The sequence below is a fragment of the Camellia sinensis genome, chromosome 4, assembly GCF_055761805.1.
Source record: "Camellia sinensis isolate YWXY chromosome 4, ASM5576180v1, whole genome shotgun sequence".
Lineage (NCBI taxonomy): Eukaryota > Viridiplantae > Streptophyta > Magnoliopsida > Ericales > Theaceae > Camellia > Camellia sinensis.
The window spans coordinates 139,079,142-139,151,230 of NC_138964.1; the positions used below are offsets into that span (position 1 = coordinate 139,079,142).

Below are 72,089 nucleotides of genomic sequence, written 5' to 3' on the forward strand. Positions count from 1 at the left end.
GAAATAAGTGATTAATGATATTGATTCACTTTGTTTGATAGCAATATGAAGATAAATTTATCTAGATACAAATAACCAAACACATTCAATTATCTGAAAAATATTTAATAAAACACAAAATACAACAAATTGCCTATAGATACAATCAAATTAAGCAAATTAATACACAAAAATTTAGCAGTACCAAGATGTAATGTTACAAATCTTCGGATTAAGATTTTGGTAATTTTAGCTTTTTATCATTGGGCTCCATAGTTATTTTCGCTTTTGTTTTAGGCCCCTCTTGAAGTGGAAGTTTTGACTTACTTTTGCCACTAATTTTATTTTGTTTTTGAATATTTCCAATTCTTATATAAATGTTGATTGAGAGTTAATTACATTTTTAGTATTTTGTACTTTTATTATTGATCATACATCGTGTTCCAGATGGAACGGGTTGGACTGATCCACGCTTTCCAAACCAGTGTCCAAGGTACCAAGCTCACAGAGGAACCTGCACAAGAGTTCAACGGGGAACGAGGAGTCTCCTAGCGAACCTTCCGACGAGCAAGTTAGAAAGAGAGATGAGATGTAGAGAGATAGAATGCTTAACCTTCTTCTTGTCTTAGATGCCTGCTTATATCCTCTAGTAATCATTTCGTTGTCCCTTCCGACCTGTCGTCTTGGCCGAAAGTTTATGCTCTAGCTTACCTTGTTCATGGTGAGATCATTCTGTCCCGACGGGGAGGGGTTATCGCAATAAATGCTGTAAAGAACTCCATTAATGGCTGATGTGCAGTGCAATAACTTTGCATTGTCTGCTTATGTGGCTTGTCCTTCTCTTGCCACGTGTTTAGATGTCATTGGTTCTTAATGCCACGTTGAGCTCCAGCAACGTTGGGCTTTAGTATTTGAATTATGTATTGGGCCCTAAGTGGTGGCCTATAACCTTTATGGGCTTACCCATGTCAGTATTCCCCCATTCCCAAGTGCAGCTTTAGTCCAACAAAGGGAATAATGAAGAAAACGATGATTGTGAGAGACCGGCAGGGCTCGACCGACCGAAAGGTGTGTCGACGACGATGGGTGGCCGAGCGAAGGGACCGACCTTGAGGTGTGGCAACCGCGAGGGGTGACCGAGTGGAGGGGCAGACCATGAGGAGGACTGATCGCAGAGGGTGGCCGAGTGGAGGGACCGACCATGAGGAGGGGCGACCGCGAAGGGTGGTCGAGTGGAGGGACCGACCCTAAGGAGGGCTGACCGCGAAGGATGGCCGAGTAGATGGATCGACCATGAGGAAGGCCGACCGCGAAGGGTGGCCAAGTGGGGAGGCAAGTGGCGATGCGCGGGGCTCGAGAAGTGGCAGGGCACGTGGTGATTTGAAATGGAAAATACAGGGTTGGGGAAGGGGACAGTGGATCGTAGTCGTACACGTGGCGGAATCCCGTGATGGGGGAGGTTAGGCGTTGGGCAAGAAACGAAAGGGTAGGTTAACATAGGGTGTTGAAAAGACGGTTTTGGCGGATTTTTTGAAAATTTTCAAGCTGGCAAAATTTAATTGTGACCCTTGGAATACAGGCAAGCCTTGGGCTTTTGGTATTATCCACTTTACCTATCTTTTTGCAAAAAACCAAAGCATTCCAAGAGTAAACTCCTTTGTGTCGAGTGATACACCTTTGCAACATTTTGTGAACTACCTTGTACCAGCATCTGAAGCTATAAGCAGGCATACCAAAGAGATGGCTCGAGAGGAAGTGCCCACCGTGAGACTAGATGCCTTGGGAGATGACGACGCGGTGGACCTGGCGGAGCAATACAGGACGGAGAAGCGAGTAAGGAGTGAGGGGGGACCGGCAGGGCGACCCTGCTCGTCCACGCTGATAGCAGCTGCGAAGCCAATCAGTCAGGTTGAGCCAGATCACTGGCACACGAAGGCCGATAAGTCGACCTTTACCGCGGAAGAGTTGGAGGGTATGCGCGAGAAATATCAGATTCCTGCAGAAATAGAGTTAAAGTTGCCGACACCGAAAGAGAGGCCATCCGACGCCCGACCGGGGGAGTTTGCCCTCTACAAGGAGGCATTGAAGGAGGGGTTGAGGTTGCCGCTTCCGCAGGTGGTAGTGGATGTGCTAAACCGGTTGGAGGTGGCGCCGGGTCAACTAATGCCCAATGCGTGGAAGATTTTACTGGCTTGTGCAAGTGCATGGCCGCGGGCGAACGAGGGGGCTGCGATGACGGTGGACGAGTTTTTTGCATGCTACAAGGCTTCGGGCCAGCAAGAGACTTGGGTCACTTTACAAGTGGCGGCAGGGAAGGGTCTGGTGGCTGGATTGCCGTCGTCAATTAAGGGGTGGAGGCCGCAGGGGTTCTATGTGTCCGCAAACGGAGGAGTAGGAGTGCGTACAGTGTGGAGAGTGCCAACCAAGTTGGTGGAGCCAAGGTTGGGGCAGCAGCAGAGGAGAGGGTGAAGAAGGTGAAGGCATGGAGGGAGAATGAGGGCGCCAAGTGGGACGACCTCATTCAGCCCTCAGCCTTGTTTGCCTCAAGGCTGGGCCCTCAGCCGACTGGTGGAGATCTTGCGCTGGCAGAGCTAGAGATGAGGAGGAAGGCGCAAGAGGCGGAGGATAGGACAATCTTTGCCAAGGCCAATAAATACAAAGAAGCACAGTTAGGCCGTCTGCCAAAACCGATTGCGAGGGAAAGAATCCGACCGCGCCCCAAGCTGCTGAGGGAAAAAGACTTGAGCGATTTTGAGCCACAACCGCCCCCAGTTGATCCGTTAAAGGAGAGAGGCAACAAGGAGGTGGATGCTGTGTTGAAGAAGAAGAAGAAGAGAGTAATGGAGAGTGAAGAGGGGCCAGCCTTGAAGAGGATGAAGGAGGTGATGGCAGAGGAGACCCCCGAAGTGGGTTGGAAGAAGCAACGAAGGGGATGGAGAGTGGGGCAACTGGTCCTGAAAAACAAGTAGAAAGTGGGGCGACTGGCCCTGAGGAGGGGGGAGAGCAACAACCCAAGGGAGGTCCTGCGCCCCAAGGAGAAGGGGGGAGGGCCATGTTGAAGACCGCCATTTACCACGCTCCAGCAGTGTTCGGGTGACTAGAATGAGAAGGAGGTGAAGCCAAGACTGCTGCCGATCGGCTCATGGGAGTAGTGGAGGACGCGGTCATGCGTTCTATGGCCAGTTTCACTGAGGCCGAACTGCTAAGGGGGTCGTGCTCTGCCCAGATGGAGGCGACTGCCTTAGCAGGAGCCCTACTGAACAAAGCGGCGCGCACAAAAGGCGAAGTTCAGCCACTGAAGGCAAAGCTGAAGGAGGTGAAGGCCCAGCTTGAAAGTTTAAGGAGGGAGATAGGGGGCTGGAGTATGCCCAAAACGCCAAAAAAATGGAGGTGTTGACGATAGTGCAGGGCTATTCGGCCGACCGTGCCAATGCTAAACTGCTCGCGACCAAGTTAGAGCTGGAGACGGAATGCCGCAAGATGGTGTCGCTCGAGTTCTAACTGGCTGGCGAGCAGAAGAAGTTAGAAGAGGCCCAGAAAGCCTGCACCGTCGCCAACGAAAGGTGGAATGAGGCCATGGTCTGCAATGAAGACCTGTGCGCTCAGTCGATCAAAGAAAAAGAAGAAGCAGATTAGAAGATCGCTCAGCTGGAGAGGGGGCTGGCGGACGAGCGAGCCAAGTTAATGGCTGAGAAAGGCAGGGTTAAAGAAGGCCTTGGAGAAGGAAAGGGCCAAGCTGGCATCTGAGAGGGTGGCATACCTCGACCTATGTGTGGCGGGGGTAGAGCAGTTCAAGGGGTCCGCCGACTTCCAGATGGCCATTGATGCCGCTATCGCTAACAGCCTGGCGAGAGAGGGAGATAGGGAGGCTGGCCCGTTGGGAGCGACCGCTGGAAAGAAGAGTGAAGAAGAAATGATCCAGACCTTCCAGCGGTCAGACTTCTACAAGCATGAGATGGCTGAGTTTTGGGACAGCGGCTAGAAGACTTTTAAGCGTAAAGCAGAAGAGCTGTTCCCAGACTTGGACTTCAACACTGTGAGGATAGATGAAAACGATGTGGCCCAGACCCCCCTAGACGAAGGTGTTGACGAAGAAGACCTTGCTTCGAGCGAGGATGAATGATTGATATAAATAAGATGTGTAAATAAATTTTTTATTGTTTTTGTTTGTTTGTTTGTTTTTTTTTTTTTTTGGGCGTGTAATTTCTGTAGTAAATTGATGTATAAGTTTGTAAATAAAATTATGAATTGTGTTTTTTATACTGTTGTCTTTATTTCTTGTAGATCTGTGAAAAAACTATGACGCAAAGAATGTTAACAATAAAAATGTTGAAATGTAAAGGCCTTAAAATGTGAGAGTGTTGAAATGTTAAATCATGTGGTCAGAGTGTTGAAAAATGAAGGATTAGGTTGGGAAATGAAAGTTAAAAAATGTAAAGAATGTTAAGAAACGTAAAAGTATGGACCTGAAATTTGACTAAGTAGGGCAACTATGCCACAATCATGAAGTTACAAGAATGGCCTTGGCCGAGCTCTTCATTTGTGTTCAGTTTAGACTGAGCCATAATTAACTCAGTCTGGCTTAGGCTTCAAGCAACTCGATCTGGCTGAGCCCTTCACGCTCAATCTGGCTGAGGCTTTAAGTAACTCAGTCTGACTGAGCCCTTCGTGCTCAGTTTGGCTAAGGCTTTAAATAACTCAGTCTGGCTGAGCCCTTCGTGCTCAGTCTAGCTGAGGCTGCAAGCAAGGTGTTATTGAAATTCTATGCAGATAACTGAGATATAAGATTGTTGTCATTTAAAGCGTAGCCTATTCATCACAAATTTACACTATATGAGAAAATGACAAAAACATCTAAGTGTGTAGATTGTTAAAAAGAAAATACAGCAACGGATCAATACAAAAAGAGGGCTTTTATTGAAAATAACGCTTCAAGTGCTCAGTGTTCCATGAATGGGGGAGGTCTTGACCTTCCATATCCTGAAGTCGGTAAGTACCCGGACGGGGTCTGGCCTTAACAACGTAAGGTCCCTCTCACTTGGCTGCCAGCTTGCCCTCGACCGAATTTTTGGTGGCAAGAGTTGCTTCGTGCAAAACAAGGTCCTCCACGGCGAACTCCCTCGGTCAAACTTTGCAGTTGTAGTGTGTTCTCATTTTCTGTTGGTATGAGGCCCACCTGACAATAGTGGTCTCTCGGAGCTTTTCAATCAGGTTTAGGTCTGCCCGACGCAGCTCTTCAGTTAGTTTTGGATTCGGGTGTAGAACCCTTGGGGTGGGCAGACCGATTTCCACTGGGATGACCGCCTCAGCGCCGTACATTAAGCGGAAAATGGGTCTCCCTAATGGGGGTTCGAGCGGTAGTGCGGTAGGCCCAGAGTACGTTTGGTAATTCCTCAGCCCAGAGTCCCTTAGCAACTTCCAACTTAGTTTTGATGATCTTCAGAAGAGAACGGTTGGTAACCTCAACTTGGCCATTGGCTTGGGGATGACCTGGGAAAGAGAAGCAGGGCTAGATTTGAAGCTCTACACAGAATTTCCTGAACTTGGCATTGTCAAATTGTTTGCCATTGTCGGAGACGATGGCTTGAGGGATGCCAAATCGGCACACGATCGACTGCCAGATGAATCTGGTTGTGTTCCGCTCGGTGATTGTGGCGAGGGGTTCCGCCTTCACCCATTTAGTGAAGTAATCAATGGCGACGATTGCGAATTTGATTTGGCCTCGGCCAGTGGGCAATGGGCCAACTAAGTCGATCCCCCATTTGGCGAATGGGTAAGGACTGCAAAGTGTGATCAGTTCTGTAGGAGGAGCATGAGGGATGTTGGCAAAGCGTTAGCACTTATCACATTTAAGCATGAATTCAGTGATATCTTGATTGAAAGTAGGCTAAAGTAACCGGTGCGAAGTATTTTGTAGGCTAGTGACCTGGCACCCGAATGATTACCACATATACCCTCATGGACTTCCCTCATCACGTAGGTCGCTTAAACAGGATTGAGACATCCCAGGTATGGACGTGAAAAGCCACGTTTGTACAAGAGGCCGCTGATGAGAATGTAGTTGGACAACTGGGCCCTGACTTTGGCGGCCTACTATTTGTCGTATGGCAGTTCTCCCTTTGTCAAAAATAGAAAAATGTCGGCCGTCCATGGAATTGGTTCGTTTTGGAGGAAGTGGACTTGCTGCTGATTTGGGAAAATGGCAGGCTAGGCCAAGTACTCGAGGCGGATACCATGGCTGAGGTCTGATTGGTCTGCAGAAGCTAATTGAGCCATCTCATCTGCCTTGAAGTTTTCCGTCTAAGGGATGTGTTTGATGTGGAAAGTGTTAAAGAGGCGAGCAAGGGGGAGTGCAATATCTCTGTAAGCCCGCATTGTGTCTTCCTTGGCATCGAATTCCCTCGTAATTTGTCCGACAATGAGCTGAGAATCGCTGAACACTTGGATATGGCTAACACCAATGTCTCTGACGAGGCGAAGACCTGCGATCAATGCCTCATATTCAGCCTCATTATTGCTTGCGTCGAATAAGAAGCGGAGAGCACACTTGAAATAACCACCTTCGGGGGCGGTGAGGATGAGACCAGCCCCACTGCCTTCTTAGCGGGATGATCCATCGACGTTAAGGGCCCAAGAGTGGGGGTCTTCTGCCTCAGTGTGGGGTTGCGGGGGCAGGGGCCAGGGGGCCGTGGTTGGAGTGGGACTAGTGAATTCCAGGATAAAATCGACAACAACCTGCCCTTTGATCGTCGTTCGAGGTCGGTAGGAGATGTCAAATTGGCTAAGCTCGACCGACCATTGCATAAGTCTGTCGGACAGCTCTGGTTGTTGCATTATCTTCTTCAAGGGTTGGTTAGTGATGACCACTATGGAATGGGTTTGGAAGTAAGGACGGAGTCGTCTTGAAGCGTTAACCAAGGCCAAGGACATTTTTTCTAGCAATGGGTAGTTCTGTTCTGCGCCTCTGAGAGCCTGGCTAATGTAATAAACCAGGCGCTGTACTGAACCGTCCTCCCCGATAAGGGCCGCACTGACTGCGATGCTGGAGATGGCTAAATAGAGGAAAAGGGCCTCACCTGAGAGCGCCTGGGAGAGTAAGGAGGGGTTGGCCATGCACTGTTTCAATTGTTAGAAAGCCTCTTCAGATTCGATTGTCCACTCGAAAGTTTGCCGAAGAACTTTGAAGAAAGGGAGGCACTTGTCCGTTGCGCGGGAAATGAAACGGTTGAGGGCGGCGACTCTGCCAATAAGCCTCTGAACCTCCTTAACCGTTCTGGGCGACTGCATTTCTATTAAGGCCTTGATCTTTTCGGGGTTAGCTTCGATGCCCCGCTGTCTGACCATGAAAAGCAAGAATTTCCCAGATCCTACGCCGAAGGCGCATTTCTCCGGATTGAGCTTCATTTGATACTTTCGTAGGGTGCCGAAGGTCTCTCGTAGGTCGGCCAAATGATCAGTGGAGAGCTTGCTCTTGACTAGCATGTCATCGACGCATACTTCCATGTTTTGGCCTATCTGATGATGAAAGACGGTGTTGACCAATCGTTGGTAAGTGGCCGCGGCATTTTTCAACCCAAATGGCATGACACAATAATGGTAGGTTCCCCGGTCGGTGATGAAGGAGGTGTGTTCCCGGTCAGACGGGTGCATCAGAATTTGGTTATACCCAGAGAAGGCATCCATGAAGCTGAGCATTTGATGACCGGTCGTGGCGTCAACAAGTAGATCTATGCGAGGAAGGGGATAACTGTCTTTGGGGCAAGCTCGGTTGAGGTCGGAGTAGTCGACACAGAGTCGCCATTTACCATTGTTTTTACGGACCATGACCACATTTGACAGCCATCTGGGGTAGTCCACGTTTTTGATAAACTGTGCCTCAAGGAGCTTATTTACTTCAGAAGCGATAAAGAGTATTGCGCTCCGGGTGAAAGATGCGATGCTTCTGGCGGAAGGGTCAGAAATGGGGCTCAATGCTGAGGCGATGGGTGATGAAGAAGGGGTCAATCCCTGGTATGTCGGAGTGGGTCCAGGCAAATACGTCGTTGTGCTCAATTAGGAGGGCAATAAGGTCGGCCTTGGCCTGGGAGGATAGTTTGCTGCCGATCTTGGTAGTTTTTATCGGGTTGGTGGGATCAATGAGGACCTCGACAAGCTTTTCCACTGGTTCCCCTCTGATCAGCTTATCCTCGTCTCTAATGTCGAGCCCTTCCAGGACCATAACCTCCTTTAGCTTGACCTCTTTAAGTAAAGTGACGTAACATTCTCTAGCCATGATCTGCTCTCCCCTCATCGTGCCGACCCCAAGGTCGGTGGGAAATTTGACGACAAGATGAAAAGTGGATGTGATAGCTTGGAAAGCATTTAGGGCGGTGCGGCCGAGGATGATGTTGTAAGCAGAGGGACAGTCGACGACGAGGAAGGTGAGCAACTTTGTGGTATGCCGCGGGAATTCTCCGATTGTGATGGGAAGATCGATGGAGCCGATGGAGGTCACCCGATCTCCAGTAAAACTGACCAATGGGGTTTGGAGAGGGGACAGACTTTCTTCCCCGACCTTTAGCTGGCGAAAGGCACTTAGGAAGATGATGTCTAAAAAACTGCCGTTGTCGACGAGAACCCGTCTAACTTTGTAATTAGGGAGGAGGGCCGAGATGACGAGAGGGTCGGCATGGGGGTAACGGATACCTGTGCAGTCGACGTCCGTGAAGGTGATGGGCTCCATCCACTGCTTGGGCTGTTTGGAAGGGCGATCCAATGTGGCAACTTCTTTGTCTGAGCCCTGCCTTATTTTTCTGAGTTATGCCTGCTGAGCTGAGCGGGATGGTCCTCCACAAGCAAGCCCGCCAGCAATAAATCTGATCTCTCCAACAGGGGGGGCGGGTTTACCTTGTGCCCGGGGTTGCTGTGGAGGGCGATCATGACCTTGGTTAGGTGTGCGAGTTGTCGATGAGGGGTGCACCGGCGGTTGTTTCTAATGGGTTCAGTCCTTTGCCTCTGCTGAGGGCGGGTTTCCGTGAACCGACTGAGACGTCCCTGATGTATCAAGCCCTCGACCTGGTCTTTAAGGTTAACACACTCCTTCGTATTATGGTCGTGGTCCTAATAAAAGCGACAGTATTTGGACTGGTCTTGCCGGTTGGAAGGAGACCGTGACGATTGGGGCCATTTTAGGGGATAATCTCCTTGAATCTGGTTCAAGACTTGTTCCATGGGAGAGTTGAGGGGGGTGTATCGTTCGAACCAACTAGTCGGCTCGGGGTGGTCGATCGGTATACTGAGGTGTTTGGTGAGTGTACTCTGTGTTTTTGGTTTCTGAGTCCTTTCTCTTCTCTCTAGGGGTCGGGTTTTTGGCCGTAGGATCTTGCCGGGCGGCTAGGGAATCTTCGGCGTTTATGTATTTTTGGGCTTTGGAAAGTAGGGTTGCCATAGAGGTCGAGGGGGTTTTTGGAGAGGGAAAAAAGGAAATCAAATGATCGTAGACCGGCCATGAAAGTCGTGAGAATGACCTTGTCATCATTTTCTGCCACCTGCAAGGTCTCGGTGTTGAAGCGGGTGATGAAGCTGTACAGCGACTCTCCCTCCGTCTGACGGATGTTAAGGAGCTGAGTTGTCGGATGCCGTTGGCACTGGGCACCAATGAAGTGGCTGAGGAAAGAGTCACTCATGTGCTGAAAGGTAGAGACAGAGTCCGTCGGTAGCTGACTAAACCACAGTCGGGCTGACCCCTTAAGTGTTACAGGAAAAGCTCGACACATGATTTCATCAGGGAATGCATGGAGGATCATGAGGGTCCTGTAGGTCTCCAAGTGATCGACTAGGTCCATTGTACCGCCGAAAGAGTCAATCGATGACATTTTAAACTTAGGAGGTAGAGGTTTGTCCTTGATGGAGGCAACGAATGGTGAGTTGGCTATGGTAGATGGTTTATGCTGTATGTTCTGCATGACTCCTTGGAGCTGCAGCTTCATGGCTCGGAGTTCCGCGTCCTAGAGTGGAACGTTGTCACCACCGAAATGCAATGGGGGCTGGACACTACTGGCCTCTCCCTCGGGTGTGGGTGCTTGGGTCGATAGATGTGGGACCCGGGGTGGCGGGTTTATATCTGGGGGAGGGGGTCGCAAGCCTTCCAAGTTGGGTGGATGGGGCTGCTGGATAGTATGGCTCGGGGCTCGTTCTTGGTTGGGTGGGATATCTGGAGGTGGTGGAGGAGACATAAGAAGGTTTCTTTGGAGTAGAGCATTAATCAGGGCTTGGTTTTGCTCGGCCAGGCGGTTAATGTTGTTGGTGAGCTCAGTGAAATACTGCGGCGGGTTGTTTGGATTAGGAAGGTCGGCTTGGTGGTCGACAACATTGTGGTGAGAAGCCATGGATCTAGTTGTGACTATCCACCTTGGTGGGTGGCGGGAAGGGGTTATTGGGAAAGGGTCTCCGGTGACAATGAGCACAACTGGTGCGCGAAGTAAAAGTTTTCCCACAGACGACGCCAACTGATGATACAGCGTATTCCAGATGGAACGGGTCAGACTGATCCACGCTTCCCAAACCAGTGTCCGAGGTACCAAGCCCACAGAGGAACCTGCACAAGAGTTCAACAGTGGACGGGGAATCTCCCAGCGAACCCTCCGACGAGCAAGTTAGAAAGAGAGATGGGATGTAAAGATAGATTAGAGATAGAAAGCTCAGCCTTCTTCTTGTCTTCGATGCCTGCTTATATCCTCTGGTAATCATTTCGTTGTCCCTTCCGACCTGTCGTCTTGGCCGTAAGTCTATGCTCTAGCTTACCTTGTTCATGGTGAGGCCGTTCTGCCTCGACGGGGAAGGGTTATCGCAATAAATACTGTAAGGAACTCCATTAATGGCTGATGTGCAGTGCAATAACTTTGCAGAATCTTTGTCTGCTTATGTGGCGTGACCTTCTCTTGCCACATGTTTAGATGTCATTGGTTCTTAATGCCCCGTTGAGCTTCAACAATGTTAGGCTTTAGTATTTGAATTATGTATTGGGCCCTAAGTGGTGGGCTATAACCTTTATGGGCTTACCCATGTCAATTATAATCTCACTTTGATTGTTTCAATTTTAATTATGACAATCAATCCTCTATCGTTAATAAGCTGATGAAAATTTTCATGTAAGCTAAGGTCTCGTTTGTCAACTACACATTTTAGTCAAAAAGTCAAAAAATCATTATAAGTTATTATATCACTCTCTTCATTTTTTGTACATCTTTTCGTAAAAAATTAAAAAATTACTAAAATAACATATTCCCAAACGAGGCCTTAGATGTGATACTTTTTTCATCTCATTGGTGCTCCAATAATTTCATCAAAATCTCCACTTTAGTGCCTGCAAAATTTTACTTTGGTCAATTTACTTTTAATTTTCATCAGATAGATGGCCAGAAGGATTACAATTTGACCTAAAGTATAAGGGGTTAATTATCACAATTAAAAATAAATAAACCAAAGAAAGATTATGATAAAAGCAAAGTGGTGCTAAATGTAATTAGCCCTTAATTTTATATATGTGGACTTATTTGTATACATTTATGGCTTCACCTCCTTTTTGCACTTCCATTTTTATTTTATTTTTCAAATTTATGTATCATTTTCTTTGTTTATTTATCAGTAATTATCAATTATTGTGATTTGAATACACATGTTTCTAATTCTTATTAGTAAGCACATGGGATAAATTACACATCTGGTCCTTAATCTACAACACCTATTTCTTTTTGGCTACTAATCTTTAATCTATATATTGCATCCCTAAACTCTACTCTACACATTAATTCAATATGATGCCCCTAATTGCGGCCTAAACACATAACGGACCATTTGGGGCATTCAAATTACTTTAACTGTTGCGTAGTTTACAAGCAGACATTACAACCATTAGATTCCATTAGTTCCAATCATCACAAGATGCTCTTTCTTGTTCCATCTCACACACACACAGCCAATCAAGAATATGATTTTAAAAAGCAATGGCAACATATACTTTCATCCATACAGACTTCACTTTTACATGCACAACAATGCTAAGTTCTGTATTTACTTTTAAGTCTGTCAATGATGCACAAATTTACCTAAGATGATAATAAATCAATTTTGTCCAAAAAACCCTAAAAAGTGAACTTTTTTTTCATTAAAAAAAAAAAAAATAGTATTGTTTTGAAGCCTGGAAGCGCTTTAGAATATGTTTGGCACGCAGAGAGATTACCTAGTCTAAGGGCTATATACTTTATCTGAAGATTTTGAGTGAGGAAGAGAAGGGGATGGCATTGGGAAACAATTTCAAAAAAAATTGCCAAACGGGGCACGGAACATAGTTCAAAGTAGTCCTTCCCTACTGAGTCAAATCCTCTACTCCCAGTAAATCTCCATCAATACATGCACAAGTCTCCATCTAGCTAGGCTAGATTAATAAAATGGACTGCATATACAGAAAACTAACCGACATGATTCGCTTAATCCATCTGTAAAGTAACGTCTGGTGAGATAATGACAAGTACATCACAGCCAAAAGGGCATACAATCTACGGATGTTATACGAAAACTTAGCTTTGGCTGGAATCAGGGCTTGCTCGTGAAAGCTCAAGGGATACTGGGCAGTGGTCACTCCCGTAGAAACCTGAAAACAGTTCAAGATTAACTCCAGATGCTTATAAAGTGAAAGCAGCAAAAACGAAAGAAGTGGAGTGGCAAAGATCGGGACAGTTGGGGCTCTAAAGATGTCTAAGAGCTGGATACATGTCTCTCCTAGAGTCTAAAGTGCGGCCGTTGTATAAAAAAATTTATAGGACACATTTGGATGAGTGTGTGTCCCCCAAGAGTCTAAAGTGATTCCATAGTCTAAAAACATTTATAGGACACGTTTGGACGAGTGTTTGTGTTCATGTCGGACACGTGAAGTACTTAAGAGTGTGTACTTCTTAGCTTATTCATGAAATGCTCTATAGCATCTAGTAAACGCCAATTAACCGTAGAAAATAATAGTAGATTAAAAAATACGAATATTTTATTGTCTGTGTCCTTGGACACGAGAATTAGATGAATAAAACAATTAGACATAAACCCATACTTGACAACCGTACCCAAATCCATAAAACATAGGATGTCATTGCCACTAGAGTCGACTACTACGACATCCAAAAGCACTTGGGATTTAACTTTTCATTACGTGGGCAACAAGTTTATTTTCAGCTTCTAACCATATTGCTAGTGTTAATTAGAAATGGAATGAATTGTACCTTGCAACTCAATCCCCTGCCCATGCATCTCACAAGCAACTATCCGATCTTTGAGTTTCTCTGAAACTACAAAATAGTCTATTCTCATCCTTTTTCCTCGATACCTACAAGAAAGCCCCTTTTCAAGTCACATGCAACATTTATCAACCTAAGATTCAAATTTAAATTAAAAATAACAATAATAACAACTATTAATGAAATTAATTCTAGTCTTTTTGTGGTGAGTCAAAATTATATTTAGTAATAATAGCTAATACATAACGACAATTGACTGACATTTATTTTTGGGATTGGTTCTGAAGGTATTATTGACATTGAAACGGTAGTCATTCTTTTCTGCTCAAAAATATTAGTCGTTACTTACTTTCCCACAGGGTTTCCTGACCATGAGAAGCCACGTTCCATATCTTTCTCCTTGTGTAGGAATCTATATGCATCAACTAGCTTTCCCCTGAAGCATAATCCACAGTACTGGAAGCAATTAAACTTCTAGTTTATCCCATAAACAAGGATCACATGTACAAAGCAAAAAGAACTCAATTTCACTATTTTGGCCATAAAGTGAATTTGCAACTATTACTAATCTGAGCATGAATAGGCTCCACCTTGTATTACAGGAAGTACTTCAAGAAATAATTTCCTGAAGCTTTTTTTTTTTTTTTTTTTTATAAAATTTCACTAAAAAAAAGGCGTAAGAGCAATAATTCCTTCAAACTTATCTTACCAATTTTTCACTTCAACACACCACTTACTTCGGATTACGAATTCCAAAATCCTCCAATGTGAAGAAAAATGTCTCCCTCCTAAATTTGTTAAACGAAACAAGAACATACTTTGAATGAACATTACCATAGACCTACTTTTCATAAATATTTTACGAGTTACAAAGTTTTCAACATCACCCTATATTTTCAAACAAGGAATGGAAATATAGGCATATATTGGCTGTAGAAATCTTCTAATATTATGTGATGCTCTTGCTTCGTCAGAGTATCAACCCAAGCCTCCCAACTGCAAAGCTGTAACGCTATTAAATATTATTTCATTCAAGACAAAATTAAAAAAATTTTGATGGCAGTATTTGAAATTTTGACAAGATAAGATTATAAAGACAAGCCTAAGGTATCAAAGATGCTGAGGCTTTAACCTCAAAATGATTTATAACATACAAAAGAAACAAATGATACTTAAAACTGTAAAATGCAAACCAAAGTAAAACTTGGAAAAATAAAAAGTTTTTGCTTTTTATTCACTTTTTTTTTTTTTTCAAACTTTTGAAAAGATTTCTCAGCATTGTGTTCTTAAAAATATTCTCCGGAATCAGTGACCTGATTTCTAATGACTTTGAAAAAATAACTAAAAGGAAATAAAATATCCATTACACACATTTCTGATTTAGTAATTCACCTTAGTATCATGAGAAAGTGATTAGTTCATGTGTCATGGTATCACTTCCAATATAAAATCATACCAGCAACATACAAAAATTATAATGGATTTACATACTCTTTTAATATGGCACCAAAACGCTTCCTCTCGGACAAGGTATATCCAGGTTGGCCACAGTCCTGCATTATCAAGAAGTCAGGTAAAAGTAAAGTTGTTAGTTGCAGTGATGGTCACAAAATTGTTGAGTAGATCTTTAAATATGTTTGGACATCCTATGGGAGTTAAATTGCCCCAACGTATTTTATACTTTTATTTAAATCAGTCTCCTATAGGCCACCTCCCAAAAGTGCCACTGCCACCCAACAACAAATATGAAAATAAAAATTTGTACTTTGGTATTTCATGGAATCATAAAACTGTTTCAATACCATTCTATTTTGAACTTTCAATCCTAACGGCCTTTCTTCAAATGCTATATCAACTACAATGAAATCATTCAATGAATTACATAGGCATCTCACTCACTTCAATCCTCATTTTTCAGTTTTAAGATTTCTAAAAACTTGGCATCCATGAGGATAATTAATAAGACAAGGCATTCACCGGAATGTATGTAAAAGCAATAAAACATCATTCATGCAAGAATATAAACTATCATAGAGATAATATCACCTCCTTATTTGGTGGAATGTAACCATTGAGCTTTGCTGCACTGAAGAAGTCTGGATGACTCACATCAATCTCTTCATGGCTGCAGGACAAAAAAATAAAAGCCAACAAAATTTTCTTTAATAAGTAGAACTTGGAATAATTTGTGATAGTCAGCCTTCAGCAGTCATGAATATGCAGATTCAAACACTCAATTCTCCTTGGAAAGTAAAGTCAAGAAAAGCAGATATTTTTGAAGTTAAATTAATGAAATCACAGGGCTGCAATAAAATTTAACTAGAATCTCTATTGGAGTAAAACAATTTACTTCCAAACCATAGATTTCTCCATGCTGAGCCAGACCATCTCTGGATAAGGGAGGTGGTTAAACCACTTTATCTCACATTAATGAAATCAGAGGATTGGAATAAAATTTAACTAGAATCTCTTTTGCGGGTAAGACACTTTCCTTCCAAATCGTAGATTTCTCCATGTTGAGCAAGACTATTTCCTGTATAAGAGAGGTGGCCATCTCACTTTCTGATAGACATTATGGTACATAAATTTGATTCACATTGATAACTATGAACTCCATATTTCACCTGTGACTCCCATCTTAATTGAACAAAATCTAAACATGAATACAGAGTTCAGTTGCCATATGCAACAAGTTTGAATAACAACAAAATTGAGCACAGACATGCAGTTCAAAATTTTAAGTCAAGGATGAGAAAATCTTATGATTTAACTCTTTAGCCATCCGGGAAAAATTAAGAAGAAGAAAACTTCAAAATGCCTGGAAGAAGAAACACCATGTGAAACTGTAATCAGTAACATATCTAATAGAAAGTATAGGAAGTTAGGTCAGTGTAAAGAGCATTTTATTCAAATCAAGAGAAAACAACTAATGTTTACCTTCAAAAACTTGTTCAAAACCCTAATATGAAAACTTGTGTGATAATTTACTTAATTTATGACTGAGTAGCAGGAAGCAACCTTGTTGCATCCCTAAAAAAGTTCGAGATATTGTTCCTTTTTTCTTTCCACATTCAACATATTATTTTTAATTTAACAGAAAACTTACTATGCGGCTGACAATATTGAGCAAAACAATAAATTGAAATAAGAGCTCAATTAGGCCAAAACAAAGGGGAGGGAAAAGGGCATACCTAACATTAAGATCACCGCACCAAATAAGAGGCTTGTCTGAATTTCGCAAAACAAATTCCATAATCCTTTTATCCCATTTTCTTCTCCTTTGAAATGAGTTCTCCTCCTCTTTCCAACCATTGTTTGGTGCATATGTATTCAATAAATAGAATGATTCAAATTCGGCCAAAATAACCCGGCCTTCTGGTTCATGCTTTGATGCTATCATCAACAAACAATGATTATCATTCGACTGCTCTACTTGTTTCACAACCAAAGGAATAAATCGGTACAATGACGAGCATAATTGACAGACCATGAAAGTGGAAATACTCTAAATGAAGGTTTCTTATAGAGAGCACATAGAATGCTGAAAACAAGTATCTTGATCCACCACTGTGTAAACCTTTTCATTAAGTGGATCCAATGCAACATACACAGTTATTTATTAGATTGCCAGGTCACAACAAGCCTATTCTCCCATTTCAGATACATGAATATAAATCCATATATTTGACAGAGCGCAAATTATAAGGGAAAACCACTTTGATATTTTGAATCATGACACAGTAGTTCAGCTTAGGATTCATTCTAGAAATGTTTTGTAATAAGACGATGAACAACAAGTTGAAGAAGAATAAGATTCAAGATATATTACCATAATTTCATTATGTCAAGCCTTTAACAAAGAGGGGTTAGTCTGTATTAGTATTTTGTTTGCTTAAATGAGAAGACAAAAAAGGCGACCCAATGAACCAGACTCCCACTAAAGCAGAGTCTAGGGAGGGCAAGATCTACGCAACTTTACCTCCACTTCTTGAGAGGTTGAGAAGATAAAGTAAAAACTCATTTGGCCATATGGACAACATCGTATACTAGAAAATTTCCTATTGTTGGGGTAGATATGATACAATGATTCCCTTACAAAGTCCCACAGTACTGTTTCAAAAACTAATTTCTGCACCAAAGAATGAATGCAGCTTATCAACATGTAAATTCTCATTTTGAAGAATAAATTCCTGCTTTAAATCCCTAATTTGCCTGAAATTATTTAGCAACATGATGTGTGCTGAATGGTTGATTGTAGATTTTATGATATTCACAACCTACAAATATTCTTGCAAAGAAAATTCTTCCCAATTGATAGCAAGAAGCAGGATTTACCAGCAGTAATTTTTAATTTTATTCTGCCCCTTATAGCATGATTTCCTTTTATCATATGGCTTATTCATGTACAGATGTGTGTTTAGGTAAAATGACAATAAAAAACTTAATTTGTACCACAGATATCAATTGTAACTATATACACTATATATATAACTATAGTTATATGAAAATTTTAAATAAAAAAAACTTTTCTGCCTATTAAAAACAGATAAATAAATTTAAATATATAGATATCCATAGAACAATTAAAGATCGGGGTAGCAAACTACCTGTTCGATCCAAAGAGAAAGAGACCTTTTTCGGTTGGAAACACTTTTTTATAAACAATGCAGTCCCTGCATACTTTGAATCTGAAAGAGACCACCATACATTATAATTTCTAAATGGTGGACTTGAAATGGCACGCATCAAAATCTGCATAGTTTCAAAAAAGAAAAAGTATAGGAACATCATTAGTAGAAATTGAATTTTGATCCTAAGACGCATTCCAGAAAGCCCAAAAATGAAGCCCGTAGCCTATGCATTTTCTATTGATAATGCTTTAAACATGACGTCAGGGAAGGAAGATTGAGATAATAAATGACACACTTAAAGCCACATTCAGCAAATAACTATTGCTAACATCTACCAAGTTTATCATATATGGAGAAGGAAAAACAATAATTTGAATGGCTCCACATATGATTTGAAGGTAGAAATATTTCACTGAGAGCCAAGGAGGCATTATAAAAAATAATAGCCTTCTCAAATAAGATAGTAAAAGTCCATAATGTTTCGCTTCAAGAAAGCCACAGTTTGCTCCCATGCCTTCAACCTCACAAAAGTAGTTTTTCTTATTGATAATGGGTTTTGACCCCTACACTCTAAAAAATGAAGCAATTCAATTTATATTCAAAGTATGCAACTTTTAAGCACATCCTAAAGAAGTTAAGGCTCACAAGATGGTTTAGTCATAAAATTTAGCATTTGATGAAATGCATGTTGTATTAACACAAACACTTGGTAGTAGAAAACAACAAGATACCTGCTTTTCCTCGCGTGAAGCATTTGTGTCATCTTTCAACTCTCCTGGATTTTTAGGTGCACCCTTGGAACCAGCTGCAGGCATCCTTACTTCCTAAAATCAATGAACTGTTAGATAAAATCTTGCCCATAAAGTACTTAGTTTATATATGTGATCAAAACAAAGTGACAATCGTACACATCAATCACATATTCAGAACACATAAGACACATATAGAGTTTAAGAGGACAGTGACATGTGACTTAACTCACTCCACACATATTTATGTTATATTTTGGCATCCAAAATTTCAGGAATAGGCTTTTCTAAGCAAGTTAAATTTAGCAGTGTGACTAAAACTCAGTTTCTCGGCATTGCCTAATTTTCAACGAAGCCATGAATTTATATGCTCCCACAAAACAACCCTTTCCAATTTCTCTTATGATAGTTCTACATCAAATTATAGTCTCTTTTACTTGAAGATAAATGATAATTAGTTTTATTTTTTATTTTAAATTTAAAGAACACATTAGTTTCCTTATATTTCCATAGGAGCAAACCCCAATCAACATACACAGCAAAAGAAAATACCAAAGCCATTAAGTCCTTAACCAAAACAATCCAAAGGAAATTTGATCCAGCGGAATTTAGTTCTTTGGCAAAAAGCTTTAATAAATCAGTTCCGACAAGTTCCATAAACTAGTCAGCTGTATCTTGTGTATTAACTCTGACTATAAGCTGCTTGTTACAAAATGCAGAAAACCAGACTAAAAAAAATTAAAAATAATGTAGGCCATAACTAATGGCCGGGTTCAGCAAAAAGGAGTGATGGCGGTTCTCTGTAGTTGGGGAGGGGTCAGATTGGGAAGAGGCGACGGAAGTCTTGGGCCATGGCCCCATTGTGCTTAATGTGGCTGGTTTGGTCTTTGTCATGGTTAGAGAATAGGTTTGTTAAGTTCTATATAGTTGGGTTACTAGAAGGGCGGATCCAAATTTATTGATTTATTTATTTTTACTTTTTTTTGGGATTTTGTAGACGATTTGATTGGTTAGGTGTTTTCTCCCTTTCTTGGGGTTCCTTTTTTTGTATCTTTTAGCATGTTCTTGATGCCTTCAGTAATAAATTTTTTTTATCAAAAAAAAAAAAAAAACTAAGTCCACCAGCAGCTAAAGGAACCTTATCCAAATTGCTTATCATGGTATATGAAATCTATTCGATAAGTCCACTCCAGCTAGGACAAAATCATAAGAATTCTTGTGCACAAGGATCTGGCTATAACTATTCCACTGGCTTGCCACCTAATGCAACATTGGCTTGAAACTGATGTCCATATAAGGCCCTAAATACAGCATGGGGAATTAAACTAACAAAATACTAGGGTGACTTACATTTGGGTCCATTGATGTGATACCGTGTTTGGTGCAGCTTCTGGCAAGCTGAAGCTCAAAAAAAAACCTCTCCCTCTGCTTTTCAATAAAGAAAATGATATACAAGCTCACTTTCTAGACCCACTTTCTAAACGATGTGTAAGTGAGATGATTGGTTGATGATTAGAGAAGACATAAGGGAGAGAGTTAACTTAGATATTCTAATTCATTGCCACATTATTGGGTTTGAAAAGTGGGTCTAATTTTTGGGTTAGAATAGCAATGCCCTTTCAATAATAAGCTTTTTTTCAGCTTATTAAAGCTATTTCTGCCTCATAAGAAGTAAGCATAATCTAAACCAAATACTCCGACGCATATTTCCAAAATAAAATAAGAAGTTATAACCAGCTCCATAAGCTACACCAAACAGCCCTATATGGCACTAATATCACATATGTATATGTGTTATGTGAGGCCTATCAAACAATGTGGTTAGTGAGCATCATATGATACCCAAATGTGGAATCATCAAAATCAACTCTTTCACAATCTTTCCTAACCACAGCTAACCATAATCTCAGCATAAAAACAATCTCTTCACCAACTCAAAGAATCAACAAACATGATCAAGTGCAAAAACTAACTTCCAAAACCCCAGTAACCCAAAAAGCGTAGAATGTAGTTAAATAGCAATTTCCCATTACACACATTGGTTAATGTTTTTTCACGTACCCAAAACCCTGCTTACCAGTTCTACCAATACCCACACTCGTCAATCTCACGAAACCCCCAAACAAAACCAAACCCATGATAAAAAATGCAGAGCAGAAGCTAAATTGAGTCACCTGAATCGCAATAACGTCAGGATCGAAGGTCTGGACGAATTTGGTTAACTCAGGCCAGTTGTTTTTGACGCGAAGAAGGAAGCTATTGGCGTTCCAAGTTAAGAACTTCAATGGGTCTTGGTTGTTCTTATCATCATTGGAAGAAGCTTGTGTGTTGTCAGTAGTATCGGGAGGAGAAAGAGTGGGTTTCTTGAAGGACCCTTCCTTCTGTATTGGTTGGAAGAATCTCTTCATTGTCGCAGCTAAATTCACAAGTGTCGAACCCTTCCTTTCCTAGTTTTGTAAATTTTCTCAATCAATCCATTATGGTTAATTTCCCAAAAGTTTGATTTTTTTTTTCTTTTTTATTTTTCACCAAATTTCACGATTTTTATTGAAAAATAAAATAGACAAAATATGAGAGTTGAGCATATTTATCCAACTAAGTTATTTTCATTGTTTAACTAAAATAATGAGTAAATTAATAAATTTTACTTTTATCAAACTAACTATTAAGAGTCATTTTAGTTTTTGTGATTTTATCTCAACAAATGTAATTAGTTACAGAGTTAGCATGAGATTAATGGTGTGTTTGGTTGAGGAATTTGGAGAAGGATTTAGAAAGGGAAAGGGAAAAGATGTATGAAACTATGTGAAATATATACATATTTTATTCATATTTCACCTACCTTTTCCATTTCTCTTTCCAAATCACTTTCCAAATCCCCCAACCAAACACAACATTAGAGACCAAGGTAAATTTCGGAAATGAAACCCCTCTTATATTGAAAAAAAATATATATTTATGGATAAAATGATAAGTTATAACAAATTTTTATTTGTTTGTAACCATAAGAAAATTTACTTACATATATAATCATTAAAATTATAAACAAAAATTTACTTTCGTATATTAAGATAGGGAGCAATCTTTACAAAAATTTTAAAAAAATAAAATTTTGATTTTGTTGCTTTATAATTTAGCAATATCCAGTTTACAATTGAACCAACTATCACACAAACATTACTCTTCTCCCATTTTTAGCTGCAAAATTACTAAAGAAGTTTGCGTAATCGAATTTATCCACCATATCCTTTTCAATAGATAACAAAACTAACCCATTCAATTTGTATTTATTTAACTAAATTAATTTTTTGCTTTTTCTTTTTTTAGTTTTGTTTGGCGCAGCAAGCTGTAACTCTTAAGATTTATGGACTGTGTTTTTTTTTTTTTGGGTCCCATGTTCAATTGTGCCTATAGTATTTGAGCCTTTTATTTTATATCTAAAATACAAAATTATATTTGAGGGCTTCTATTTTTAGCCCAAATTTTAGGGCCCAAGATAGGCCTCTCTTGCATATCCTCAGGACCGAACCTGATTAGTGATTTCCATCTAGTCAAAATATTAAAAATATTATTTTGAAATTAATTATGTTGAGTTTATAAAAAATAATTCTAAATTAACATGAATAGGAATAATATTTAAATAATATAAAAAAAAGAGTAGCAAGTTTGTTGGACAACGCATTTAAAAAGGTAAACTATCTATAAATTCTAATAATTTCATTTAATTCTTATCAAGTCCTATTGAAAAATAAGTCCTAATAAAATTGTTACTAAAAAAAACTTTTTTGATGATTTTTTATATATGCTGCTAAAAATTGATAATTAGTGACTTTTTGTCATAATTTTTATAAATTGTCTCTAAAACTTATAATTAGTGACATTTTCTATGACTAATTTTCAAATTGTCGCAAAAAGTTAAAAATAAGTAACTTTTTTTTGTAATAATTTTTTTAAATTGTCTCTAAAATTTATAATTAGTGACATTTTTTTGATAAAATTTTCAAACTGTCGCTGAAAATTAACAATTAGTTACTTTTTTTAATAGTGTTTGACAAAAACCATTAATCATCATAAAATCTATTAGACAATAAATTCACTTATTAAAATCTATACGTAAGTCTTATTTCTTTGGAGAGTTACAGACTACTCCTATTGATTAGACTATTTTTTTTTTCACGTATTATTATTTTTAAAAAGTATTAAAACAATTAAAGAATTTTTTATATATTATAAATATATAAAAGACTCATAAACATTTAAATCCATCATATAAAACTTAAAAAGTATTAAAACAAAATAAGCATTTTAAGATTTTTTGATACATTAAAAAAATATAAAAGACTCATAAACATTTAACGACAATGCTACGTAACTCAAATTTTGTGGTTCAAAAGTGGCTCAAATGGTCAAAACGACATCGTTTTGAGTACAGAACAACATAAAAATGGCCAAAACAATTTTGGCCATTTAAACCACTTTTGAGTCACAAAATTTAAATTACGAGACATTTTCCAACATTTAAATCCATCATATAAAACTTAAAAAGTCATAAACATTTAAGTCCATGATATAAAACTGACCAGTAATCGATCGTAATGGGCCATATTGGGCTGCCCAAGAACCCATGGAGCCCATCACCATTTTGAATGGGAAATTTGGTTAAAAATCCTCGGTAGAAAGTGGGTATTACTTGAAATCCAAAATAAGGGGTTGTTTGAGGTGTCTTAAATAAGTGTATTTTTTGAATTTTTAGATTAAAAAGTTGAGAAAAAAATATGATTATTTGGGATAATTTTTTGACTTTTTACGAAAAAATGTGTATTAAAAAATTGTATAAATTAGTGTATATGAGAAGATTGTGATGGAATGGGCTCTACGGTGAGGGACAGCGTGTGCAGCGTAGGGGGGAGATGGTTCCCTGCTTTTCGGGCAGTGAATTGAAGGTGTTGTTTGGCCTATGGGGGCCTACCACGGGTCCCGTTTTGCTAATAAAAACCGTTCGATGTATAGAACTCGTTGAGTACCATATGCTTATAAAATATCACGTTGATCGAATATCGATAGCTATCTGATCGGATTAGTTTTTTTTCAACCGTTAATTATAACACCATCCATTTTATAAATTTTAACTGATTCGATCATATAGTTACCGATATCCGATTAACGTGATTTTTTACAAACATATAGTACTCGACGAGTTCTACACATTGAACGGTCCAAATTATTAAAACGGGACCCGTGATGGCCCCCACTGGCCGAATAGCACAGTGTTATTTGTGCACCTAAATCAGTGCAATTTTTTCAACAACTCAGCTGCGCCTGTGGGATGTCAGAGCAGTTTGAAAAGTAATTATGTGTAAAATTAATTTTTAAATTTTTTTTTTGGTGAATAGTAATAACTTTTTAACTTTTTGAATAACTTTTTTGCTTTTTATTTTTTTAAGACATGTCAAATCAGGCCTAAATTTTCTTTATTCATAATGTCCCTTAAAAGACATGCATTGTTTTTTAGGGGCATTTTTTACCTTTTGTTTATATAAGAGGCCTAATTAGAAACAAATTATGTTCTTTGAAGCTCACTGTAGCTCGACTTTCTTCGCGCCATTTTTCGAAGAGCTCGAATTGGTCCTACAGTTTAGACTCCTGTCACGGTTCTGAATCTAATCTCACAAAGTGCAATGTAAAACTAATAAACACCAAAGAGTCCAATCCGACAAATCATTTTGAAAATTTGATTTTAGATCAAATAATGCCAAAACTAAACTGCTTTGCCAAATTACAGAATCACCACCTAAATATTTTATTTTTAGAAAATTTAGGAAACCTTGACTTGTGCCAAAGGCGACGTGTCCATCATCACCAAAGTTGCCTCGGCTCGGGAAACTTGGGTACGAGAGGGGAAGGTCCTGAAATGAGCACTCTCGCTCGCCTAATCAAAGATCAGCCTCTGCTATCATGATATGTCATTTTACAAACACATATGTTCTTATTCCGGTTATTAACTAACTTTACTACGTGGTGTACACAAGCAAGTATAGACTAAAATCGTAAGAATTGGAACAAATCAACTCATGTTTGTTTTCGAAAATGATTTGAATTTGCCACTCTCAAGTGGGCTAAAACACGAATTTTCCATCAAGCATGATGGGCTTAAAACATAATTTGCCACTTCGCAAAGTGGGCTTAAAACTCACATTCGTCGAATTGTTCCAATTCAAACAACAAAGCCTTCATCCACAGGCATTCATGCAGTTAATCATTTAAGCAAATAGCCTCATGGCAAGCATGCTATCATGGCAACATTCACATCTCATGCGATATGCTAAAGCGTAAAAACTTACCGAGTACTCCAAGCCAAAACAAAAGCTTAGTTAGAAAGAATGCATGATCCTAACTATACAAGATATCTAATGCAAAACATGCAATAATGTAATTAATAGACTCGGCTACTAATATGGCATATGATACAATTTGATAACATGCTTTAAAACACGTATTCAAATAAGTATTGAAATTGTGATGTACTTTGTATGAAGCGCCAAGCCTTATGCATGCAAGACAAATGAATGATGCAAACATGCAAGCATAATGTATGCTAATTGAAAATGTCCTTAATCTAATCATCAAAAGCGGTTAAATAAAAAGGAGAAAGACGTGGGGTTGAAAGACATGCACATACGCACACTTATTACAACATTATGCTCTCGCGAATGAGAGTCCGAATGAATAAGCTAAGTTACACTAAGCTAAACTAATTATTATAACATAACACTAATTAACTATTCTAGCTAATTAAATATTACAACAATTGAGACAAATTAACTAACTATTTTAAGCTAGCTAAAATATTACAAACCAAATTGAACTTCTTAATTACAACACTTGAATTGAATAATTAGCTACGCTAACTAACTAAAGCAATTAAATGGTCTCGAGGGTGAGGGATGTATGCATGCTCGGTTGCTCCACCCAAAAGTGTCTTTGCCTTGCCATCGGATGTCTCTGCTTGCATTCATTTGATCACCGAAAATTGTACCAACTTCCAGATTGCCTCTGCTCTAACACAGGAACACATTTGTGCAAAATTCACTGGTGGCCGGTCGGCTACAAAAGGTGGCTGTCGACCACAACAACTGGCTAGTCGGCTAGCTCAAGTGGCCGGTTGGCTACTTCAAGTGGCCGGTCGGGCACCCCATTTTCTGGATTTCTTTTTTTACTGCAATAGAGAGCAAACAGAGGCAAAGTAATGCATTTTCAAGAAATATATGTACTGTTATCCTCCTTATCATCTCTCAAGCTCAAAGGAGTGTAGCTCTTGGCTTTCAAGCCACCAACCAAGCATTCTCAATGCACGATGGCTAGAGAACCAAGCTTGTACAAGGTCAATGAATGCACAAATAAGACCAAAACAACCACCACCCTGTCATGCATGATCAAGGGTGACGATGACTAAGAAAAATGACACATTTCATCACTTTGAGTATGAAACGTCCCATTTTTATTGTGTTTGGATTAACGTCCGATCCAAACACATGCAATACAACACAACATGCTTAACTTGCTCAAGTTTTACTTGACATGTTTTATTTATTCATTTTAATTACCGATCCATTCTTAGTTAAATCCAAAAGACGAGAGTCCTCTAATGGAAAGAGGGATTAAGCCACAACTACCTTGAGCATGAAAGAGGCCTCATGTTGTTGGTAATGAACTCCCGAATGAATTAAACCGTTAGGCATGAAGGTCTCAATTCCACACTCAAGCCAACAAAAGGCTCAAAGCCACTTTCAGAACAAAGTAAAGAGTGAAGAATCGAGGGCGGTTGCAGATATTTCAGTGCTGACACGGCATGCAAAATGAGATCAAATCATGCAAGCAACACATGCAAGTCATGTTTAAGAGCCTAACTTATTAAGCTAGTGAAGACCATTACACTATAGCCATGCAATACAAGCCTCAATTGACCAAACCAACTCAGAACATAGTTAAAATATGCCAAAATAGTAGCTAAAACTTGCTGAGATTAAGGCACAAAAGGCTAGAAAAACATGCTCGCATGTTAGCTTATAAACAATACTCAAGAGCAACTCTAAAAAAACAATGAAAGAGTGAAGCAAATGAGCATGTGATAGAGCTATAAACATTGAAATTACATGTAAAAAGACACTTCAATATGCAACCATCTCAAGCAAATCAAGTTTGAAGGGCTAGAATGCCAAGCTAGTGAAGCTATTTGCACTACAACTATGCAAAACAAGGCTCATATGACCAAGATAGCCCAAAACAGAGCTAAAATCAGTCGAAACAATAGCTAAAACATGCTTGAATTAAGCTAAGTTAAACCACAAAACACATGCTACCATAGGATGCTAACTAGGCATGCAAGTGAGACACAAGGAGGTGAGGCCAACCTCTCTATTTTTGGACTTCAAAACATGTTTTCTACCACTGAAATAACTCTGAATTTCAGTGGTTTAAAGGCTCGAAAATTTTGATTTTAATATGCTAAAAGATGATGCAAAAAGTTTCATAATTAAGCAACAAGAAAGGTGGACAACCCTTTAGCACAAAATGACTTCAAACTATCATATTAAGCTTCAAAAATCAGAATTTTTTGTAGTTGAAAACTAGACCAAAAATAGTATAAAAAGATAGCCAAACAAATAATCAAAATAAAGTCTACAAGGCAAGTCCTATACCTCTTGAAGCACAGCACAAAATAGTCACAATTATGAGCTAAAACCACATTAGGAGCTCAAACTAAGCCTCAAAAAACCTCAGCTCCAAGATGAGGTTGTTTGGTTAAGGGTCTTATGTGCAAAAGTGTAGAGAAAATCAACTATCAACTACAAAACAAGTGGAGATAGTGGGAATTCTAGAGAAAGAAGGAGAAATTTGCTCAAAATTGTCTAACCTCTCAAAATGGGGGAGAGACTCTCCTATATATAGAAAATTAAGTTAAAGACTTGTATTCATCCCTCCATACACGTGTATGGAGATGAGCATCAGTGAACAACAGCTGGCACAATTAGAAAATAAATATCTGAAAAAGGAGAAAAATGGTCGTCGGCTATCAATGTACCCGACCGCCCATCAACATAGCCGACCGGCCACCACTGGTGGCCGACAGGCACAAGTCATGGCTGGCAGGCAGGCTATGGGGATGGCTGACAGGCCACCCTTTCCTCTAGAATTGAAACAATAAGTTCTTGGTCCACAACCAAGAACAAAACAGACAAGATTAGAGGCTCCAAGGCAAGGCGCTCGCCCGAGACCTTCAGGGACTGAAAACGAACACGAACAAGCACAATTATTGGGTGTTCAAACGATGACGTTCAAGTCTTGAGCACGGTAAAAAATGGGGTGTCTGTACTCACAAACATGGCATTTGGCTCAGAATTATTGTGCAATCTACAGATTATACATATATACATATACATATATATGATTTAGCTGTATATATATGTATGTATGTGCCATGAACTTAATTGTAATGGAACAAAAAATAAATTAAGTGAAACTAAAATCAATGAAAAGCTCTATATTTTCTTTATAAAATCTAATTAATAAAAAGTTAGAAAATGAGTTTGAGCTCTTCTATGGATACGTGGAAGGTTTTATACATGTATGCATGTATATATATATATATATATATATATATTGTTGTTTATTTATTAGTTTGTAAATATAAAAGTAAAATTTCATCTCTACGTGTTGTGATTACTCTTTAAATGTATTCTATCATTCTCAAAATTAGTTTTTTTTTTGATGATTTTTTGTTTAACAATGATAGTCAAGTTTTACTCTAGTAGTGTGTTTTTGAATTATTTTTTCTGTTATAATTTTGAATTATTTCTTCTATTATACAACCTTTATTGTGAATCAAAGTAAAATTTTCTTGTGAAATAAAGTAAAATTTTACTATAAATCAGAGTAACATTTTATTATGAACCTGAGTAATATGTTACTGTGAGATAGAGTAGCATGTTACTATCTAATAGGATAACATATTACTGTTTAAATCATTTTCGATGATAATGATATATATATATATATATTAAGAATTTTATAATCAATATGAATTTTATTTGATAAGTTTTGATTCGAGAATCTTAAAAATATTAATTTTTTTAAAAATTGACATTTAAATAAAAAAATTGTATTATTTTTAAATTTTAAATTTTGATAATAATATATATGTTAGATTTAAATAAAAAAAAACTTTTATACTTTTGAATCTCATTAATTTGTGGCTCTCTGGTGGATAAGTTTCTTTTCTTTAAACAAATATTAAAACCAGAGAGAGAGAGAGAGAGAGGTGAGTGTTAATGGCGTCAAGTGTAGTCTCTCCTTCGCTGAACACCTCTTCCTGTTCTTCTTCTTCTATATTATTACCAGCTCCATTATTTGACATGAAGAAGTATTCTGTTTCTAGTCCCAGAAACCATGTGAGGAGCTCCTTGTCTTCTTCTATATTGGGTACTAGATTAAGCACAAACAGAGCATCAAGCAAGAAGAGCTATCGAAATGGAGGAGGATTCACGTGCTCGGCTTCTTCTTCTTCTTCTTCTGTTCTTCCCTCTGCTCTCCTCTTCGATTGCGACGGCGTGCTCGTTGATACAGAGAAGGACGGCCATCGCATTTCTTTCAACGACACTTTCACTGAAGTACACCCCTTTCTTGTCTCTCTGTTCTTCCTATGCCATTTCTTGTTTGATTTTTGATAAAATTGCCAAGTTTTCTGAACTGGGTTGTGTTTTCTTTTGTTTGTTTATGGAGGAATTTTGTGTTTGCTCTGTTTGTATTGAGCTAATTTCGATTTTATTGAATTGGGTTTTGATTCTATTTTTGTAATTCGTGTGCATGAAGTTCGTTCTTTGTTATAATGAGTTGCTGATTTGTTTACAAATTTGGTTGGGTTGGGTTGGGTTGTATTTTGTTTTGTTTTGTTCTGTTTGTTTGTTTTGTTTTGTTTTGTTTTTTTTTTTTTTTGTGGGGAATTTGTGTTCTAATTTCGATTTTTACTGAATTGGGTTATGATTATATTTTTGCAATGTCATTATTATTATTTTTTTCGCATTGAAGTTGTTTGATTTGATTACAAAGTAAAATTGATTTTACACAGAGGGAATTGGGAGTTACCTGGGATGTGGATTTGTATGGCGAGTTGCTCAAAATTGGGGGAGGAAAAGAAAGGTAATGCCCCTTTCTGGGAAAAAAGTGTAAGTCTATTACAAGTTATATAAATCTCATAGAGAACATTGAATTTGATTTTTTTTTTTTTTTAATTGAAGTAGAGAGATCATGAGAATATTGTTATCATAATTTAGAGGTCCTATAATAATTTATGACTACTTTGAGGTTTTGTTTGGTTTGAATTTTCGGTGTTGATTTTTTTAGGTTGGTGGTTAATTTGTGTCTTTATAGGATGACAGCCTACTTTAACAAGACTGGTTGGCCAGAGAAAGCTCCAAAGAGCGAAGAGGAAAGAAAGCAATTTATTGCTTCCCTGCACAAGAGAAAGACGGAGTTGTTCATGGCCCTTATTGAGAAAAAGTTGTTGCCTCTTCGGCCAGGTGTTGCGAAGTTAGTTGCCTTTCAATCTTTCCTTCTGTTGCATTTGGAGCTTGATACTTACTTGTAATTGCAAGTGCAATGTTTCATTGCCTTAGAATTTATACAACCTACTGTTAGTTGCATCATGGAAATGTTCAGCTTATTGTCTTTATGAAATGTGAGGTTCGGAAAGACAGGGTTTCTTGAAAGAATGAATTGTTGATGAAAATTAGGAGATCCTATACAACTGTTACTCCTCTGACCACTACTATGAATACAGAGATATATTTATAAATGGGAACAAAAACATAAGCCTAAACTTCTAATTATGTAGGATAGCCTATGCGGTTGAATCCAACTTTTAGTCAATACCACAAAGGTTGAATCCAACTTGTAGTATATAACACAAGTGATTTGGTTAGGTGCACAACTGTGTGTATTATTCCCTTTAAATCATCAAAGATCTTGAACTTAAAAAGATGAAACCCCTCATAGAGAATTCTTGTCTTTGATATTTGGCCTGACTTTTCAATGATATGTGGAATGTTAGTGACCTGTTGCTTCTTGTGTTTTCTCTGCTCTACTTGAGCTTGGCAAGATCATTTTCACATGGGGTTTAATTCCATGTCGAAGCTCTCTCTCTCTCTCTCATCCACCTTAAATTGGCATATAAGTTATTCTTGTTTACCCCTAATCAGATGCAAACAATCTAGTAAAAACACATGTTACCCATATTTGAGTTGTGGAGAATTCATGTTCATGTGTAATAGGTGAATATGTGCTGTGTGTGTGTGTGTCATTTTTATCTATTACAAATCCATTGGAGCTGCCTTAGCAGTCGGCCACTCCTGATAGTAGTATTAAGAAATTTCATTATATATGGACCTTTAATGTTTCAATAAAAAATATATGCTATCATCTTGCTATGGATGGTTTATGATTGACATGAAGCAGTATTTTGAAAGTAGATAAAAGGTAAAATCTGAAATAAATTATGAAGTACCAACTGCATTGTTTCCTGAGTTTTGACTACTCAAATTTTCTAGGTTGATTGATCAGGCTTTGGCAAAGAGTGTTAAAGTTGCTGTTTGCAGCACCTCCAATGAGAAGGCGGTATGCATTATCAGGTTCTATGTTTCTCATGTTGTGAACATGTAGTATATGTTTTTGCATAATCTGGCTCACAATTCTTGATCATTGCCTTCTGGAATAATGAAGGGACTGTTTTAATTCAAATGGTAAGACAGTCCATTGGTGATGGTGGTTTGGAGTACACACACACATGAAGAGCATATATATGCTAATAAAAACTGTTTAAGGCGCACACATGGTGTAATGTCCATGATTCTCCTTATCTTGGGACTTGTCTCTTGCATGAGCCATTATTTGCTTAAAATCATTAAAAACATATTGAAGACTGTGCAAGTGAAACATCTCCTTTGAACCCTTTAGTCTTTTCTAGCAGCCTTTTATACTTGATCATTTACAATTAAAAATTCATAAATTTTCTTTTTTAATTTGATAAATAAACTCTAGTTTGGTGGCAAAATATGTGCCACTGCTCTCTGCTTCTTATTTTGACAACTGAGTTTGATGTGGTGATTTTAAGCCTGTTAATCTACTTCTTTTATTTTGCTAGTATTTGTTTCTTATTTGACAACCAAATCATATATTGTGATTTCAGGTCTCTGCAATAGTTTCATGCTTGCTTGGACCTGAGCGAGCAGAAAAAATCAAGATATTTGCCGGAGATGTGGTTCCTCGCAAAAAGCCTGATCCAGTAACTTCTACATCCATCTTGATTTATTGTATTTGGCAGTGTTTGGACACCACATAGAAGTTATATTGGTAGATATTGCATTCAATTCATTTTAAGGCAAGACCACATTATTCAGTTTTGGTAACATCAGTTGTCAATTTTTGTAGTATCTATGGAGATCAAGAGTCTTTTTATGCATGCAATCAATTAGATCTATTCGATTGCCATGTAAACAAGATCTGATGCTTTTCTTTCCTTGTGGTTTAAAATGCTTGGAGTATGAAGATGAGCTCTTAGCGACTTTAATTTTTTTTTTTTTTTTTGGGCATTCTGGCAGGCAGTTTATATATTAGCAGCCACCACCCTGGGTGTTGAACCCTCAAGGTATTGCTAGACAATATTATCAAAATCATACACTGCTTCTATGAGTCTAAAATGGATTTTAATTTTTATGTCTAAAAGCAGTTCTATGTTTTTAGAAGTGCTTTCTTATCTAAAAATTTGGCATGTAATATGAGAAGTGATACACTCTTCATTTTTGTTTCCCAGTTGTGTGGTGGTAGAAGACAGTGCCATAGGTCTTGCAGCAGCCAAAGCTGCTGGAATGAAATGTATTGTAACGAAGAGCGGGTATGTTTCTTTTTCTCTACTATGAATTATAGCCTTATGGGTTTATTCTAACCAGTGATTGATTGTGTAAATGTTTGTTTGTGTGCATAGTAAGCCACAAACTTGCCCCACAAAACTTTGAGATTTCTTGGATGAGATTCTTATTGGAATAGGTATTTTGCAAGATTTGAGGCTTATGTTAGGCCATTAATAATAATAATAATAATAATAATAATATGAGAGAGGGGGGGACAAAACATAAAGGGATAAATTACAAATACACCCCTGAGGTTTATCAAAAATACAATTCTCCCCTCACATTATGGAAATTAAAAATACCTCATTGTCAGAATTTTTCTTGCAAACCTAACAGAAAAAAAATTTACCCAAATACTCTGTAGTAGCATAATGAAATTATCATACAACCTTCATTTCCATCCACCTACCACCAAATCACATTATACGGCACTACAATATTCTCGAACCCTCCTCGGCAACACACCAAACGTTGAAGAAAATAATGACGGTGTTGCTGATCAAGAGTTGGAGAGGGTGATGTGATGGCTGGGCAAAGTGGTGTTACTAGTTGAGAGAAATGGGAAATAAGGAATATGAGATAGGAAAAAGAAAAATGAAAATAAAGTGTTTAATTTCATAAAGGTTAATATAGGTATTTTTGGAAAAAAAATTATTGTTTACATCATATACTCTATTTGTTTGACTTAATGTTAACGGTTGATTAACGGAGGGGGCCATTTGTAATGTGATTGGAAATCTCAAGGGATGGGATGTAATTTCTCAAATGCGAAGGAGGAATTTTTATTTTTAAATAACCTCAGGTGTGTATTTGTAATTTACCCAACATAAAGCCATGCTAACAAATGAATTAATCACTGGCTGTAGGTACACGGCTGAGGAGGATTTTGTAAATGCAGATGCAGTTTTTGATTGCATTGGAGATCCTCCAGAGGAAAGATTTGATCTAGCATTCTGCAGAGGCCTTCTTGAGAAGCAGTATGTTAGCTAGCAAGTTTCCAGAATGGCACCCTCTCAATATTATATTTCATGCCGGGTTTTTTGTTGCTTTCCAAATATTGTGCATTCTGAATCCATTTGATAGACATTTCTCCAAATGCCAATGCCATGTTTATATCTATGTTGGACATAAGCGATTCCATTGTTTTAAGTTGTATGTAACCATGGAAACAAGAGAAACCAAAATGTAAGTTTACGCCTAATTTTCAGGTCAGTTGATTAATATAAGCAAACAGGTCTCATTCCTGTTGTATCGGGTATTAACTGATATGTGGTATATGCTCAATTGTAATGTTTTTGTTGTAATTCATTTTTTTTTTTTGGATGAAGGGCAACGGAGATTCAAAGCATTTAATTGCTTAATATGCCAGAATTCATGAGGAGGTGACAACTTGATGATAATATAAACAGTGGAAAAATAACTCCATGTGGTCAGCTCTGTAATTAAGAGCTTTTTGTTGTACTTTGTTGACATTTTCTATTATGTCAATTTTTTTATTTTTTTTTTCGTGCATACTTGAAATATAAATACATTGTTAAACTCTCTCTGTAGGTGTTCTTTGACATACACATGGAGGGAGAACACAGTCAATTTACATAATATGATATTCCATCCCCAAACAAAAATTTGTACATAATAATATGATATAGCTATATTATTTTTTTCAAGTCCCATTTCATAACTTTTGAGACAGTTGTTTCAAACTCTATTCTCCGAAAGACTAAAGGACAATAATAATTTTAAAAATCATATTATTCTATTTGTTTAAATGTCAATTTAAAAAATCATATTATTATCTGTTCAAGTGTTATCTATTTGTCCACTTGTCATCTTCTTAGTTGTCTATGTGTCACTTTAGATCATCTCCAACGCTTCACCAAACCTTGCATCAAATTTGAAATTTGGTGAAAAAGTCACTTTTTGCAGTTCCAATGGTTTCATCAAATTGGTATCAAAACGAGAATTCACCAAATTTTTCATCAAAGTGAGAACAGAGGGAAGATTTCACCAATTTACTGTGCGTGACCGTTGGGAGAGACCAACCAATCAACCGGCCGGTTGACCAACCGGTCGACCGATTCCCTTGCAAATAGGTTGGTTTAAACAGGTCAAAAGATTTAAAGAGGTAAAAAAAAAAAAATACACTATCTGGTCAACCAGCCGATCAACCCACCGGTTGACCCCTGCTTTGATGACAACCATTGGAGCAGTCTGTATTAGATTGAGAAAATGGTCTTTTTTTTATTCAGATTTGGTGAAAAATTTAGTAAATTATTGGAGATGCTCTTATATGTTCACGTAATTTACCTATCTATCTATATCATCACCACCACTGCCACCGGCCATATAGGTGAGGATGGTCTGAATTGATTCAGTTTGAGATAAAATCAGAACTAATGCATTGTTTATGGTTCCATAAAAATAGAAACTAAACCAATCAATTTAGATCATAGAACCAATCCGAACCAAATTATTTAAATACAGTTTGATTGGTTTGGAACCATGGTTTTACATAATATGTTTACAAGAAAAATTATATAACATTCACCAAACAAACTAGTATTAGGCAAATATTGTTCAATTATTAATCTACTTATAATTTTTTGAAATATAAACATATTGTTCTACTATTAACTAAACCAAACATAATGTCTAGTAAATCAACATATTGTTCAAGTAAATAAACATATTTTTCATCAATTATCTATTTTTCCCTTCAAGTGGATGCACATAACCAATCATCTATCTAAATAATTATCCATCAATATGCATAATGGAGCAAAACACAATCGCATAACTTTCACTAATTATCGCATAACCAACCACCAACTACATAGTAAAGGGTGCTCCATTTTCAAAATGTGTTTGGATCTCAAATTTTTTTAAAATAAATTTAGTAACATGTCTTGCTCATCTTCCTTCAGGAAAAAAAAAAATCAATAAATAATTTATTAAACCATGGCCTCAAAGAAATCCCAGGATATAACTAGGCACTTCATAATCCAGCAGAGAGGAACAAACACCAAAAACTTTCAGAAGTAGAAGTGGGAGGCAAAAAAAATGTAGCTACTATTATCATGCATGTGACAACAACTAATATCATAACCCTAACTTGTTATATGTGAACTGAACCAAATACCAACTTTATACATTCTTGATCGCTATTAAACCACCCATTAAGAAAGAAAAACATCCCAAGGACTTCAAATGTCCCATTTCTATCCACATCTCTAAGTCAAAAACACAAGTTTAAAAAAGAGTACAATAGGGTATAAATGAGTAACAACATACATGTGAGAGAAACAAATCGAAATATCATGTTCTTCTCAAGAAGCTGCAGCTGCCGGAATTGTCAGTAAAGTATCTGCTGCTGCTGCAACGGAACCGAAAGAAGGGAGGAGCCACCCTTTCTTCTTGCCAAACTCTACATAGAAGTTGTACTTCTCCTCTGCATTAGGAATGTCGAGAGCCAGATCATCGAGCCCATCCTTGATTCTCGCAAATCCCTTTGTCATTTGATTGATTGTGATCAGCCCTTCGCCGAAGCATTCCTGCAGCAGATCCAGCATCCTATCATTCTTCTTCTCCATAGCCATAACCAAAGCTTTCTTCACAACCTCGTGGTTGAAGAAAGGCATTCCAAGATCACGAATGCACTGGCAAGCTTCACTCACAACACAGCCACTCTCATATTCTTCTAGAAGCTTCTGTATCTTATCCTTTGCATCCTCCACGGCCCAGCCGGTTCCGCCACCCCAGCACCGCAGGATCCTCTCACCTGCGTGACGTGCGGCTACAAGTGAACGAGCCATGTGTACCGTCTCGCTGCCACTGCAATTTGACGGCAACTTGCTTCCTATCTCTTCCAAATTTAGCGGAGCCAAGACATCATCGATCACAGCCCTGGCGAGGAAAAGAGCAAGTTCATTTGACGCGTCCAGAATGTCGAGTGCTGTATCTTCAGCAGATTCCAGAAGCATGATAAAACCGTTAACTATATCTTCAGTTGAGAAGATCTCGATATGAAGCGCTGATAGCAGAACAGAAGCCATCTCTTTCTCTCTGTTCTTCCTGTCCATGGCAAGGGTGATCAGCTTCTTCAAGAAAACTGGGTTAAACTCGGGCAACCCAAGATCTTCAAGGCTTCGGATGAGTTCAGGAATGTCATCCGAGAGAAAATACTCATGAATTATTGTCACAATTTCCTCCTTATATCGTCTAATTTTATCATCATCCTTGTCTTCTACCTCTCCATTTTCACCTGAGGACATGAAAAATGACTCATCAAGCCAACCTTCAGAGATTGCCTGGGGGACCAAAGATTGAAACGACGTTTTTGCAGACGGTATGTCGAGAGCAAGGTCTTCAAGGCACTCAGCCAATCGTGCAAACCCTTTAACCATTTGACTGGAACTTATGAGGCCTTCCACCGATGCTTCCTTCAACAACTTCAGTATGAGTGGTTCTGCTATTTGGATCTCCATGGCAAGAACCAAAGCCCTTTTCACAACCTCATGATGAAAGAATGAAACACCCAACTCCCGTATGCACCTACAGGCCTCAGAAGTGTCTCCACTCTCCACATATTCCCTCAAAAGATCAGCTATCTTTTTCTTTACTTCCTCGACTGTAATGTGGGTGCTACCGCCCCATCGCCGCTCAACAAGTTCAGCATGGTGCGGAGCCGAGAGATAGCTCTTCTCAGCTGTTTGGATAACTTGCAATCCCTTGGAGGTTTCCGGGAGCATTTTCTTTGCCCTGGTGAGGAAAGCTGGAGGGAGAATGTCATCTACCACAGCACGAGCAATAAACAAAGCAAGGATGTCCACTGTGTCCAGTATGTCCACAGCAAGGTCATCAGCAGCCTCAAGGAGCATGACAAACCCCTGGCTAATCTGAACTGAGCCGATAACATCAGCATAGAGAGCCGACAAGAGAACTGAAGCCATTTCCTTTTCTTTGTCATGCCTGTCCATGGCCATGGAAACAAGCCTTTTTACAAAATATGGAAGATATTCGCTAGAACCCAATTCTCTGAGATCAGATGCTGCCAATTCCACATCGCCATTGCTGAAGTATTCCTCTATAATAGAAACCACAGCTTTCTTGTATTCATCCAAGGGGTCACAAACAGCCGCCCCAACGAGCTGATATGGTTCCTGTAGAAGTCAAGGATAACTTCAGAAGCCCGTAACACATACAGGACCAAGCTCCACGTGAAAAAATAAATTACAAGAAAAACAATTACAAATCTATTTTATTTCAAGAGCAAACCACTGAAACAACAGGGCTAGCCAAAACCACCGAGAAAAGCCTATCTATCTCTTAGGTAAGACAGCAAGTAAGACACATTTACTTGAACTAAAATCAGCCATTACCTCCCCGCTGTCATAGTTTGGATCATTTCGATCAATACAAGATTCACCATCAGTGTCAAGTAATTTCCCCCAGGTGCCCTTGCCACCAGCACCATCTGTTATCATAAATGTTCAACAAAACAATTAATCAAATATTAGTTGAATAAGGCTGCTAAAAATGACAAGCAATGTCAACAGCAAGCAGTAATCACCTGTCCAAAACATGGGATCAAAAACCAGAGAAGAGGAAAAATACAAAAGGAGAGAAAAAGGTTTCACTCTTGACGGAAAAGTAGACTAATCTGTTCATGTGGTTAAGAAAACCTGATACAATTATATACAAAACCATGCATTTACTAATTTTAAACAAAATCACAACTATTAACTCATTCAACAATAAATCATGAAAAGCGGATAATAATAAAAAAAAAAAACCGTACTTCATGAAAATATTCTTAATTGAAAAAAAAAAAAAATTAATGAAAGGTTATGAACTTCTATGACTAGAAGAGGGAGAATGTGTCCACAAAAGCCCCAATCTATCCAATGCTGAACCTTCAATGTAGGTATACCTCCTTTTTCTCATTTTGTCACTTTGGACAGCTCAAATAGACAGTGCATGATACATTGATTTAATATCCGAGTCTTTGGAAGTGTTATTTCATATCTGTTTCAAACACTGGTGTCCACTACCCACATTTACATCATTACTAAAATTTGAAGCAAGAGCATGCAGTTCAGACTACAGGGAAACACCACACAACATTGACATATATAATAAGGTGTAAATACACAACATTAAAATTTCAATCGTTGTTGAAAAATAATACAGTGATTGTATATTGTCATTTATATACATTTTATATACACAGCATTTTCTTTCTCAACTTGGCTGGCCTATTGCTTCCTCAAGACAACATACCAATTAGTCTCTGTTGCAAATAAAACAAATGTGCCATGCATGCACAGAGATAAATAAACATTCAATTCCCCATACAAAAATTCATCTAAAAGATTGAAAACAGTGTCTGTGGTCCTTACAACAAGAAGATTTACATAAGTGAAACTATGACATAAAAATATGGCAACAAGGTGCATGGAGTGGCATTTATCCAATGAAGTAAATGGGAAACTAGCATCCACAACATAGAGGCACAAATGAAGGCAAGGTACTGTATTTGCAAGCATCGAAAAAAAACTAGTTTCATCAACAAGTATCACAAACAAATAAATGTTATTAATGAACTAGGGAAGGGACCAAACATCCTTTAACTCAACTCCCAAGATTCCATGAAGTACGTGTGAATTGGAAAAACAAGAAAGAGAACAAATAACACTTTTGAAAATTAAGATCAGACAATAAATAATAAATAAATACATACAAAAGAATGAAAAACTTCCAAAATAGGTAACAAACTAAAGGCGATAACAAAAGAAATTTCAAGATTTTAAGTTTCAGCTCATGGATCAGTAGCTCCAATCCTTCAAAACCCCCTTTTTTTTAGCTTGCCTTTCTAGTACACAAACAATTAATGAACCAGGCACTCATCTAAAACATCAAATGTATTCAGTAATTGCCATCATCAGTTAATGGAGGGAGGAACGCCTAAGCGGCCAACCTAAAATATTAAAAATCCATGAAGGGTAGTTACTCGATTAGATCCTCATGATATAAACTTGTCAACCCTTTGAACCTGTGGCATTCTGGCCTAAGAGACATGTTCATACACCCAAAAAAAAATCATTTTGAAAGTAGTAATAATAAGCCTCACCTATCTATCATGATCAACAGCAAGGATTGATCATTTACGGATAACCTCTACACAAGCAAACTATATGAAATCGCCAAAGCACACACATTTGAATCTAGAGGGGGTTGAATAGGTTAAACTTATAATTTATTACCAATGAAATTTACCAAGTGAATTATTTAATCCAATTCAGTTTGCCAATTCTAATATATAAGTGGAAAGGATTATCTTTGGGAACAACAATCCCCATGTGTAAGAAACTATGGGCACCATTGCCTGTCAAAAATCTACTAGATCAAAAGTTTAAAACAAAGACTCAATTAAATGAATTACAACTCAACCTAAATGCATTAGCTGTGACATTTTCATCTTCATGTTTTCAAGCTTGTACTACAATTGCACGTGGTCTTGATCTCTTGTCTCCATCTTTGTTTTTTATGCCTCCAATTGCAGTTAGCCAAATGACAAGAATAACCAATGCACAGTGAGTGATCAAAGTGCAGTGGGGTGGTGTGGTTTTATATAACATCAGAGAAGTTCTCAATCATACATAAGCAAAACAGGTCGTTACTAAATATACAAAAGAAGTTTCCTAGGTTTGTTAAGGCTTTAGGAAAGTTAAAAATTCTCTAGGATTATTTTTTTGATCGGCAGCAAAAGAGATTTTATTAATGAAAAGAAAAGGTACTAGGAGATGAGGGACAAGTAGTCCTTTTTTCGATCAGCAACAAAAGAGATTTTATTGATGAAAAGAAAAGGTACTAGGAGATGAGGGGCAGGGAGTCCGCTAATGACGGAACAAAAGAAAAAGGCAAGTACACAAGTGTCAAAAAACGACACCTACAAATGGCACACCACCCTCCAAACCCTAGATATCAAAAGAAGTGAATTCGAATAAACTTTAAGCATGCCTCTCAAGATCTGTATTCTTATGACTCAGTGTCACACTACTCGAGCGGGATTAAAGTAGAGCTGCGAGCTGCTCATAAAATCTCTGCAAAGATGAATCATAGCAACGCAACACTCCTTGATAGATACTTAATGCTCGATAGATAAATCTGTCCTAAACTAATGCAATACGCTCAAATACTCGAGATTGGATCTTTGCACACATTGTATTGTCTACACCAAAACTTAACACCCAAGTTTACATTTTGTACAAAACACTATATCCTAAATCTTTTAAAACACTATAGACATTTGAAGACTAGTCCCCATACTTTCTTTTCTAGATGTCCCAAAAATTTAGGCTCCGTTTGGTAAGCCTCTCAAACTATCTATAGTTTCACCCATTGATTTGAGTGTGGTGTTTGTTTTGAGCTTTCAAATAATAATTCTACACCCATTTCTCAAAACTCAATTTAAAACATAATCATTACTTTTCAAAACTCATAACCAAACACATAATTCAAAACTCTTTTCAAAACTCAATTCAAATCAATATTTTAATTTTTTAAATATTTTAAATATTTAAATATTTTAAAATTTAAATATGTTACGATTTTTTTAATTTTTTAATTTTTTGAATATTTTTAAATATTTTAATTTTTAAATATTTTAATTTTTTTGTTATGTATTTGGTTACAATTTGAATGTAAAGTTGTGAAAATAGTATGAAATTTCGAGTTATGTGTTTGGTTATGAGTTTGGTTATGAGTTTTAAAAATAATTTCTTAGTTGAATTTTGTTTTATGTGTTCAGTTATGATTTGAGTGTAGAGTTGTTTTAAATTTAAAATATTAAAATTTTAAATTTTAAATTATTTAAATTTTTTGAATATTTAAATTATTTAAATTTTTACGATTTAAATTTTTTGAATATTGATTTAAATTTTTTACTTATTAAATTTTTTACATTATTTAAATTATTTAAATATTTATGATTTAAATTTTTTGAATATTTATTTTGAAAAAAATTATTTCCTTTGTAGTATTTTCAATTAAAAAATTGATTAATGTTATTTTCTGTTAATAATAAATTTTTTTAATTGAATTTTAAAAAGAGTTTGGTTATGAGTGTTGATCAGAATTTTTAATAGTGTGAAAGTAGTGTGTTTTGTTATGAGTTATAACAATTTGAATTAAGTTTTGAAAACTCTTTCCAAAACTCATAACCAAACAAATTTTCTTACTTCACATGTCAAATCAAACTTTTAAAACTCAATTTCACACTCAATTCAAAACTCTATTAAAAAATCATAACCAAACAAATTTTCTACACTCAAATCATAATTTCAAAACACACAAACTCAAAATATAACTTATATTCTCAAATCATAGTCAGAGAGTCTTACCAAACGGAGCCTTAGTGTCCATCGTCAAAGTCAACGAGTAAGTGTTATTGAACACCCTTCTATACAATGTAACACCTCCCACAAGAAGCGTAAGTCGAATGTTATGGTACGGTTAACAAGTCACGTGTAGATGCATTTGATGTATTAAAATTAAGCATCATGCATTTTGAGAATGGACAAAGTTTTGGAATGAAGAGATCGGATTAAATGTCTAAACGTCCATGAATGAATAAATCGCAAGAAACAATTTATAGCTTTGCATTTCCAAAAATATGGTCACATAGAAGGCCAGCTAGCCATTTCCTTGTGTAATATACAAGGTTCATGCACTGCACTCATAATAACCCTTGGAACACAAAGTGGGACAAACATTGAGGGCAACTTCTATAAAAGAGTGGAGTTCTCTCTTCATTTTTCCAACCGACGTGGGATGTGTTAAATATTAGAGAAAACTTTCCAGCGGATATATTTTTTTGATCACTCAGTATCCAGCCCATTGGACTGACAAATTCAGGGACCAATACTACCGTTCACTAGCGGACGCTCCAATTAAAGTCAAGGCAAAGCCCTGCATGGATTGGCCCCAAGATATTGTTTATATGTAGAAAGTTTTGAATCTGAGACCTTGGAGGGAGCACACCCTAAGGCTCTAGGCAGGCCAACCCCTTGAGGTTAACTTTCAAGTGGATATATATTTATCTACATATATATAGTGGGTGTTTGGAAATAGTTGTGTTTGGAAAAAGAGTTGGATTTTTTTCATAGTTGGATGTGATGTTTGTGAGAGAAAAAGTGAAATGATTATGAATTTGATTATTGGTTATTTTAGCTTATTATGTTTTTTAGTGCTATTTTAGCCAAAAAAAACCAAAATTTTTTCTTCCCAAACACCCCATAGGCACTCTGTTGATGCACCATTTTCAAGATATTTTAACTCGAGATGTTTTTTGCGCTCCCATTCCTGCATAAAGGATTGGTGACTTCCGTATTGCCTTCTATTCTGAAGCTTAGCCAAATTCCAAAATAATACGAAAAACTCATGTCATGACATGTATCTTCTTGACTTTGTAAACAAATAACATAAAATACAGATTTTAACTTCTTGAGGATTTTCACCACGCAGCAAAATACACCGCAGCCAAGCATTTGATAAACAATTTGAACCCCTAATTGCATTACTGTCCCCAATACAAAGCCTAATTTATTTATTTTTTTCAAAAATTTATCACACTACCATCATACACAATAAAATGGTAACCGACTCACCCTTCTTCACGCGCACGAGCTTCCCAGAATGAGTACGACGCACATGCCTCACAGCAATCCCAGCTGTAGCGGCTTTCCCACCAGCAGGAGCTTTAATGTGATGTTCAGAAAGCATAGACGTAGTAGGCGATTTCGGAGTCTGTGATTTTGGTGACGACGACAAAACATCCGCATACTCTGTCGCTATTTTCAGTACTTCCCGCTGCTCCTCCGTCAAAAACCCCTCCCTCGACGCCATTTTACACTCACAAATCCTAAACAACACAATCAAATCCAATCAAGAACAGTAGAATAAGAGACAATGCAGAGTTGAAATGGATTAATTGATTGAATACCTCTCTGCACTTGGGAGTAGAGAGAGAACCAGTGAGTGTGATCCGACTCCAAAGCCCTAACCGGCCGCTGAAGTTGAAGAGAGATCTCTGGGACAGGTTGTTGTGCGCTTGGCCCCGATCTCGAGCCAAGACAGGAGAGATATATACAGATAACGAGAGAGAAGCAATCGAATCGGATCTTCAAACAGTGAAGACAGCAGAAGAGAGAGAAAGTGATTGGAACCCTAGATCGAAGGAAACCCTAGCTAGGGAGAAAGAAACTGCGTTGTTCAGATTCCAACCAGTGTGTGTTTATGTCTATATTGTATGTATCACTCTCTCTCCAATTCACAATCGGTTTGAGAGGAGAGAGAAACAACTGTCAGAGAGAGAAAAGCGGATTGGATCGAATGAGGGGTATTTATAGGGAGGCTGCGGTTACACGTACACGTCATTATCTCTAAGGAGTGTACACGTGGCTTTGGCGGTAAAGCCATTTTTCTTAGCTCTACCCTCTGGGGGGGATTCTAGATTACGCCACGTAATCTTCCGAGAGATATAATTAGTGAAAAATTATAAAGTTGATGATTTTGTATTGAATAATTAAAAAATATAAGATATAATAATTAGTCTTGAAATATGAATGCGTGGCGTTTCAAGAATATTGAATACTTAACTTTTTTAATTCTAGACTTTTACCTAGTTGAGTCACACCTAGTTAGGATTTTGGTTGTTCGATTAAAATTACCCAATTACCCTTAACTAGATTGGGATTGAGTTATGATGAAGCTCGAAATTCTTCTAGTAGAGGGAGGAAAATTGCCAAAGGAAAGGTATAAGATCGATTTATCGAGCTATCAATGGATCAGCTTGAATTTTATTTGACTAAATCATTATTAAATATTATTCAATAGAAGCTAATTGGGCTAATAAAATTATAATAGAATAATTTCAATTAAATATTATTTGTACAAGATTTATCGTTAAGAAGGTCAAAATGTAAGAATTTATATAAAATTTATATAAGTGATTCCATTAAATAAATTATAAAAACTCATAAGGAAACTATATTATTTCTCTAAAAATTTAATTGTTGTTAGTAAACAAAATTTGTTTAATATAATTTCATACCAATTAAATAAAGGGTGAAGTACCAATAAATCCCAAATAATGATCTTATAAACTGTTTGGTCCTCTTTTTTTTTTTTTATAGACCCACAGGTTCCATTTTAGTTTGAATTACATAAATGACCAAAATGTGAGTTTTCTCATAATGTTGAAATTATTAAACGTAACACTTCAAAAAAACTCTTTAGTGTACTTTTTTTTTTCAAACGTAACACTCCAATGTAACACCCCAAAAACGTAACATTGCAATGTAACATACTATAGACACCCTATTTTTGACCGCCCTTAAGACTTAGGCGCTGCTGATTGTTTACTTGGTGATGAAAGGTGTGCAGTGCAAATGTTCGATTTCTTTGACAAGAGGAGAGTCAAATCCTAACCTCACACCTCATTTTGGACCAAAGTTATTTTGAATGGAAAACCCTTTCTTTCAAAATATTTTTGAAATAAAGTTTCTACGATGTTCCAACGCTCGCATTTTGTTAAATGTTGCGCTTTTCGGTAAATCGAGTAAGGACAAAGTGGAAATGAATAAAAGAGATGTGAATTCTTTGAAAAATCTTCCAAAACATCTTGTTTAGAGGTTTGGAGTTGAAGAAATTGGAGAAAAGAGAAGAAACCCAGTTAGGGAAGAAGTTGGGCCTGAATTGTTAAGAGAGAGTCAAGCAGGCCTCGCTAAATCAGGCCTATCCTTTTGTATACTTGGATTTAAGCTATGAGGCCACCACCGTTGGAAAGAAGACTTCCGGGGTTTCATTTTGCACTCAAGAATCTCCTAAAGCCGAGTCCGGATGGGGGAGATATGGTTGTTGGAAGTTGGGCATCAATTCATTAGGATCAAAACTGAGCAGCATTCACTAAAAGAGGCATAATGTTTTGCATAGTTAAAATTTTGATGTGAGGCTGCCACCATTGGAAAGCTTACTTCCGGAGCTTCAATTTAGGCATAAGAATGACCTGAAAAGGAGTCCATATGACGAAGTTATGCCCATTTGAAATTGGACAGAATTTGCTGTCGGCCACTGATAGTGTCCTGTCGGCCACAAATGTGTACAGTCGGCCATCATTAGTAGAAGGTTGGCCAAAAAGATGGCCGGTCAGCCAAAAATGCCTAGAAAGCTCAGAATTTGTAGATCTTTTGCTCCAGCTGTCTTCCAAATGCTCCAGTTGTCTTTAAATCAGATATTTCCGACCCAAGGCTCTCGTTTTGCTATATATAGAGGCCATTCTCTATGGTTTGAGGGGTTAGAACATTTTGAAAGCTTAACAAGTTTGGGAACCTCTCTCTCTCTCTCTCTCTCTATAATTTTGTGAGCAAAATTCCAGCCTCTCTCTCTAGAAGCCTCTCTTTCTTCCTATATTGTGCTTAGAAGTGAGAATTTCCTACACTCTTGCAAAGAGACCCTAGACCAAACACCTATACCTTGTTGCTGAGGTTCTTGGAGGTCCTATTTGAGCTCTCAAAGCTGGTTTTGGCTCAGATTTGCACTTGTTTTGCTGTTGTGCTTCAAGGGTAAGCACTTGTCCCTTTTAAGCTTGTCTTGCACACTTGTTTTGCCACCTTTGCAAACTGTTTTTGGGGTGATTTTGAACTGAGAAAATCTCTATTTTTCAATCGTAAAAATGGTGGTTTAGGCCTATTTTGTGTTAGGGGGTTGTCTCTCTCTTTTGTTCCTTAGCTTGTATAGTTTTTTGTGCCATTTTTCAAGGCTTTCAAACCAAACTTTTTGACCCTTTTTACCACTGAAACTCAAAGGTTTTTCAGTGACAAAAACCATGTTTTGAGACCCAAAATGGTGGGGGATGGCCTCCCCTCATTGTCTCTCTATGCCGTGTCTTGTTAGCATTACAAAGTAACATGTTTTTATGGCTTATGTTAGCTTAGTTCAAGCATATTTTTGGCTATATTTTAACATGTTTAAACTCTGTTTTTGGCTGGTTTAGTCACTTGTTGTTTGCTTCTTACACTTGTAGTGCAATCTTGCTCACTAGCCTAGTGTGCTTGATGGTTTAGCCTATTATTCTAGCATGTGTTGGCTCCACTCCAGCATGTTTTTGGCCTTTCTTTAGCATGCTTTAACTCTGTTTCAAGTGGTCTTGGTCACATGTGCTCCGCTTTGTATATCTATAGTGTAAATGACCTTGACTAGCTTTGTGTTGCGAGGCTTCTAGCATGCTTTGCTTGGGTTATTTGCATGCCATAGCATCATTTTGTATGTAATTTCAGAGCATATAACTTCGTCACACTCTCACATATTCCACTCTTTCATTGCTTTTGAGAGTTGTGCCTTATGTCTTGTTCGTGAGCCAACACGTATGCGTGTTTGTCTAATCTTTTGAGCTTTAATTCCAGCATATTTAGGCCATTGTTTGGCATGATTAAGCTCTGTTCATGGCTGGTTTAGTCATTTAAGCCTGATAGTGCATCCCTCTTGTGTAATGCTCTTCACTAGCTTTAGTGCTTTTGGCCCTTAACATGTCTTGCATGCATTGCTTACATGATAGAGTCTTGTGCATGCCATTTCAGCACTGAATTTCTGCAATTTTCCTCCATGCATCACTTTTGAATTTGATTTCGAAAGTGGTCTTAAGCCCCTTGTTGGCTTAAGCATGGAATCGAGGCTCTTATGCCTAATGGTTTTAATCCTCCCTTGAGGATTTCTACTAACCAAAAGCATGAGGCTTCTTTCATGCTTAAGGTGCTTGTGGCTTAGGCCATCTTTCCCATTAGAGGGCTTACACATTGAACTTAACCGGTTAATGGACTAATTGGTAAGTTGAAATGAGTAAACAAGAAATGGACCAAGTAAAACATGTGAAAGATAAACATATTGTTTGCATTGCATTGTGTTTGGATCGGACGTTAATCCAAACACAAGAAATGTGGGATGTTTCATACTCAAAGTGATAAAATGTGTCACATTTCTTGATCGCCAACCCCCTTGATCATGTATGATAGGGGTGAAGACTCTTGGTGTATTGTTTGTGCATTCACTAAGCTTGCACAAGCTTGGTTTTCGGGCCATCATGCGTTGAGATGCTTGGTTGGTGGCTTGAGAGCCGAGTGCCACACTCCTTTAAGTTTGAGACATGATGAGGAGTCTGGCAATGCATACATATTCTTGCAAATACATTGATGTGCCTCTGTTGTCCTCTGTTGCAGCAAAACCAGAAGCCTAGAACAGCAGGTGGTCGACCGGCCAGTTCAACTAGCCGACCGGTCACTTTCATTAGCCGACCGGCCAGTTAAGGTGGCCGGCAGGCGCTTTTTGTGGCCAACCGGCCACCAGTCCAATTTTGTGCAGAAGTGACCTTGTTTTGAACCAGCCACAGTGTGGAAGTTGGTTCAATGTTCAAAAATCGAGGCAAGTGCAAACAGAGGCAATTGACGACAAAGCAATGGGTTTCCGGGATGGCGCCAACCTAGCATGCATCTCTCCCTTGCATGGGAGGCCATTTCATTGCTTATGTTTAGTTCGTGTAACTAGTCATTTGATTTGTTTTGTAATATTCTAATTAACTTAGCATAGTTATTTGTTTCAATTTGGATTGTAATATTTAATTAGCTAGAGTTAGTTAATTAGTTTACTTGTAATAAGTAGCTTAGCTTAGATTAGCTTAGCTTATTTATTCGGACCCTCCTTCGAGAGGGCGCAATGTTGTAATAAGGGTGTGTGTGTCTGTGCATGTCTTCCAACCCCATTTCTTTCTCCCTTTTACTTAACCGCTTTCGATGGTTAATTTAGGACACGTTTTGATTAGTATACCTTATGCTTTGCATGCGTGCATCATTCATTTGTCTTGCATGCACCGGGCTCGATGCATCATTCAAACTGCATCATATTTCAATACTTATTTGAATACGTGTATCAAATTATTGCATTCATATGCCATCTTAGATAGCCAAGCCTATTTAGTTGCATTATTGCATGCGTTGCATTAGACATTTTGTATAGTTAGGATCATGCATATTTCTAACTAGCTTTCGTTTTGGCTTGGAGTACACTGTGAGTGTTATGCTTTAGCATACTTGCATGAGTGTGAGCGTTGCCATATTAGCGTGCTTGCTATGAGGCTATGTACTTATATGTTTAACTGCTTGAATGCCTGTGGGTGGAGGTTTGATTACTTGAATTAGGACAATTCATCAAATGTGAGTTTTAAGCCCACTCTGGAAGTGGCAAATCATCATATTTTAAGCCCACATTGTTTGGTGGCAAATCTGCATTTCTAAGCCCACTTGAGGGTGACAAATTTAAACCATTTTTAAAAACAAATATTGAATTGTTTTGTTCCAATTTAGGCGATCTAGCCTATACTTGTATGCTGTGCGCATCACGTAGTAAGTTAGCTAAATAACCGGAATAAGAACACATGTGTTTTCAAAACAACATATCATGCTTAGTAGAGGCCGATCCTTTTATTGGGCGAGCGAGGGTGCTCATTTCAGGACCTTTCCCTTTCATACCCAAGTTCCCGAGCCGAGGCAATTTTGGTGATGACGGACACGTGGCCTTTGGCACAAGTCAGGGTTTCCTAAATTTTCCAAAACAAAACATTTAGGTGGCGACTCTGTAATCTGGCAAAGCAGTCCATGTTTGGCACTTCTTGATTAAAATTGATTTTCCAAAACGATTTGCCGGATTTGGACTCTTTGGTGATTTATCAGTCTTACATTCCACTTTGTTAGACTAGATACAGAACCGTGACAAGAGTCCGAACTGTAGTAGCTAATAAGACCAAATTCGCGCCCTCTCCAAAAGAAGGGCGCGCGAAGAAAGTTGGGTCTACACATACTAAAAAATTCTTTAGTATACTTTTTCTAAACGTAACACTCCAATAAATGTAACACAAAAACTTCTTAATCAAACGTAACACTCCAATGTAACACATTAAAAAAACTCTTTAGTACATTTTTTCTAAACATAACACTCCAATCAATGTAACACTAACAAACTCCTTAATATAATTTTCTCAAATGTAATCACATAACATTCTAAAAAAATTTCTTAGTGTATTTTTTTCCAAATGTAACATTCCATTCAATGTAACACACAAAAACTCCTTAATATACTTTTCCCAAACATAACATTCTAAACACACTAAAAAATTTGTTAGTGTACTTTTCCCAAACGTAACAACATAATATTCTAAAAAAGCTTCTTAGTGTATGTAGGAGCACGGAATAATCTTCTTGTATAATCCTGTTGATCAAGTTTGCATTCTTCCAAACATCGTCGTTTTAGTACCTGAAAATACAAACGTGAGCTAATCGGCAGGTGTGTGCCGAAAACCTCTCCAATGCCTAAGTCAGTAAATAGACAATAGACACAAAAGCTCTGTGCAATACCTGTGCATAGGCCTTGTCATGAGCTTTTATAGATTCCACTTGGCACAATCCTAGTAACACTCCAACTCTCCTTAGCAGAGTGCTCATAGGAATCACACTCCCAAGGATAATGCCTATCTTGATAACACTATGCTCACTACCAACTAAGTGAGATGGTTGGTACAATCCCAGTATGACTCAAACTCTCTTTCGTAGAGTTCTCTTAGGAGTCTCATGCCCAAGAATAATGCTTATCCTTAGAATATCCTCATCATTGTAAGCCAAGTGAGATGACCACACCCTTATGCTCAAATATACATTCCTGAACGAGCTGCCTCATTTCGGTCCCCTGTTGTTCGAGCCTTGTGACTAGAAGCCGATCTACCGAATGGCACCCTGTTGAGCTACACATAGCTCGACCCTCTTTATTGATAATATCTCGGTCCAATAGAGGACTACTTTCAGATAGCTAGATTCTGGCCCTAGCAATCCATCTCTGACCGACCTAGTATCTTCTTAGCCCAGGACCGAGCTACACCAGCTCTTATCTAGGCCCATTGTGCGGCCAACTTCCAAAGAAGACTTTTCCTAGCTCGGCCCAATTTGTTCACAAATTACCCTCTCAATTGCCCCTTAATTTCATCTGCGTAGCATGATTGGGATTATTTTCCTCCAGCTGAGCTAAGAACGCCCAACTCTGCCGAGCTAGAAAAGTTGTTCGATTTTACAACTCGTTTGGCCCAAATAAGTTTTTTCAGTTGCTCAATATGTCCTTTCACTAATTTGGTATGTCTAGCACGAAGTCATTCCTAGGATCCGTGGCGTGCCTCCATTAGTTTCGTTCTCCTGTTACAGCCGTCATGCACCTCTTAAAAATTTGAACAGCCCTTCCTCTTTGCCTTCAACATACATATCCTTCAAGTTCGCAATCGTACGAGAATACGTTCTTTCTGTGTCTCGCTGAGCAGACTAACTCATTTTACACTAACCCTGCCAAAACCTTCTTTGGCCGAGATAACCATCTCAGTCCAAGAGTTCAAAAATTTTGTTGGTCAAACTTGCCAACCTACTTTGGGCGAAGTAACTGTCATCCCGGCTAAAAAGTGCAAAAAATTGGTTGGTCAAATCTGCCAACCTACTTTGGCTGAGGTAACTATCATTCCGATCAAAGAGTTCAAAAATTTTGTTGGTCAAACCTGCCAACTTGCTTTGGCCAAGATAACTGTCATCCTGGTCAAAGAGTGCAAAAATTTTTGTTGGTTAAATCTGTCAACCTGCTTTGGCCGAGGTAACTATCATCCCGACGAAAGAGTACAAAAAAATTGTTAGTCAAACTTGCCAACTTGCTTTGTTGAGGTAACTATCATCCCGGCCAAATAGTGCAAAAATTTTGTTGGTCAAACCTACCAACCTGTTTTGGCTGAGGTAACTGTCATCCCGACTAAAGAGTACAAAAAATTGGTTGGTCAAACCTGCCAACCTGCTTTGGCCGAGGTAACTATTATCCCTGTCGAAGAGTTCAAAAATTTTGTTAGTCAAACTTGCCAACCTGCTTTGGCCGAGATAACTGTTATCCCGGTCAAAGAGTTTAAAAATTTTGTTGTTCAAACCTGCCAACTTGCTTTGGCTGAGGTAATTGTCATCCTGGTGCAAAAAATTGGTTGGTCAAACCTGCCAACCTGCTTTAGCTGAGGTAACTATCATCCCGATCAAAGAGTGCAAAAAATTTGTTTGTCAAACCTACTAACCTACTTTGGCCGAGGTAACTGTCATCCTAGCCAAAGAGTGTAAAAAATTTTGTTGGTCAAACCTGCAAACCTGCTTTGGCTGAGGTAACTGTCATCCCGGCTAAAGAGTGCAAAAAAATTTGTTTGTCAAACTTGCCAACTTGCTTTGGCTGAGATAACTGTTATCTCGGTCAAAGAGTGCAAAAAATTCGTTGGTCAAACCTGCCAACTTGCTTTGGCCGAGGCAATTGTCATCCTGGCTAAAGAGTGTAAAATTTTGTTGGTCAAACCTGCCAACCTGCTTTTGTCGAGGTAATTGTCATCCCGGGTAAAGAGTGCAAAAAATTTGTTGGTCAAACCTGCTAACTTGCTTTGGCCGAGGTAACTGTCATCCTGGTCAAAAAGTGCAAAAAATTATTGGTTAAACCTACCAACCCCTTTTCCCCCCAGTCGTGCAAAGGTTTGTTAGAAAGAGTTGGCCAAACTTGTTAACCCACTTTGCCCCCAGTTAGGCAAAGATTTTTGCGTGGTCAGTTCTTTTTGTCGACCGTGTTAACTCTCGCCGAAGGCTTTTTGTCTATCATTGCTGTTGTGCCGGACTCTACCTTGGTGCACATCCCATCTTCCTTTACCCGGCGTCATTGTCATTGAATCCCTCAACTTATGACCCACTGGCAGACCCCGCTTATATTGTGCAATAGCTAGGTTGGTAGGACAGTCGTCTATCTGGTTGAAGGTCTCCCAATACCTGTTATTGTAAGATTTCAACATTTCTTTCTCGTCTATGTCAATGGTAAGTAACTGATCTACCTCGACTGGCGTCTTGGTATTCGTTTTAAATCTGGTGACAAACGCCTCTGCAAGTTGTGCCCATGAAGCGATGCTACCTTCTGGCAACTTTTCAAACCAAGTTAAACCCAGGTCGCCCAAGCTTGATGAAAATAAGATGCACATTAGAGCTTCGTTCTGTCGATGTATGGTAATAACTTGGCGAAAGTGGCTCAAGTGCATGTAGGGGTCTGACTTCTCCTCATAGATTGTGAATTTAGGTTGGTTGAAGCCCAAGGGCAGTGGTGCATTCTCTATTGCCAGAACGAACGGTGAGCTCTGCAACCTTGTTAACGCTTTGTCTGTTGGTTTGTAAGTAAGGCGCGGTATTGGCATTCCAACCTCAAAACTTCCATGTGTCCGAGGAGTTAGTCACTGTAGAATAGAAATCCTTTGGGGCTCGTACACCTGAGCGTCCTCTCTTCTTCATGCCCTATCTTCCAGTACGGTCTGCAGGTTCACCGACCTAGGCAACTCGGTATGCTGAAAGGTCGTTTGATGCGTATGTGAGGGTTAATAGTTGTTTCCCTCTGTGCAAGACCTTTCAGTCCTTGTTTTCTCAAACCTGGAGTAATGAGTCCTAAAGGTTCTTGATTGTGTATCGCCCGTCCTGAGGCTTCTGCTTTCAAATTGTGATGGTGTGACTTACCTGTCACGATCTCCCGAGTGGTAAGAACACGTTCTACCTTCGCGAATATGTTCTCTGGGCACCCTTCACCTTTCATCTGGCATTTCATAGTCTCTATGTCAGCCGTCATTCTTTTTATCAATTCGTCTTGTTCTTTCATGCAATCTTCTAGAACCTGAGGATTCATCCTCCGCCTCTATCTATCAAGGCTCTAAGAGCGATGAAGACTTGAGCCCTGTCTTTTTTGCGTATCTCTCCGTGGATTCCGTTGCTGTGGATCCAATTCTGCCATGAGCGAGACAAAAGGCAAACCTTCGCTCCTTCTGCCCCCTTACGGGGTTTGCCCATCAATAGCAGAATGGGGCAAATCTTTGTCGTGCGCCATTGAAATCAATTTGAAGGAAAACTTAATCAAAAGGTTCATTCTCTGTTGTATTTCCCACAGACAACGCCAATTGTATGAGCACAAAATAATCTTCTCGTATGATCCTGTTGATCAAGTTTGCACTCCTCCAAATATCCTTGCTTTACTACTTGAAAACACAAACGTAAGCTAGTCGGCGGGTGTGTACTGAAAATCTCTCCGATGCATAAGTGAACAAATAGACAAAAGACACAAAAGCTCTATGTATTTGAGAGTAAGAATTGTAATACCTGTGCATAGGGCCTGTTATGAGCTTTTATAGATTCCACATTGCACAATCCTAGTAGAATTCCAACTCTCCTTATAAGAGTCCTCACAGGAATCACACTCCCAAGGATAATGCCTATCCTGATAATACTCTACTTACTACCAACCAAGTGAGATGGTTTGCATAATCCTAGTAGGACTCTACTCTCCTTATCAGAGTCTTCCTAAGAATCTCATGCCCAAGGATAATGCTTATCCTTAAAACACCCTCATTACTGCAAGCCAAGTGAGATAGCCACACCCTCATGCTCGGATATACATTTATAACTGAGCTGCCTTATCTCGGTCCTCTACCGCTCAGGTCGTGTGACCAGAAGCTAATCTACCGAATGGCACCCTACCGAGCTACATATAGCTCAATCCTCTCTATTGACAACAACATAGTCCGATAAAGGACTACCTTCAAATAGTTAGGTCCAGGCCCTGGCAATCGGCTTAGTGTCTTTTTAGCCCAAGATCGAGCTACACCAGCTCTTATCTTGGCTCATTTCGTGGCCCAACTTCCAAAGAAGACTCTTCTTAGCTCAGCCCAATTTGTTTACAAATTACCCTATCAATATATTTTTTCCAAACGTAACACTCCAATCAATGTAACACTCCAATCAATGTAACACACAAAAACACCCTAATGTACTTTTTCTAAATGTAATCCTCTAATGTAGCACTCCAATGCAATACCAGAAAATCACATTACAGAAATGTAGATTTTCACGGTCGACAGTCAACACTTCAGCCGACAATTCCTTTAAAAAGAATTTTCCACACCTCACCTTTTCATTCTCATCCTAAAAATAAATTAGAAAATTAGAAAAATGAATCATAAAAAGGCATTCACTTAAAGTCAAATTGTACCAAATCAAATAAATACAACTTTCCAAAATAAAAAAGACTAATTGGTTTATAAAAAAACTCTTAGGACCAAAGGGATCAACATTCTTCCATATGGGATTTATGGATAAATTTTCCTTAAATAAATTATCATAGTATTTGTTTATTACAAGATTTTTAAACATGTGATTACTAATAATTTTTTAACATGGGTTGGATTAAATTTTTTAATAATGTTAAGATGATTATTTTTTTTACTATAATTTGTTTATTACCTTAACCATGCTTGATACTAATGTAACATTGACACATGAGATCAGGTGATAAATAAAATATGGTAAGAAAATATGATTATCATAATATTATTATAAATGTTTACGGAAACATTATATGAGTCATTAAATTTTGAAAGAAAACTGTACATTGTGGAGTTTATAAATTTTTTGGAAGTGAAATTGATTTTTTTTTTTTTTTTTTTGGGGGGGGGGGGGGGAAGAGGAGGGGAGGGGAGGGGGGCATTATGTAATATACCAAATTTTTTTGAAATAGTATACATATAAATTTTCATAAAGTTGGAGAGGTCACATGAGTTTGAGTAACAAGGTTATTAGTATGATGGTACAAGTTTATTTGTGTATTAATATGGAGGCTTAATTGGATGGGATTAAATTATTATATAAAAATGTAAATTTATTATTTTTGTAAACGGGGAGTAAAATCGTCTTTTTATTTTCCAATCCCCTCAATCTCCTGGGATTGAATGAGAAATCTTAACTCCTATAGAAATGTTAATCCCAACAGTGGGAGATTTCTAATCGTACAAGATTGTTAATTTATATCATTTTATTATAACTAAACAAGATTTTTAGAAGGTTTACGAGTTATCAATCCAATCTTATCTTTCTTTATAGCATACTAAACAAACATGGCCTTATTGCCTACATAATGAGAAAGAGCTTCTAATTACACAATTAGATCTCGTAAATTTCTCTCAACACTCAATTTGTTTTTAAGATATAGATGCCATGCATCCTCAGTTTAATATTTGTCAAGAGATTTGGGAGCTAATGGAGAAGAATTAGGAGTGTGACTTGTAACAAATTTTATAATGGTTCTAATTTAGACCCGACCCGTTTCATCTCTTAGATCTGGGATTTCGTACTTTAATTGTTGTTCATATCCTTTGTCGTCTTGCTAGTAGTCGAGTTGATTTGTTGGTCATGTTTGAAACAGGTTGGGAGTTAGTTTTTCGAAAGAGTTGCTGCCCAGTTTTCTTCTTATTCGCTCAAGCAGTGTTTTGGTTGCTCGAGCGGTCTTTGAGATCTCTCAGTATTTTATAGGTCTGCAAAACTTCTGGGAGTAGGGTGATCTTCGCTTGAGCGGTCTTTCTTGTGCTCGAGCAGTCTTCTTTTGTTTGCAAAACTTCTGGGAATGGGTCATTGTGTGCTCAAGCAATGTTTTGGTCACTTAAGCGGTTTCACTTATTGTGTCTGACGCTCGAGTGGTGTTTTGGTCGCTCGAGCAGTCTGTGTATATATCATTTCGGGAAAAGGGATTATTAAATCACTTTTTCATACTTCTCTCTCTAAAAAATTCCAAAACCCTAGGTTCTTTACTTTCTCTCTCTAGTTCTTGCTTAAAACCTCAAATACTCTATTATCCATTGATTTCTCCACTATTGCTCTTTGGGTAAAAAAGTAAAGCTCATCGTAAGTTTTAATCTAATTGGAGAGAATCTCATTTTCAGCTCCACCAAAGTTTCACACTTGCTCTCTTACTTTTCTCTTCTTAAGGTAGGGATTTCTTCAACCTCTTATATGATTTTTATCTTAGTTATTTACTTATAGAAAGTGGTTGGTGATTTGGGGGTTTTGGGTTAAACCTAGGATTTAATTGTGAAATATAAAAGAGGGGCTTTCCAAATAAATGTTTGGGAAGGTTGTGGAAATATGTATATTGATAGGTTGTATTGAAATATGGAAGGATCTTTCTTTAAATATAATTTTGGAAATAAAGAAAGTATTGTTTGAAATTTTTTGATGTTTGTTTTATGAAAGGAAAAAGAAGGAGGTTGAGTTTTAAAAGGATATGGAAAAAGGGTATCGGTTGATGATGACGGTGGAGTTGGATATTTATTATTATTCCCATTTTGAAAATATTGAGATTTTGTTAAACAATTTACCTGTTGATTAGAAATCTCTGTTTTGAGCTATCGATGAATAATAGCTTTGATTGTAATAGAAATTGTATGAGGATTAGGTTAAATTGAAACTAATTTCTCATACATCTTGCATTGAGCATGGCTTAATACTTGAACATTGAAAATGTATTTTTTTTTGAGAAAAATAGGTGTATACCTTGGTGAATCTAGTTAGAAGGTGTGGTTGGGGTTTATATTGTTGGCCTGTATGTCCCTGGTGAAAGTCCAGAAACCCGCGCGGTTAGGTGCCAATCCTTCCGGTTAATACCAGTAAAATAGCTTTGGTAGTGCTTGTATAGTTTATTGGCAGACACGTACCTAGACATTCCTGGTGTTTTATATTTACTACATTGTTTTCTGATTTAAAGGTGTATTTTCATGAATCAAAATTGATTGATAATGGCATGACATTGTTTTTAGATGAAAAAGTGTAATGTTTTGGCAAAAAAGCATGACATCACATTGCATTCACCTTATGATTTTGCTAAGTTTCATACATTGTGTTTGAATGTCTCTATTGGGTTTTAGCTCACCCTATGTGGAAAATAACTTTCAAGTGCTGATGATATACCTCCACCAAGGACATAGCTTGGAAGGACTTGGAGCCAAGGGCTTCTTTGTTTTCTTTTGATGTAATTATTTTTGTACAAGTCTTGGGCTTTAACTGTATTGAGTTGAACTCACTTTTGTTGTACATAAGTATTGTTTTGGAAAAATGTAGCTATTCGGACATTAACTTACTTATAACTTTTTATTTTAATTTACTCATATGTGACATATGCTATTGTTGGCACCATAAATCTGCAATTTCAATTATTATTTATTATTTATATAATTGTAGGACATGTGGTATTCTCCTACTCATTTGGAGGTTATGAGAAGTTATGAAATGTGAAAAGATGATATAGAATAAAGTGGAGAACATGGAGCATGAATTGGAGGTTAAAGGAAGTTATGAAGACATGGAGGGATATGTGACATTGTGGGAATGAAGATAGAAAAGTGGGTAATTTTAGGTGGTTATTGGGTAGTTATTGCTGGAAGTTTTTCCTAAAAATATTTGCCTATAAGTAGCCATTTATGGCTACATTGTAAAAGACTCAGAATTCAAATCAAAGACAATTTATTTCAATATTTCTTGGTATTTTCCTTATCTTAGGAGTAGTTTAATATAGATTTATATTTCGAAGCATTTATTTGAAGCATTTCCTTTTCAAAGCTTTTTATGCACTTCCTTTTCAAAGCATAGGAGTAGAGGTAAATAATTATTACTTTGATTGTTCACTCAATCGTCTTTCTCCGTCTCCCTCATTCTTCTTTTTATTTTTATTTTCTCTACACTTGGAAATTTTAAAGTCCTCTTTGTTAAGGCAAAAGAACCGTCAACGCAATCGCTTGATAATTGGCTTGAATTTAATTTGTAAGGATTTTCCAATCCTTGCTGGCACGCTTGCATTTATGGTATTTTTTCCTTTGTAGGAAAAATAAGCCAACAATTTTTGGTACGCCCGGTGGGACGTCAAGTGTAAGAAATGAAAAATGAAATGGATTTGTCCATTTTAAAAAGCCTAGATGAAATCTATTGGCGTAAACAAAAAATTTTGGATATTCAAGAAGAGATCTATTTTCATGATGAAATAAACTTTCATCCCTTACAATATTATTTAGTGGAAGAAAAAAGACACTATTTAATTGAAGAAATTTATTAACTTGATATGAAAATTTGCCAATGGAATGATAAGTTATCAACTCTCACTACCAAGTCTTTAACTGAGGCTTTAATGGTTGAAATTGGTGAAATTTTTTAAAATTCTTCCATGGTTAAAAATAGCAAAAGAAAAGAGTTGATTTTATCAATGGCTCGGGGGGTTCAAGAACCCGTGTTAAAAGAGCCAAATTATGTAATTAACATAACGAAAGAGCATGTTCTTGAGCCAAATTTGGCTAAGAATAATGTTCCATGCATGGCTTGGGCGGTCCAAAAACTAAATTTTAAAGAGTCAAGTCATGAAAATAGCATACTCATGGGGGATTTTCATAAGTCATTAATGGTTAACATGGAAAATAGCCCACTTTGCTAAATAATTATGAAAATCAATTCGGCAAAAGTCATGTTTTTAAACCAAACATGGTCAAGAAGAATGAACAAGTCACTGTCATGAATTCAAAATTTTTGACATTTTTCAAAATGTCAAAAGTATGAATTTTCATGGTCACACTATACCATAATTTTTGTTGTTCTAAATCTATTTTGGATTTGTGGATCATATCAAACGTTGACTTTGATGGAATGGCTAACAAATAATATTTTGTTATTACAATATATTGGGCCAAAAATATGGTTATTAGTTAATCCATAAAACCATCACCATTTGGTTTTGTGGTTACCTTCGAAGCATGTCCCAAGATACTTTGAAGCATGTTATTAAGAACATGTGAGGGTTGTTAATCCAACTCTTTGGATTTGGTTCGAAGAGATGTCGTGAGCACTCTCGAAGGACAACTTTGATCCGTTAGTAACATACATGACTTTCGAAAAGTGGTTTTGTCATCAATAAACACCTTCGAAATGTAACATGAAACAAGAAGGCTTTCGAAATGTGTACCTCCCTTCAAATATATGTAAAATGGCAATTAGTTAATTGTCAAATAATGCCTATTTTGGCATGATAATTAGTGGCTTTACTGATAAACATTTTTATAGCCATTTGTTACATGAAAATGTAACTAGTATTTTACAAAAATTGGTTCGAAGAACAACGATTTTGGGGTCTTCAGAGAATTAATAATTCGTTCGAAGCATAAAATTAATATTTTCATTAATTATGTATGAACCAAAACATACAAAATGTGAATAACCACAATATTGGCCAAAAGTTGTTTTGAAAGCCCTTTTGCCATAATTTTTTAAGCTACAAAGCACTCTGTCTTGCATCAACAACAGCTTCGAAGAAATAATATTGGTGGTTATGAACCTTCAATGTTGGCCAAAAGTTGCTTCAAAAGCCCTTTTTGCCATAATTTTGTAAACTTCGAAGCACTCCATCTTGCATCAACAACAGCTTTAAAGAAAAAATAGCGATGGTTGTGAACCTTCGAAGCGTTGCCAAGTATTTCCAATGATGTAATTCGTCATTTGTCGGCACTTTCGACCTTCGAATGATGATTTTGGTCCTCTATACCACCTTCGAAGCTGGTTATTAAGGTGAATCATTGGCTTTGCCTTGAAAATATGTGGTTATTCTTCGAAACTTTTTTGTAATAATATCCCTTCAATGCGTATATATATAATTCGCAACATCTAGTCATAATTTCATGCTCATTCGAAGCATTTTATTGGTGCTATTATATCATTCGAAGCACTTTGTTGATATTATACAAAGCACTTTATTACTTAAATTAGTCATGTGCTTGGTTCGACCCTTCAAAAATTCAAGTAAACATCATTTTTAAGGGCCGTGGGGGGTAATGTTGGCACCATAAATCTGTAATTTTTTTTTTATTTATTATTTATATAATTGCAGGACATGTGACATCCTCCTACTCATTTGGAGGTTATAAGAAGTTATGAAATGTGAAAAGATGATGGAGAATAAAGTGGAGAACATGGAGCAAAAAATTTTGAATTCATGAATAGTGACTTGTTCATTCTTTTTGACCATGTTTGGTTTTAAAAACATGACTTTTGCCGAATTGATTTTCATAATTATTTAGCAAAGTGAGCTGTTTTTCCACGTTAACCATTAATGGCTTATGAAAATTCCCCATAAGTATGCTATTTTCATGACTTGACTCTTTAAAAATTAGTTTTTGGACCGCCCAAGCCATGCATGGAACATTATTCTTAGCCAAATTTGGCTCAAGAACATGCTCTTTCGTTATGTTAATTACATAATTTGGCTCTTTTAACACGGGCTCTTGAATCCCCCGGGCCATTAATGAAATCAACTCTTTGTTTTTGCTATTTTTAACTATGGAAAAATTTTGAAAAATTTCACCAATTCCGGTCATTAAAGCCTCAGTTAAAGACTTGGTAGTGATAGTTGATAACTCATCATTCCATTGGCGAATTTCCATATCAAGTTGATAATTTTTTCAATTAAATGGTGTCTTTTTTCTTCCACCAAATAATATTGTAAGGGATGAAAGTTTATTTCATCAAGAAAATGGATCTCTTTTTGAAGAGTCAAATTTTTTTGTTTACGCCAATAGATTTCATCTAGGCTATTTGAAATGGATAAATTCATTTCATTTTTCATTTCTTACATTTGACGTCCCATTGGGTGTGCCAAAAATTATTGGCTTATTTTTCCTACGAAGGAAAATACCATAAATGCGAGCGTGCCAGCAAGGATTGGAAAATCCTTACAGATTAAATTCAAGCCAATTATTAAGCGATTGCGTTGACGGTTCTTTTGCCTCAACAAAGAGGACTTTAAAATTGCCAAGTGTAGAGAAAAGAAAAATAAAAAGAAGAATGAGGGAGACGGAGAAAGATGATTGAGTGAACAATCAAAGTAATAATTACTTACCTCTACTTTTATGCTTCGAAAAGGAAGTGTATAAAATGTTTTGAAAAGGAAATGCTTCAAATAAATGTTTCGAAATATAAATCTATGTTAAACTACTCCTAAGATAAGGAAAATACCAAGAAATATTGAAATCAATTATTTTTTATTTGAATTCTGAGTCTTTTACAATGTAGCCATAAATGGCTATTTATAGGCAAATATTTTTAGGAAAAAACTTCCAGCAATAACTACCCAATAACCACCTAAAACTACCCACTCTTCTATCTTCATTCCTACAATGCCACATATCCCTTCATGTCTTCATAACTCCCTTCAACCTCCAATTCATGCTCCATGTTCTCTACTTTATTCTCCATCATCTTTTCACATTTTATAACTTCTCATAACCTCCAAATGAGTAGGATGAGGTCACATGTCCTGCAATTATATAAATAATAAATAATAATAAAAATTACAGATTTATGGTGCCAATATTACCCCCGCGGCCCTTAAAAATGATGTTTACTTAAATTTTTAAAAGGACGAACCAAGCACATGACTAATTTAAGCAATAAAGTGCTTCGAATAATATCAACAAAGTGCTTTGAATGATATAATAGCACCAATAAAATGCTTCGAATGAGCATGAAATTATAACTAGATGTTGCGAATTATATATATACGCATTGAAGGGATATTATTACAAAAAAGCTTCGAAGGATAACCACATATTTTCAAGGTAAAGCCAATGATTCACCTTAATAACCAGCTTCGAAGGTGGTATAGAGGACAAAAATCATTATTTGAAGGTCGAGAGTGCCGACAAAGGACGAATTGCATCCTTGGAAATACTCGGTAACACTTCGAAGGTTCACAACCATCACTATTTTTTCTTCGAAGCTGTTGTTGATGCAAGATGGAGTGCTTCGAAGCTTACAAAATTATGGCAAAAAGGGCTTTTGAAGCAATTTTTGGCCAACATTGAAAGTTCACAACCATCAATATTATTTCTTCGAAGCTGTTGTTGATGCAAGACGGAGTGCTTTGAAGCTTCAAAAATTAGGTTAAAAAGGCTTTCGAAGCAACTTTTGGCCAATATTGTGGTTATTTACATTTTGTATGTTTTGGTTCACACATAATTAATGAAAATATTATTTTTATGCTTCGAACCAATTATTAATTCTCTGAAGACACCAAAATCGTTGTTCTTCGAACCAAATTTTGTAGAATACTAGTTACATTTTCATGTAACAAATGGCTATAAAAATGTTTATCAGTAAAGTCACTAATTATCATGCAAAAACAAGCATTATTTGACAATTAATTAATTGTCATTTTACATATATTTGAAGGGAGGTACACATTTCGAAAGCCTTCTCGTTTCATGTTACATTTCGAAGGTGTTTATTGATGACAAAACCACCCTTCGAAAGTCACGCATGTTACTAAAGGATCAAAGTTGTCCTTCGAGAGTGCTCATGACATCCCTTCGAACCAAATCCAAAGAGTTGCATTAACAACCCTCACATGTTCTTAATAACATGCTTCAAAGTGTCTAGGGACATGCTTCGAAGGTAACCACAAAATCAAATGGTGATTGTTTTATGGATCAACAAATAACCATATTTTTGGCCCTATATATTGCAATAACAAAATATTATTTGTTAGCTATTCCATCAAAGTCAACGTTTGATGTGATCCAAAAACCCAAAATGGATTTTGAACAACAAAAATTATGGTATAATGTGATCATGAAAATTCATACTTTTTGACCATGTTTGGTTTAAAAACATGACTTTTGCCGAATTAATTTTCATAATTATTTAGCAAAGTGGGCTGTTTTTCCACGTTAACCATTAATGGCTTATGAAAATCCCCCATAGGTATGCTATTTTCATGACTTGACTATTTAAAAATTAGTTTTTGGACCGCCCAAGCCATGCATGAAACATTATTCTTAGCTAATTTGGCTCAAGAACATGCTCTTTTGTTATGTTAATTACATAATTTGGCTCTTTTAACACGGGCTCTTGAACCCCCCGAGCCATTGATGAAATCAACTCTTTATTTTTGTTATTTTTAACCATGGAAAAATTTCACCAATTCCGGCCATTAAAGCCTCAATTAAAGACTTGGTAGTGAGAGTTGATAACTCATCATTCCATTGGCGAATTTCCATATCAAGTTGATAAATTTCTTCAATTAAATTGTGTCTTTTTTCTTCCACCAAATAATATTGTAAGGGATGAAAATTTATTTTATCAAGAAAATGGATCTTTTCTTGAAGATCCAAAATTTTTTGTTTACGCCAATAGATTTCATCTAGGCTATTTGAAATGGACAAATCCATTTCATTTTTCATTTCTTACACTTGACGTCCCAACGGACGTGCCAAAAATTGTTGGCTTATTTTTCCTACGAAGGAAAATACCATATATGCAAGCGTGCCAGTAAGGATTGAAAAATCCTTTCAGATTAAATTCAAGCCAATTATCAAGCGATTGCGTTGACAGTTCTTTTGCCTCAACAAAGAGGATTTTAAAATTGTCAAGTGTAGAGAAAAGAAAAATAAAAAGAAGAATGAGGGAGACGGAGAAAGACGATTGAGTGAACAATCAAAGTAATAATTATTTACTTCTACTCCTATGCTTCGAAAAGGAAATGCTTCAAATAAATGTTTCAAAATATAAATCTATGTTAAATACTCTTAAGATAAGAAAAATACCAAGATATATTGAAATTAATTGTTTTTTATTTGAATTCTGGGTCTTTTACAATGTAGCTATAAATGGCTATTTTAGGCAAATATTTTTAGAAAAAAACTTCCAGCAATAACTACCCAATAACCAAGCAAGATTGGGGCTAAAATAGCCACAAAAAACAAAATAGGCTATTTTAGCCACAACAAACAAAACATCACATCCAACCCATAATCATTACACTCTTCTCTCACAAAAAAAGTCAAAAAAGCCAAAAAGCCAAAAAGTTATTCCCAAACCAAGCTTTTTAGCCCAGGCTAAAATAGCTAAAAAAGTCAAAAAGCCAAAAAGTCAACCCACTTCCCAAACGGAGGCTCACTTTTCTATCTTCATTCCCACAATGCCACATATCCCTCCATGTCATCATAACTTCCTTTAACCTCCAATTCATGCTCCATGTTCTTCACTTTATTCTCCATCATCTTTTCACATTTTATAACTTTTCATAACCTCCAAATGAGTAGGAGGATGCCACATGTCCTGCAATTATATAAATAATAAATAATAATAAAAATTACAGATTTATGGTGCCAACCGCTATAGATTCAGGATTTAAGATTTATAAATATATATATTCGTATATTTAATCTTTTGTACGGTACAAGAATATAAATGAAATGTTATTATTTCACATATTGTGCTTCTATTGACTAACATGAGATAAAGTGTCGATATTATTTTGGGGCATTACAAATTTGGCACGAAGCTAATGTGTTTGCTGATATTCTTGAAAAGGGGCCCTTGGTATGGATGTTGGAAGTGAATATTTGGTAGATGTGCTCTCTGTTTTGGCTATAGCTTTAGAAATTGATGAATTGGGGATTGGTTCCTCTTGTCGTGCTACTTTGTAATTTCTTTCTTTTGGCTTCAGCCCGAATTTTACCAAAATAATAATAATAATAATAATAATAATAATAATAATAGTAGAGTGGATATATGTTTGTTGTGTCTTACTGCCTTGAATCATATTGTGGGTCAAGCTAATCAAGAGAATGAGACGAGGAGGGGTGAGGCTGGTTAATTTTATATTTTTAATAATGAAAATATTAATAAAAATGAAATGATATGATATATTACAAATAACGATCGGTAAATAATGAGAGTTAAAAAATTGTAAGATTATAGGTAAAAAGTTGAAAATAAGTGTTAAATGTAATATTTTATTTGTATAATATTTAAAAAATAAATTACATATATTATTTATTTATAAAAATATTTAATAAATATAATCACGATAAAGGTAGAATAGAATGGGACGATAAAGGAAAACTCAGCTTGAATGAAACTAATTTTTTTCGTACAATATTTGTAAAATATATCTGTGATGAGTATAAAGAGATATTATGAGTGTATAGTTTAAATCACCTGAATAAAAATTAATACTAACACTAATTGATGATCTCTCAAAATGAATCCCAATTAATTTTTTGTTTTCCTAATAGTCATTTGTTGTGATAATTATGTGTGATGGCTTTTTTAGGGGAAAAAAAAGAGAAAACATTATAGGAATTTTGGTCATTTCAAAAAATAAATATTTTTATCTATATTTTTTTTTTGTGAATACAAATAAATGGATGATTAGTAACGAAATGAAAAATAAATTAACTATTCTGTATGTGTGGGCTACAAATAAAAATTAGAGAAACTTCTCATAACTAATCCCTGTATCCATTGGTTCCAAATTTCTTATAAGACCATCTCCAATCATTCAATAAAATTTTCATGTAGTTTGATTTTAAATTTGAGTTAAAAGCTTGATTTGATATAAGTTACTTCAATCTTTTCATAAAATTTGTTAGAACCCGCAATGGTATATGTGTGTAAATTAAATGTATAAATTAAATAAATAATAAAATAAAATAATTCAGAAAATAATTATATAAATTATTTTCCAAATTAAATGCTTACAGAAATTAATGTCGAGACTTGTGTTGGACACAATCACCTTAAAGTAGATTTCGCTCTCGCTCTAGTGCTTCGAGTTTTACTGGCGTCTACTTCCCAGGATGTAACGACTAACACTTGATTTTACAACACTATAAAATCAAGTCTGGCAAACCAAACAATGCTGTAACTCTTTCTCTTTCTTTTTCTAAAAAAATAAATGCAGAAACAGATGTAGGAGCAACAGAGGACGAACAAAAGAAGAAATGGAAGAAGTTTGAAATTTTTTGAATGGAAAATGAATTGTTGAAGCAGACTTTATATAGGCAAATTGGTGGCTGTTCGAACAGGTAGAAAACCTATTCAGATAGATTGAACAGACACCAACAAATTTGAATCTGTTTGGAGCAGATTCAATTTTGAATTCAACAGATCTGAACCTGTGTTGAACCCTTGGAACTGTTCGGGTGGGTTAAACCTGTTAGGGACTTGTTTGGATGAAGGAAAAATTATGGACCAATTTATTTTGAATTTTGAAACCAAAATTAAAAATAAAAAATAAAATACAAAAATTTTTGGCCCAAAAAGATAAGTATTGGGTCGGACAAGCCCAACCCAACCTCACACCTAGGCCTGCTTGACTGGACGGACGGCAACGATGCGCGTGTGGTTTTAATTTTGGATCCAATGGGTCCAGCCCACTTCACCCATAACCTCACCCTTCCACAAACTTGGGTACCTTTTGGGGCCCATCCTAAGTATTCCAAGCAAAGGTATATAAACCCATATAAAACCTCAAGCCTTTTCAATGTGGGACAAGCACATTTCACAAATGTGTAGGAAACCCATCAAAACTAGTTCTACGAACCCGAAAACGAGCGTTGAATTCTCATTCATTCGGGAATGGTTTTGAGCAACCAAATACATGAATTTATTTACTACGCGACTTAAACATGAACCCAATTGGAAACGTTAAAAATAACGCTTAGGTCCTACCTTAATAAATGCTCAAAGTTAGCAAAAAATAAGGAATTTCTAAAGCCATTTTCCAACAAAATTTTCATCAAAATCTTTTAAAAAGTTACTTTCTCATCCCAAATTGACTTTTCATCAATTTTAGTGGAAAAACCCCAACTCCAATCCTTTATCTTTTAACAATTTTATCAAACTTAAGTTGAAAAAGATTTGTTGAAAATCTAGTGAAAGATTTGATTTATCCTTAATTTGATGAAAAATTTGTTCTCCCTTGATTTGTTACAAGTTTGATGAAATAGTTGGACCTCTATTTCACTGAAATTTTTATCAAATTTAAATTTGATGAAGGATTTGGTGAATAATTAGAGATGCTCTAAGTCTTCATTTTTCAATTTAGACTTTTTTTTTTTTTAATGATATAAATATTTGGGCAAAATCCATTTTACTTTCCTATGGTATAGCTTGATAGTACTTTACCTTTTGTCTTTTAAAAATAGTCATATACATATACCCTCTTGTGGTTCTGAACTAAAATGCAACCATAACACCATTAATGTTAACAATAAAAGGAAAATTATATCCTTTATAATTTCTTCTTCTATTTTTGACTCTTTTAATAAATAAATAAATAAATTTATCTCCATTACTAAGCAAAAAAATTAAAAACATAACACAAAACTAATATAAGAAACCAAAGTTTCCATAAATTTTTTTCAATAAACTTAATTTTTAATTTTAATTAATTTATGATTTAATTTGTTAAATATATATGTACATGTTTAATTTAAAATGTTATTAAATAATAAATTGAGTTAAAAATTAAAAAAATTAGATTAAGCTACTTTTATGATTTAAATTGTTATATATATATATATATATTATGTATGTATATGTTTAATTTAAAGTGTTATTAAATAAGGTAATTTTATGGTAATAAATTAGAGTGTTTAGCTTAATTTATGATTTAATTTGTTATATATATGTATGTTTATGTTTATTTTAAAATATTATTAAATAAGAGAATTAATTTAAAAATTAAAACTTAGATTAACATAGTTTGATGAATAATTTTTATAATAATAAATTAAATTAAGTTAATTTAATTATATATATAATATGTATGTTTAATTTAAAATGTTATTGAATAAGAAATTTAGATAATAATAAAAAAAAAGTAAAACGAGATTATTTTTGTCTTTTTACATTGAAATTTAATTTTGACAAATTTTTTTTTCCTTCCCCACTCTCACAATAGGCATGTGAGACATACTCTCCATTACTTTGGATGAAAAATATAACTGTAACATTTTGGTCAAAAATCACATGAGAAGTATGTGATTATTTTTAAAAGACAATGAGATGAAATACTAAGCTGTGCTGTGAGGCTGCTGTTCTGTTATTTTGAAATATGCTGTTGATGCTGTCTGCTATGATGTTGGTGAGTTGCTGTTAGTTGGGTGGAGTGAATAGGTGCCAAGGAAGATTCAATATTGTATCAGGCAGGGAAGATGAGTATTGCCCTGTCTTGCTGCCTTCACTAGAATCTAGACAATTGGATGTGCGTGCTCTGTTGTGTCTTTGTGTTTTGCGGTGTGTGAGTTAGAATTGCTCTTGGGTTAAGCCAAATATAATAAGAATGAATTACTTAGTGCTATTTGCTACAGCTATATACTGTTCTATGGTTGCAGACCTGCATGCTGTTCTTTTGATCTGCTGTTGTATGCTGTTGTCCTAAGGTATATTGTTGTGTGCAGAATGCTGTTGCTGCTGTCTGTTGCTAGTGTAAGATGCTGGTGTTGCTGACTGCTGTTGGTGTAAGGCCTGTGATAGTGTTTTGGCTGGAAGGGTATGGAGTTGGCTGGTGTTTTGGTTAGCAGATGATTGTGTTGGGTGGTCTTTTTTTTGTTTTTCGGTTTTGTTTCTCTGTTTTGGATTGATTTCTCGCCAATCTGTGGGTTTAGTGCTAGCAGATGATTGTGCTTCCTCCTTGGTGCCAACCTAGTTGGGATTGTGAAGTATTAGTTATAATGTTTTTTGTACTTCCCTCCTTTATTGATGTATGTTGTTGCTTGTTTTTGCTTTTCTCATCAATAAAGTTTCCTTTTTCTTTGTTGATAAAAAAAAAAAAAAAAAAAAGTCATACCATAAGAGATAAAATGAACTTTAGCCTAAATATTTTCACAAATGTTAACAAATTTTTTGAGACATTGTTTAATCTTACAATTTATGTAAGAAGTATTACCAAATGTTAAACAAGCGCTCTTGTGCACTGTGTATTATTGAAATTTGTGTTTATATTACTTTAAAATTGGTGAAAAGGTTATAAAAAACAAAAAAAAATCTTAAATTCAATAAAAAGTAATTTAAAATTAGGAAAAATCTGTATTTATTTAATTTTTTTGGTCAACAGGGCCTCGATATTTTTAACAATTTTGAATTTATTACAACACGTACATCAGGAATCCCTCCATTCACTTAATCTCACATGGCCTAATAATTCTCTTACTTTAACAAATGGGGCATGGTATCTCCCATAGCAAAGCAAGTATGCAAGCATATACCTTTATGTTGTATCTGTTGGTGGGGTTGGACTTAGAGAACTGATAAAAAATATGTGAAATTTTATGGTACACATCCCTCTAAGGATGTATATTATATGCATCTTGTTATGTAATTTTATGGTTTATGTTACATATTTTTGTAATAAATATTATATATTTTTCAGGTAAGAGTTATGATAATCTGTGGTTGAGAAATGAAATTACAAATTTTTGTGATAATACTATATATTTTGTGGTATTGTTACATATTTTGTAGTTAGAAAATGTTTTAATAAAAAAATGCATAAATGTGTAACATTATCAGAAAAATGTGTAATAGTACCATAAAATGTGTAATTTCATTTCTGAATCATAAAATATCGTAACTTCTATTAGAAAAATATGCAACATTTATTATAAAAATACGTAGTAAAGTGCATATAGTATGCACCCTTGGAGGGGTGTGCACCATAGTGTTTCTCAAAAATATATATTGGGATTTAATTTTGATAATATATATATATATATATATTATGGCATGGTTGATTAGGTATTATGGACTTTCGGTTTAGTCTAGTTGTCTTATAGTCACATGTTAGGGTGTGGTGAGAGAAGAGTTAGAAGTTTGACTTGATGGAATAATGGCAACCTCTTTATTTGTAATCTAACTTTATTAATAAATTAACATCTTATAATCTTTGTCAAAAATTTACTAATAAATCACATCTTACAAATAAGTACTCCAATTAGTCTTAAGTTTTTTTTTTTTTTTTTTAGTTAAGTCCTATTAGTGGAGGGTTTCGTTCCGTGTGATCCTATTTTTGATTTTAGTAGTGTTTTGGTAGATAGCTATACCCCTTTATTAATGTGACAGGTATGATGTGACACTCTAATGTGACATGTATTAATGTGACACTCTAACGTGGCGAATATGATATGACATTCTAAAAAATTAAAAACTCCTGATGTACTTTTCTAAATGTAACAACGTGTGGGGTATGATGTGATACTCTAAAAAAACTAAACTCTTTAGTGTACTTTTTTCAAATGTAACATTTGACATTCCAACGTGGCGAGTATGATGTGATACTCCAAAAAAATTAAAAATTCCTTAGTGTACTTTTCCTAAATGTCATGATGTGGCAGATATGATGTAACAACCAAAAACTTCTTAGTGTATTTTTTTCAAATGTGACGATGTGGCGGGTATGATGTGAAATTCCAAAAAAACTAAAAACTCTTTAGTGTACTTTTCCCAAATGTAACATATGATACTCCAACATGGTAGGTATGATGTAACACTCCAAAAAAACTACATATGATACTCCAAGAACTAAAAACTCCTTAATATACTTTTTCTAAATGTGACAATGTGACGGGTATGATATGATACTTCAAAAAATTATACTTTTTCCAAATAACATATGACATTCTAACGTGATGAGTATGATGTGACACTAAAAAATTCCTTAGTATATTTTTTTTCAAATGTGATACTCTATTGTGGCGGACAAATGAGTCATTACATATTCAAAAGAACTAAATGGATCACAAAAAAAAAAAAAAATATAAGACTATATGAATCATAAATTCAAAATATAAAACTTATGAATCAATCTCCAAAATAAAAATAAAAATAAGTACTCCCTCATGAAGCAAAATCTTCGAATTTGAAACCAAATCTTGTCCAATTTTGTCCATCCAAAGTTGAAATATGTAAACCGTCTCCGTAGCTAGCCCATTTTATCTCGCAAAGCCTTATATTATAGAGAAAAATATAAAAATATATCTTAATGTTTTGATGAAGATATAATTTTTTTTGTTTATGATTTTAGAAATTACAAAAAAATACTCTCTCAGATTATAAGCAATCATACACCGTCAAATGCTTTTTATGGGATTAAAATACTAAAATAACTTTGAAAACCAAAAGTAAAACTAATAAAAGTCAAACATATAATCAAAAACTTAACATCCATCCAAAACTACGGAACGGCATATTTGAAGCTGTTTTTTATTATTATTTTTTATTTTTAAATTTAATTTTAAGAAGGAAAAAGCTCGAAGCATTTTTGAAGTAAAGTATTGGAAAATGATAACATCAAATCACTTTTGTCCTTAATCCGGTTCGTTGTAATTTGACCTCACACTTCATGAAAAAAATTATAATTTTTGGAACCTTCATGTTTTTTTTTTTATTTATATTTTTTTAAAAAAACTTTTAGAGTGGTGTTTTTATATTTTAATTTATATTATATTATCATCTCGTTCTAATTAATTGTTGCTGTCTCAACAAGTCAGTGATTTGTCACACCAAACTACCAAATTGTAACATAATGGTGTCTCCCAATATTTTTAATATATATATATATATGTATATATTATAAAAATAATAATCTTTATTATAAGAAATTAAATTGCAAGACCTTTATTTATTTATTTAGCCTCATTAATGCATATGGTTCATACCACTAACAACTTTTCATATGGAACTC

General features: G+C 36.5%; 3 protein-coding genes and 1 long non-coding RNA gene across 5 annotated transcripts; 2 read left to right on the forward strand and 2 right to left on the reverse strand.

Moving 5' to 3' along the window:
- Nucleotides 1-12,255: 12,255 nt before the first annotated feature.
- Nucleotides 12,256-21,185, reverse strand: LOC114314107 (DNAse I-like superfamily protein). The gene is made up of 9 exons (XM_028260552.2): nt 20,799-21,185; nt 18,607-18,699; nt 17,852-17,996; nt 16,436-16,637; nt 15,291-15,369; nt 14,736-14,797; nt 13,594-13,680; nt 13,230-13,333; nt 12,256-12,610 (listed from the first exon to the last, which is right to left on the reverse strand). The coding sequence occupies exons 1-9, from the start codon at nt 21,030-21,032 to the stop codon at nt 12,537-12,539; spliced, it is 1,080 nt and encodes a 359-aa protein (XP_028116353.2). The 5' UTR covers nt 21,033-21,185; the 3' UTR covers nt 12,256-12,536.
- Nucleotides 21,186-28,850: 7,665 nt separating this feature from the next.
- LOC114314108 (Haloacid dehalogenase-like hydrolase (HAD) superfamily protein) lies at nt 28,851-33,851 on the forward strand. Of its 2 annotated transcripts, XM_028260556.2 has the most exons (8): nt 28,851-29,291; nt 29,750-29,820; nt 30,052-30,210; nt 31,227-31,293; nt 31,865-31,960; nt 32,277-32,323; nt 32,489-32,569; nt 33,452-33,851. In XM_028260556.2, the coding sequence occupies exons 1-8, from the start codon at nt 28,953-28,955 to the stop codon at nt 33,573-33,575; spliced, it is 984 nt and encodes a 327-aa protein (XP_028116357.2). In that variant the 5' UTR covers nt 28,851-28,952; the 3' UTR covers nt 33,576-33,851. The 2 variants fall into 2 exon arrangements, with proteins under 2 accessions (XP_028116357.2, XP_082722431.1); XM_082866305.1 differs by lacking the exons at nt 32,277-32,323; nt 32,489-32,569; nt 33,452-33,851 and adding an exon at nt 32,107-32,167 and having other exon boundaries at nt 28,859-29,291; nt 31,865-32,028.
- A 43-nt stretch (nt 33,852-33,894) lies between these two features.
- Nucleotides 33,895-34,210, forward strand: LOC145789539 (uncharacterized). Its single transcript, XR_014327564.1, has 2 exons — nt 33,895-34,014; nt 34,137-34,210. It is a non-coding gene; the product is annotated as an uncharacterized LOC145789539 (long non-coding RNA).
- Nucleotides 34,211-35,630: 1,420 nt separating this feature from the next.
- Nucleotides 35,631-44,026, reverse strand: LOC114314109 (MA3 DOMAIN-CONTAINING TRANSLATION REGULATORY FACTOR 1). Its single transcript, XM_028260559.2, has 4 exons — nt 43,588-44,026; nt 43,253-43,506; nt 37,964-38,058; nt 35,631-37,744 (listed from the first exon to the last, which is right to left on the reverse strand). Exons 2-4 carry the CDS (start codon nt 43,488-43,490, stop codon nt 35,912-35,914), a joined length of 2,166 nt encoding a protein of 721 aa, XP_028116360.2. The 5' UTR covers nt 43,491-43,506; nt 43,588-44,026; the 3' UTR covers nt 35,631-35,911.
- Nucleotides 44,027-72,089: the final 28,063 nt, after the last annotated feature.

Coding starts and splice junctions, on each gene's coding strand:
- LOC114314107 (XM_028260552.2), bottom strand. CDS start 21,032: ATGAAGAGATTCTTCCAACCAATACAGAAGGAAGGGTCCTTCAAGAAA. Junction 15,370..16,435: donor TGCGGTGATCTTAATGTTAG/GTATGCCCTTTT, acceptor TTTGTCCTGCAG/CCATGAAGAGATTGATGTGA. Junction 13,334..13,593: donor TCAGGAAACCCTGTGGGAAA/GTAAGTAACGAC, acceptor GCTTTCTTGTAG/GTATCGAGGAAAAAGGATGA.
- LOC114314108 (XM_028260556.2), top strand. CDS start 28,953: ATGGCGTCAAGTGTAGTCTCTCCTTCGCTGAACACCTCTTCCTGTTCT. Junction 31,961..32,276: donor CTCGCAAAAAGCCTGATCCA/GTAACTTCTACA, acceptor GCATTCTGGCAG/GCAGTTTATATATTAGCAGC. Junction 32,570..33,451: donor TGTATTGTAACGAAGAGCGG/GTATGTTTCTTT, acceptor CACTGGCTGTAG/GTACACGGCTGAGGAGGATT.
- LOC114314109 (XM_028260559.2), bottom strand. CDS start 43,490: ATGGCGTCGAGGGAGGGGTTTTTGACGGAGGAGCAGCGGGAAGTACTG. Junction 38,059..43,252: donor GCTCGTGCGCGTGAAGAAGG/GTGAGTCGGTTA, acceptor TTATGATAACAG/ATGGTGCTGGTGGCAAGGGC. Junction 37,745..37,963: donor CAAACTATGACAGCGGGGAG/GTAATGGCTGAT, acceptor TGACTTCTACAG/GAACCATATCAGCTCGTTGG.